This window comes from Lygodium microphyllum, chromosome 10 (assembly GCF_053477565.2).
Source record: "Lygodium microphyllum isolate KBCC chromosome 10, Lygodium_microphyllum_v1.1.10, whole genome shotgun sequence".
NCBI lineage: Eukaryota > Viridiplantae > Streptophyta > Polypodiopsida > Schizaeales > Lygodiaceae > Lygodium > Lygodium microphyllum.
The window spans coordinates 127,514,288-127,586,376 of record NC_141144.1 but is presented as its reverse complement, the minus strand read 5'-3'; the positions used below and the strand labels follow the sequence as shown (position 1 = coordinate 127,586,376).

Here is a 72,089-nt window from a genome sequence, read left to right as displayed (position 1 = left end):
ATCATTCATGTCCTCTAGTAGAGCTAAGCAAAATGAAGGCAATAAAGTGGCTCGTAGCATTAGTCGAGCCATCACACAACTATCTATAGCATTAGGATCAAAATGGAGCACTGGGAGGCTGTGCTCATGCGGGGTGGGGTCTTGCCTAAGGAGTATCCTAAGCAATTTAAGGTAATTACAAGTGGTAATAAATGCCGGGTCAAGGTATGAAGAGAATTCGTTAGTGAATTGGATTAGAGTTTTATACAACTTCTCTGACGTGAAGAAGAGGGTATCTTCATATGTAGTACAATGAGGATTATAGATTACAGAGAAGTTATAACGGCCGTGGACACTGGGGTCAAAATCCACTCCCACCCTTTGAGGCTAGGGCATAAAGGTTGTGTCGTTCCGCTTGAAGGGTTGAGTGTTGCAAAAAGCCATCCAAGTTTCCAAGTTGGTATTGTAGACCCTCCTTCTCCATGTAGATTGGCATTTGTAGCTGGGCACAAACTGTGATACTTCAAAAACTTTATTTTGACAAAATTTGGTATCTTCTGTGGCCCATAATGTGGGGTTCTGCTCTCTCTTTTCTAGCCATCTTTGTCCAAGCCTACTTCCGATATTAATCACCTCCTTCACCACCTTGATGGGTAACACTCTATGCAGGGTGGTGGGGAATTGGAAGTTGAGGTCGAAGGGGCTCCTGACCATTTCTTGCTTCTCCCAGATTATGAGGTCGATGTGAAAGCTTGATGGGGTGTCATCCGCACATGGTGGGATAGGTGCCCGGGGTGCCCTCACTCCCCCCTGGCATTCCATTTTCTCCTTGTCTCCTCCACCATTTGCTTCCTTCTTTCTCTTAGTGCCGCCTTTCTTTCTGTGGAGGTATCTGTGTGTTGTTGCTCTTCAGGCCTTATGGAAGGGGGCGGTGGGACAAGCTCTTCTTCATGTGGTCCCATTTCAATGTTTATGTCCACCTCCCTCTGTTAGCTTGGCTCTTACTGCTCCTCTTTGAGGAACCTGAGTGCGGGAACCTGAGTGCATCCACTTTCTATGAGGTTAGGCTTGCCAATAGGAGATAATGGCATTGTTCATCCAGGCTTGGGCCAACTCCGCTAGGTTGTGGCGGCATTTGGAGTCCGATCTTCAGTCCCCTACGAGCCATTCCCAGTTTCTTTTTCATTTCCTCCATGGACTCTCCCTCCTCTACATGGTTGACATCCAATAGGGTTTCTAGGAAGGCACCTTGTTGGGTATGGAAGCTCACTTAGGCGGCCTTTGCTTTGCTTTCGGTGAGTATCTTATCTTTTTCGGCTTAAGCGAGGAAATGTGCCAAGGCTTTGACCATTTTTTTCATTCTGATTGGCCTTAGTTCTTGATCTTTCAATTTTTCCCTTAGTTTTTGCTACTCCTCATGTGCCGAGGTAGTCTCTTGGGTTAGTCTCTCCACCTCTCTTTCATACATGCGAGCTCTTTCCTCCCTCAACTCCTCTAGCTCTTCCGTGCTTTTAGTGATTTTCTCCATTTGAGCTTGTAGATTTTCATAGAGTGCCATAATCTCTTCATTGTGCTATCGTAGGCATCGTGTGGCCTCGGTTTCTTCGTTCAAGCACACCTCCCATTCATCTTCTACCTCCACCTTAGCTTGTAGCTGCTCTTTCAACTCATTTACTTCCCTTTGGACCGTGGCCATGGACCATGGCCATTTGATGTGTTCTCACCAACTTGAATGGAGCTGTGGCCTCCTTTTCAGCTTCCAGCTCTGCTACCGCAGTTCTCTTCTCCTCCTTAGCTCTCTCTAATTGAGAGAGGAGCTCCTTGATGTACTCATCATATTCTTCGGGTGGCCTCTCTATTGCAGGGATAGAGGTTGTAGAGCTTGCCACCTTTTGCTTCTTAGGGTCTAGTGCCTGTCACAGCCAGCCTTTTGGTTCCTACTAGGGGGATTCCTTCTCCTGCTCTTTGGCCCATTTCTTTATTCATAAAGTATTGGACCCAAGCCATTAGGTTGTTGGGGTCCACATGGGCTGTAAAACTAGGAGTCGAGTGGCGGCAGTGGTTGTTGAGATATCAAGCTCCACTCGTGATACGCCAGGGTGACCGTTGTGTATTTATGTCACCGACGTGTCAGTTGCAGATGCGGTTGGTACACCGCCCATGAATAATAGCTACATGATAGCTATCCTTATCTATTCTAGTTGTGGCTCAGTTAGTATGCCACCTTAGTTAGTTGAGTTTGGTTTTGAGACCCATATTGAGGGTTCTTCTATTTCTTTGTACTTGAGTTCTTTTGGCTTACACAACTAAGAAGAGGAAAACTGTTTTCAGCCTCCACCCTTGTGTGTCTTCCCCCATTGTGCAAGCAAGAAAGCTTCAAGCGAGACTCCTTCCTTCTCTCCCACAATCTTGACATGGTATCAGAGCCTTGTTCGTGGTAAGGAGCTCAAGAAAGCAAGCCAAGCTCGCAGTGGTTTGGTAAGAGGAGCAGTGTTGCTTTCATTTTCTGTTTTAGGAGCAGATCTCTGCAGGTAGCACAGCCGGAAATTGCAGGAGTGCATTGTCTCAGGTTGAGACGCCCTTTGCGGTGAAGCAAGAGGGCAGTATATGCTGCGGGAAAGGGCTTTAGCCCTAGGCGACCTTGTTTTTTTGATTTGAGGCCATTTCGGGGCCTGTTTTGGAGGCGGAAGTTTTCTGCACGCACTCAGGAAAAGGCTCAGTTTTATGCTGTGCAGCCACTGTTCTACAGGTCGGTGAAAAGTTACTGTAGAAATTGCATCGTATGCTTGTGCGCAGAGACATTGGGAGTTTCAGAATCATCCTTGGTTCCTGTTTATGCAAAATCGTCACTAGGAAGTGACTGTGTGGTCAAATACCACTTTCGCCAGTTTTGCAGATTTGCCCTTGTGAGGGTGAAGCTGTGTTTTTTGCAGTAACAGAATTTCTTGCAGTATTCTGTAATGGCGTTTGATTCTCTTTCACAGATTGTCACTGAAAAGCTTGACAAGAACAACTTCCAGGCATGGAAGTTTAGAATGACGAATTTCCTTATGGGAAAAGGATATTGGGAATTTGTTGCAGGAAATGAAGAAGAACCAGTTCTTCCTGATGTTCCCAATCAACAGCAAATGCAGGCATTCAAAGCATGGCATGAGAGAGCCAGGAAAGTTATGTACTGGCTGTCTATCAGCATTTCAGACTCTATGATTGTGCATATTCAGGATGCAAGTACGCCAAAGGAGGCATGGGATACTCTGTCAAAAATGTATAGCACAAATACACAAGCCAGGAAAATGCAGCTCAAGCAAGAGTTGCATAATGTGCAAAGAGAAAATATGAGCATCAATGACTACCACATGAAGGTGAAGAAGATTGCAGATGCACTTGCTTCCATTGGGTCGCCAGTGGAAGATGATGATTTAGTTTCCGTGACCTTGAATGGTCTAGGAAAGGATTATGTGCAGTTTCGGACATCCATTTCAGTTCGTGAAAGATTTCCTGATTTTGAGGAGTTGATTGCTCTTCTAATTTCTGAGGAGCAGAGAAATGGTGGTGCATCTTCTTCAGGAGGAACTTCAAAAGAAGCTGTCTTCTACTCAAATGCTGGAAGAGGTAGAGGCAGAGGTAGAGGAGGCCGATTTGGAGGCCGTGGTAGAAATCAGAATATGCAGCAAACTCAAGAAAACCAGTCCTATGGAGGAGGACGTGGTAACTCTAGAGGCAGGGGGAGCCAAAGAGGTCGTGGTGGATGGCAAAGAGGCCAAAATGCAAACAGTAATGTTGAATGCTACTATTGTGGTAAAATGGGTCATATGGCTAAAGACTGCTACAAAAAGCAGAATGACATCATGAATGGAAAACTGCAACAAGGAAATTATGCATCTTCTAGTAGACAGGGTGATGACAGAAATGAGCATCTGTTTATGGTGCAGCACATGAATAATTCTGTGACAAGTGCAGAAGAAAGCAACGATGTATGGTATGTTGACTCAGGTGCGTCAAACCACATGACAGGTCATGCAGAATGGATGGAGGATGCAAGGAAAATGGAAAAACCAGGATTTGTGGAGACTGGTGATGATACTGCACATCCTATTGTGCAGATTGGAAAAATACCTTTGTCTATGCAAGATGGGAAAAAGAAATACCTCTCCGATGTATTTCATGTTCCGAATATCACCAAGAATCTGGTTTCTGTTGGTCAAATGGTTGAGCAGGGCTTGCAGGTCAGATTTAATCCTCATGGATGCTTTGTTGAGGATATGAAAAATAAAGGTCGCTTGATAGCAAAAGGAAAGAAGAAGGGCAGAATGTTTACATTGGATGCAGACATGTCTGAATTGAGTGCAGCAATGTTTGCACATGGGACCGATGTAGTTGCAGATATTGATATCTGGCATAAACGCATTGGTCATGTTAATGTACAGCGACTTAAATCAATGCAGGCCCAAAATATTGTTGCAGGATTGCCAAAATTCAAGGTTGCAGAAATGCATAAGGTATGTGAAGCCTGTCAGTTTGGAAAACAGGCAAGGAAACCATTTCCTAGACATGTTCAAGAGAGTTAGAAGCCATTGGAATTAATCCACTCTGATGTGTGGACTACTAAAGCTGCATCTCTTGGAGGCTGTCATTATTTTTTCACTTTTATTGATGACTATAGCAGAAAAGTTTGGGTGTATTTTATGAAAAAGAAAAGTGAAGTTTTTGGGCATTTCAAAACCCTTAAAGCTATGGCTGAAAAAGAAACACGTCTGCAAATAAAATGCCTAAGGTCAGATGGAGGGGGAGAGTACCTCTCAAATGAGTTTGCAAAGTTCTTGCAGGAGCATGGCATAAAGCAGCAATATTCATGCAGTTATACCCCACAACAAAATGGAATTGCAGAAAGGAAAAACATGCATATTGGAGAGGTATCTCGTGCCATGCTCAATGAAAAAGACTTGCCAAATTTTTATTGGGCTGAAGCAGTTGCTACAGCAGTCTACATAATGAACAGGACTCCCATTGCAGCAATACATGGAATGACTCCAGAGGAGAGGTATACTGGTAGGAAACCAGATATTTCTCATTTCAAAGTTTTTGGTTGCATTGCCTATGTACATGTGCCAGATGAGCTGAGATCCAAGTTGGATCCAAAAGCTGAGAAGTGCATCTTTATTGGTTACTCTCTGCAGCAAAAAGGGTATAGATGCTATAACCCTTCTACTCGTAAGTTTACTGTGAGCAGAGATGTTGTTTTTGATGAGATGAGTAGCTGGTATAAACAAGTAAATGTGATTGATGATGTAGATGCACAAAATGGTAATGCTGCACAGAATTCACAGCAGCAGTCACAAAATATTAGTGGACCTGGAGCATCCTCTAGCAATGGTTCACATTCTTCGCCATGGACAGGCAGATTGAGATCAGGAGAATCTTCTCAAAAGGAAAAGAGAAGGTTGATCAGCCCATGTTTGATGTGAATGCAGGTCACTCTTATGTGGATGGTGAATCCAGTGGCTCAGAACAGAGCATTGATGATGAGTTGGGTATCCCTTCTATTGTTACACCTGGAGTAAGGAAGACCAGGGATGTTTTGAGAGCACCTGGGAGTGAACCTACTTTGCGCAGGTCTACGAGAGCTAGGTATCCTGTGGATAGGCTGAAATATGATGGATTTACAGCCATTCACTATGCATATATGGTCAAAGTGATACAGGAACCAGAACCCACATCTTTTGAGCAAGCCATGGGAAAAGAAAAATGGGAGAAAGCCATGGATGAAGAAATGGATGCCTTGGAAGCAAATGCTACATGGGAGTTAGTACCTTTGCCTAAAGGTAAGAATGCAATTGGCTGTAAGTGGGTTTATAAGGTGAAGCACAATGCAGATGGTTCTGTGAACAGATACAAGGCAAGATTAGTAGTCAAGGGGTATGCACAAACATATGGCATTGACTATGAAGAAACATTCAGTCCAGTTGCAAGGATGGCAACTGTAAGAGCAGTCATTGCTATGGCTGCATCAAAGGGATGGTCTTTACATCAGATGGATGTAAAGAATGCCTTTTTGCATGGTGATTTGCAAGAAGAGGTCTATATGGAGCAGCCACCAGGTTATGTGCATGCTGTTCATCCTGAGTTTGTTTGCAGGTTGAAGAAAGCCTTGTATGGCTTGAAGCAAGCACCTAGAGCATGGTCTGACAAGATAGGACAGTATCTTGTCACTATTAGCTTTCAGATTTCCAAGGCAGATTTCTCACTTTATGTGAGAAAAACAGAGAAAGGTATTATGCTACTTGTCATTTATGTTGATGATTTGATTATGACAGGTGACAGTGATGAAGATATCCTTCATGTGAAAATGCTATTGAAGCAGAAGTTTGAGATGAAGGATTTGGGAGAGCTCCGTTATTTCTTGGGCATTGAGGTGATTAGATTACCAAGTGGGATACAGCTCTTGCAGAGGCAGTATGGATTGGACATGCTGTCCAAATATGGGATGACAGGTTGTAAGCCTATTTCAGTTCCTTTGGAGCAGAATGTGAAGCTGAGCACAGATGCAGGTGAGCTTCTAGAAGACCCTACTATGTACAGACGCATAGTAGGAAGTTTGATTTATATGACTATTACCAGGCCAGATTTGAGCTATGTTGTTGGATTGGTAAGTCAGTTTATGCAGGCTCCAAGGAAACCGCATTTGGATGCGGCTAGACGCATACTCAGGTATGTGAAGTCCACATTGCAGTATGGACTATTTTATGAGACTGGGGTTCAGATACAGTTGCATGGATACACTGATGCTGATTGGGCTGGTAGTATTTCTGATAGACGATCTACCAGTGGATATGTGTTCTCTTTTGGGAGTGCTGCAGTCACTTGGAGCAGCAAGAAACAGCCTACAGTTGCCTTGTCGAGCACAGAGGCTGAGTACAGGGGTGCAGCAATGGCTGCATGCGAGGTAGCTTGGTTGCATAAGCTACTTTATGATATGCATCAGTCTACAGATGGACCAGTTGTCATTTATTGTGACAACATGAGTAGTATACACTTGGCAAATAACCCAGTCTATCATGCTAGAACAAAGCACATTGAGGTGCATTATCACTATGTGCGAGAGAGGGTTTTACTAGGTCTTATTGATCTAGTTTATGTCAGCACAGAGGATCAGGTAGCTGACATATTTACGAAGGCATTGGGCGCAGAGAAGCTGCGCAAGTTCAGAGACCTGCTTGGTGTGCAGGAATTGGGATTGAGCTCGAGGGGGAGTGTTGAGATATCGAGCTCCACTCGTGATACGCCAGGGTGACCGTTGTGTATTTATGTCACCAACGTGTCAGTTGCAGATGCGGTTGGTACACCGCCCATGAATAATAGCTACATGATAGCTATCCTTATCTATTCTAGTTGTGGCTCAGTTAGTATGCCACCTTAGTTAGTTGAGTTTGGTTTTGAGACCCATATTGAGGGTTCTTCTATTTCTTTGTACTTGAGTTCTTTTGGCTTACACAACTAAGAAGAGGAAAACTGTTTTCAGCCTCCACCCTTGTGTGTCTTCCCCCATTGTGCAAGCAAGAAAGCTTCAAGCGAGACTCCTTCCTTCTCTCCCACAATCTTGACAGTGGTAGCGGGCATTAGTGTCAAGAATCGCGTGGTGGGGGGACTTGCTTAAGATGCTACGCCGAACACACACAGAATGCACAAGGAGAAGCTCACTCAAGAGACAAGAAGAGAGATGGAGACCAAAACGTTTTCTTGCTCATTTCTTCTTCTTCTTCCAAATACTTTACAATGTGCACAAAGTATAGATAAGATACAACATAAAGGAAAGTGGCCTACTAAGTCAAACAATGCATATCCGACTACACTAGTCGACTGGCACTATAACTATGCTAGCTGTAAATAGGTGCAATAACCTGAATATAATAAGTAATGAGTCAGTGGCCATGTGAGAGTCATAATGACCACTGATGTGCTAAGTGTAGACGTGTGGACCCATCTAACCAGGCGGTCCATCATTAATGTTCGCATGTGTTGAGCTTGTCATCTCAACACGCCCCCTCAAGCTCAACTGTAACTCTGCAACTCCAAGTAAGCTTCAAAACTTTTGAAGCTTCTCTGTATCCAATGCCTTCGTGAAGATGCCAGCTATCTGATCCTGTGTGCTGACATACACCAAGTCAATCTCACCTGCTAGTACCTTCTCTCTCACAAAGTGGTAGTGTACCTCAATATGTTTTGTCCTGGCATGGAACACAGGGTTCCTAACCAACTGTATACTGCTCATGTTGTCACAATAAATGAAAATTGGACCTTCCACCTGCACATCTATATCAACCAATAACTTTTGTAGCTATACTACCTCACATACTGCAACAACAACACCTCTATACTCAGCCTCTGTACTCGACAAGGCAACTGTAGATTGCTTTTTGCTGCTCCAAGTAATTGCTGTACTACCAAGAGAGAACATGTATCCGCTGGTAGATCTTCTATCAGACATACTACCAGCCCAATATGCATTTGTGTATCCAAACACCTGTACATCTGTACCTGCCTCATAGAAAAGTCCATAATGTAATGTGGACTTTACATATCTCAATATGCGTATGATTGCATCCAAATGTGGCTTTCTAGGTACTTGCATAAACTGACTCACAAGACCAACAACGTAGCTCAAGTCTGGCTTTGTAATGGTCATGTAGATCAAACTCCCCACTATCCTCCTGAACATAGTAGGGTCTTCTATCTCATCCCCAACATCACCACTCAACTTTACATTCTGCTCCAATGGGGCTGAAAGTGGTTTGCATGTTGTCATACCATACTTGGACAACATATCCAAGCCATACTATCTTTGGGATAGCCATATATCATCATCACATCTGATCACCTCAATGCCAAGGAAGTATCTTAGCTCACCTATATCCTTCATCTCAAACTTCTTCTTCAAAAAGTCCTTAACTTCAGTAATCCCACTATCACTATTACCTGTAATAATCAAGTTATCCACATAGATGACTATGATGACCAAACCTGCATCTCCCTTTCTCACATAAAGTGAGTGATCAGCATCAGAAACATAAAAGCCAATATTGACAAGATACTCTTTGATCTTGTTAGGCCATGCTCTAGGTGCTTGCTTGAGCCCATAGAGTGCCTTCTCCAACCTACACACATACATGGGATGCTCTAAATCTTCATAACCTGCTAGCTGATCCATATACACTTCTTCCTACAAATCACCATGCAAGAAGGATTTCTTCACATCCATTTGCTGCAACCTCCAACCTTTGGCTACTGCCAAAGCAATCACACATCTGACAGTTGCCATCCTAGGAACTGGACTAAAGGTTTCTTCATAATCTATGCCATATGTCTGGGCATAGCCCAGCCTAGCTTTGTACCTACTAATAGAACCATCTGCATTATGCTTAATCTTATAAACCCACTTACATCCAATAGCCTTCTTGCCCTTTGGCAATGATACTAGATCCCAAGTCTTATTGGCCTCTAATGCAGCCATCTCCTCATCCATTGCTGCATCCCAATGAGCATGACCAATAGCCTCCTCAAAATGTGTGGACTCAACATCCTCAATCACTTTCATCATATAAGCATAATGGTGAGCTGCATAACCTTCAAAAGCAAATCTGTTAATAGGGTATCTCACCTTGCTAGACCTGCATACCACTGGATCACTCAATGGAGTCTTTGCATTGACGCGTGTTCTCTGCACACCTAGAGTCCTCACTGAAGGAATGCCAAGCTCATCATCCGAGCTCTCTGAGCCACTGGAGTCTCCATCAAGAACTGCATCAATGCCATCTGACACTTTATTCTTTCCTTTGTCTTTACCTGCAGTGCTATTAGATGCACCTGAAGATGTAGAGCTACTCCTTAGTCTCCCAGACCAAGGACTACCAGATGATATCTCTGGTCCACTAAGAGTCCATGATTCTTGCTTTTCAGCTTGCACATGAGTGTCATGATCATCATCATCATCCAATGCATCACCACTAGATGCATACCAACTGCTCATTTAATCAAAGATGACATCCCTGCTCACTCTGAACTTACATGTGACAGGGTTATAACAGCAATACCCTTTTTGCTCTAAAGAGTATCCAATAAAAATAATTTTTTCTGCCTTTGGATCAAGCTTCTTTCGTAGCTCATCTGGCATATGAACGTATGCAACACAACCAAATACCTTCAAGTGCGATACATCAGGCTTCTTGCCAGTAAAGCATTCTTCAGCTTAGGCATATTCTTTTCAGCCATCAAGGCACATGCAACTTCTACAATATGTCTGTTTTTTCTTTCTGCAACCCCATTTTGCTGTGGGGTATACCTGCATGTGAACTGTCTCTTTATCCCATGAGACCTCAGAAAATCACTGAACTCATTCGAGAGGTACTCTCCCCCTTCATCTGACCTCAAGCACTTTACTTTCAAGCCTGTTTCTCTTTCAACTGCTGCCTTGAAAGTTCTAAAGTGCTCAAACGCTTCACTCTTTTCCTACATAGAATATACCCACATCTTTCTAGAACAATCATCAATGAATGTGACAAAGTATGAACTGCCTCCAAGAGATACATTTTGTGTAGGCTCCCAAATATCTGTATGCACAACATCAAGGATATTTCTACTTACATCTCTGTCATGTGAAAAGGATTGTCTTGCCTGCTTACCAAACTGGCATGCTTCGCATACCTTATGAAATTCTGCAACTCTAAATGTAGGAAAATCTGTTACCAACCCTTTGGACTGCATTAATTTCAGCCTTTGTACATTTACATGTCCAATACGTTTGTGCCAAATTTTAATATCTGTAACAACACCTTTTCCTTTAGCATACATAGTAGCATTCATAGTAGGAATTTCAGCATCCAGAGTAAGCATACGTCCAACTCTACTTCCCTTTGCAACCAACTTGCACTTGTCATTGAAGTCTTCTACAAAGCAGTCCTTTGCATTAAATCTGATTTGCAACCCCTGCTCTACCATCTGACCGACTGACACCAAGTTCTTTGTAATAGATGGCACATATAATACATCTGAAAGACTCTTTGTCTTACCATCATGCAAGGATAAGGGAACTTTTCCAATATGTGAAATTGGGTGGCATGAATCATCACCCGTCTGCACATAACATGTATTTTGCAAATCCGCATCTCTCCAAACCATTCTGCATGGCTGGTCATATGATTGGATGCACGTGAATCAACATACCAAAAATCATCATGTGTTCCCTTTCCTGTAACAGCATTCAGCATATGCTATATAACAAACAGACATTCATTTTTGTCTTCATTTTGTCGTGAAGACGATGCATTGTTTCCTTGCTGCAACTTACCACTGCGAATATCATCTTTCTTAGCATAACATTGGGCTGCAATATGACCTGTTTTGCCACAGTAGTGACACACAATACCAGAGTTGTTAGAACCTCTGTTCTGCCATCCACCTCTTCCTCTAAAGCTCCCCCTGCCTCTAAAGTTACCACGACCTCCTGAAACCTGCATATCGCCAAATTGCTGATTCAATTTGTTTTGCTGGTTGTCACTACGACGTTCTGTACCACAGACTCTTGAAGAGGACCTGCCATGTCCCCTTCCTGAACTGGAGTAGAAATCTTGGACCTGTTCACCACTTTTTTCAGATGTCTCACTCTGCATTTTGATCTCTTCAGTGATCATAAGGAAGACTAACTCATCGAAATCTGAAAATGGCTTTCTAACATATACGAAAGTTACAAAAGACTTCCAAGCCTTTTCATTGTTAAGTCCACCCAAGGTAGACGACACCAAATCATCATCATCGAGCATTGTAGCAATCATTGCCAAGACATCTGCAATGCTCATCACCTTCAAAACATACTCATTGTCAGACATTTTCCGTTTCTTCAAGGCATTCAACTCTTGCTTGAGTTGAATCTTTCGTGCCTTTGTATTTACTGAAAATATGCTCTAAAAAATTGTCCAAGTTGCATATGAAGTTTTTGCATTTTTGATATGTCCCAGCATAGTATTATCAATTATTGCAAATAGCTAGTACATCACCTTTTTGTCTTTCACATTCTACTCTTTCCATGCTTTTAACTCATCTGCAGTCGGAGGGATACAGAGCTTTGGCTCATTTTCTTCACCTGAAAAAAATTCATAAAGGCCCTTTCCAATAAGAAAGTTTATCACATAGAACTTCCATGAAGGGTAGTTACTCTTGTCTAGCACAGCAAGCTAGTTTTCTGCAATCTTCCACAACATGTGCACAAGACTATACCAAGAAACCTTTTTCACTGATTGCTCATTAGCATATGTAATCTGCAACCTTTTTGCAGAAAAAACTTATGTTTGCTTCCTGCAAACACCTCAAAAATTACAGTTTCGCAATCTGTAACATGTGCATCCACTTTCGGTCAATACAATCGAAATCACAGTATACCCTGAAACTGCTGTCCGCAACCTTGCGGCTCCAAAACAGGGCTTGAAATAGCCTCAGATTGCCCAAAATAACTGCGAAAAAAGCCCTAAAGGACTCATTTACAGAATATACAATGCTCTGCTCGCACACCAAATCTCATAGCAATCTGAGATTTTTTTACTCGACCCTGCTTTCGGTGCCTCCACAGGCACTATCCAAGAGAGAGAGTAGAAGGATGGGAGAGCTTCTTACCCGTGGCTTGCTTGCTCGAACCTTGCTTCTTCTCCTTCACTTTAGCCTTCGAAATCAGCCTCTCTCAGTGGTGCAGCTCTGATACCATGTCAAGAATCGCATGGTGGGGGGACTTGCTCAAGATGCTGCGCCGAACACACACAGAATGCACAAGGAGAAGCTCACTCAAGAGACAAGAAGAGAGATGGAGGCCAAAACGTTTTCTTGCTGATTTCTTCTTCTTCTTCCACATACTTTACAATGTAAACAAAGTATAGATACGATACAACATAAAGCTACTAAGTCAAACAATGCATAATCGACTACACTAGTTGACTGGCGCTATAACTATGCCAGTTGTAAATAGATGCAACAACTTGAATATAATAAGTAATGAGTCAATGGCCATGTGAGAGTCATAATGACCACCGATGTGCTAAGTGTAGAGGTGTGGACCCATCTAACCAGGCGGTCCATCATTAATGTCCGCATGTGTTTGCCATCTCAACAGTTAGGAGGGTAGGGATGGGGTGATCAAAGCCTTGCTCTTGCCTTCTTGTACTGCAGGTTGCACGAACTCAGGCACATAGGCACTTGAGCTCGACCCTTCATTTCTGATGGGGCTCACGAGTTTTGGCTCATCGTACTTGGACTATTGCTCAATGGACCTGCATGTAGCGAGGGCCATGTCTTCCTCCTCTTTTCTCCTCAGCTCCTCCTCCTCCTCTTCCTACTTTTTCTTCCTCTCCTCCTCGGCCCTTTTGGACTCCCTATGGGCCTTTTGCAAGTTTGTCTTTTCTTGTTTCCTCATCTTCTTCTCTTGTTGTTCTTGTATAGTTTTCTTCTTTGTCTACCTAGCCTCTCCTTGGCTAGTTTGCTCTTTTTGTTCCCTACCTTATTCTTCTTCACTCAGTGTTCTTTCGCTGGATTGAGCCTCCCGTTCCTAGTGGGGTGGCGCCGTGCTTGGTGTTTTGTCTTGTTGAGATGACAAGCTCAACACATGCGGACATTCATGATGGACCACCTGGTTAGATGGGTCTACACATCTACACTTAGCACGTCGGTGGTTAGATGGGCCACTGACTCATTATTTATTATATTCAGGTTGTTACACCTATTTCAGCTCGCATAGTTATAGCTCCAGTCGACTAGTGTAGTCGGTTATGCATTGTTTGACTTAGTAAGCCACTTTCCTTTATGTTGTATCTTATCTATACTTTGTGTACATTGTAAAGTATGTGGAAGAAGAAGAAGAAAACATCAAGAAAACGTTTTGGCCTCCATCTCTCTTCTTGTCTCTTGAGTGAGCTTCTCCTTGTGCATTCTGTGCGTGTTCAGCGCAGGAGCTTGAGCAAGTCCCCCCACCACACGATTCTTGACATGGCATCAAAGTCGTGCCATTGAAAGAGGCTGATTTTGAAGGTTGAAGTGAAGGAGAAGAAGCATGGTTCAAGCAACCAGGTAAGAAGCTCTCCCATTCTTCCACTCTTTCTCTTGGATAGTGCCTGTGGAGGCACTAGAAGCAGGGCAGAGTAAAAAATCTCAGATTGCAATGAGATTTGTTGTGAGCGAAGAGCGCTGTGTATTTTGGAGACAAGCCCTTTAGGACTTATCTGCTACTATTTTGGCCATCCGAGGTCATTTCAGGCCCCGTTTTAGAGCCGCAAGGTTGCGAACAGCAGGTTCAAAGTACACTGTGATTTCGGCTGTATTGATTGAAAGTGGGTATGCAGGTTACAGATTATGAATCTGTAATTTTTGAGGTGTTTGCAGGAAGAAAACATAAGGTTTATTTGCAAAAAGGTTGCAGATTACATGTGCTAGTGAGCAATTAGTGAAAAAGGTTGCTTGGTGTAGTGCTGTGCACGTGTTGTGAAAGATTGCAGAAGATTTGCTTGCTGTTTGGTATAAGTTTTGTGATAATGGCAGAGAACAGTGGAAACCCCATCATTGAGAAGCTCGACAAGAACAACTACCCTTCATGGAAGTTCCGTGTCACGAACTTCCTTATTGGAAAAGGCCTCTACGAGTTTGTTTCAGGTGAAGAAAAGGAGCTGGAGGTGAGTGATCCTCCAACTACAGAAGAGACAAAGGCACAGAATGAATGGAATGCAAAAGACAAAAAGGTCACGTATTGGCTGTTTGCAGTAATTGACAATAATATGCTGGGACATATTAGAAATGCAGAGAATTCATATGCAGCTTGGACCATACTTGAAAGTATGTTTTCCGTAAATACAAAGGCACGAAAGATTCAACTCAAGCAAGAGTTGAATACATTGAAGAAAGGGAAGATGTCTATCAATGAGTATACACTGAAGGTAAGGAGCATTGCAGATGCCTTGGCAACGATTGATGCAATGCCCGATGATGATGATTTGATGTCGTCTACCTTTGGTGGACTTAACAATGAAAAGGCTTGGAAGTCTTTTGTAACTTCCGTATATGTCAGAAAGCCATTTCTAGATTTCGATGAGTTGGTCTTCCTTATAATCACTGAAGAGATCAACATGCAGAGTGAGACATCTGAAAAAAGTGGTGAACAGGTCCATGCTTTCTACTCCAGTTCAGGAAGGGGACATGGTAGGTCCTCTTCAAGAGACCGTGATACAGGACGTGGTAGTGACAACCAGCAAAACAGATTGAATCAGCAATTTGGCGATATGGAGGTTTTAGGAGGTCATGGTAACTTTAGAGGCAAGGGGAGCTTTAGAGGAAGAGGTGGATGGCAGAACAGAGGTTCTAATAACTCTGTATTGTGTGTCACTACTGTGGAAAAACAGATCATATTGCAGCCCAATGTTATGCTAAGAAAGATGATATTCACAGTGGTAAGTTGCAGCAAGAAAATAATGCATCGTCTTCACGACAAAATGAAGATAAAAATGAATGTCTGTTTGTTATATAGCATATGCTGAATGCTGTTACAGGAAAGGGAACATATGATGATGTTTGGTATGTTGATTCACGTGCATCCAATCATATGACCAGCCATGCAGAATGGTTTGGAGAGATGCGGATTTGCAAAATACAGGTTATGTGCAGACGGGTGATGATTCATGCCACCCAATTTCACATATTGGAAAAGTTCCCTTATCCTTGCATGATGGTAAGACAAAGAGTCTTTCAGATGTATTATATGTGCCATCTATTACAAAGAACTTGGTGTCAGTCGGTCAGATGGTAGAGCAGGGGTTGCAAATCAGATTTAATGCAAAGGGCTGCTTTGTAGAAGACTTCAATGACAAGTGCAAGTTGGTTGCAAAGGGAAGTAGAGTTGGACGTATGTTTACTCTGGATGCTGAAATTCCTACTATGAATGCTGCTATGTATGCTAAAGGAAAAGGTGTTGTTGCAGATATTAAAATTTGGCACAAACGCATTGGACATGTAAATGTACAAAGGCTGAAATTAATGCAGTCCAAAGGGTTGGTAACAGATTTTCCTACATTTAGAGTTGCAAAATTTCATAAGGTATGCGAAGCATGTCAGTTTGGTAAGCAGGCAAGACAATCCTTTTCACATGACAGAGATGTAAGCAGAAATATCCTTGACGTTATGCATACAGATATTTGGGGGCCTACACAAAATGTATCTCTTAGAAGCAGTTCATACTTTGTCACATTCATTGATGATTGTTCTAGAAAGATGTGGGTATATTTTATGAAGGAAAAGAGTGAAGCGTTTGAGCACTTTAGAACTTTTAAGGCAGTAGTTGAAAGAGAAACAGGGTTGAAAGTAAAGTGCTTGAGGTTAGATGGAGGGGGAGAGTACCTCTCGAATGAGTTTAATGATTTTCTAAGGTCTCATGGGATAAAGAGACAGCTCACATGCAGGTATACCCCACAGCAAAATGGGGTTGCAGAAAGGAAAAACAAGCATATTGCAGAAGTTGCACGCGCCTTGATGGCTGAAAAGAATATGCCTAAGCATTTTTGGTTTGAGGCTGTTCATACTGCTTTTTGTATTATGAATAGAACTCCCACAGCTGTATCCCTTCCCCCTTTGCAATGAAAAGAATCCTTCCTAGGATGAAAGGGTTAGAGGATGAAGGGCCTTTAGTGCACAATCTTAGTGTTTTACTTTCACATGAGCCAGGTATAGAAACTCACATTATATTCTAACCAAGCATAGCCATCTATATCAAAAGGGTGGATGCCCACATGTGTAATGTAAGTGAGGACATTAAGTAAGAATTCACCAGAGGCCACTCGACTAGCAATGTGCAACTTCTCCTCAGTGAGGATGCGATCTAAGTAAGGGTGTTCTTTAATGTGGTCTTCCATGGGTCGATTATGGAGAGTAGTCAACACCCTATATAAAGTTGGAGCAACATAGGTTGGGTCATGTTCAAATGATTTGATTGTGAATCATTGTTCAACATTGGTCATTATTTGGCATCCCTCTAGCTTCCATTTGAATTGTAGAGCGTACCATTTCCATAAGAAGGGAAAATTGCTATCGGCAAGCCGTTGCAACTTCTCAATTTCTTGGTTTAAACATTAAACAAGCAAAAGGGAGAGGGAGAGAGAGAATGCACTCTCCCTCCCTCTCCCTCTCCCTCTCTTTCTCTTTCTCTCCCTCTCTCATTTCCTCCCCCTCCCTCTCCCTCTCCCTCTCCCTCTCCCTCTCCCTCTCCCTCTCCCTCTCTTTCTCTTTCTCTCCCTCTCTCTCCCTCTTCCTCTCCCTCTCTTTTTCTCTCATTTCCTCTCCTAAACAAGCAAAAAAGAAAGTGATTTAAACCTTAAACAAGCAAAAGGGAGAGGGAGAGAGAGAATGCACTCTCCCTCCCTCTCCCTCCCTCTCCCTCTCCCTCTCTCTCTCTCTCTCTTATTTCCTCTCCTAAACAAGCAAAAGAGAAAGTAATTTAAACCTTAAACAAGCAAAAGGGAGAGGGAGGGAGAGTGCATTCTCCCTCTCCCTCTCCCTCTCCCTCTCCCTCTCTTTCTCTCCCTCTCTCATTTCCTCCCACTTCCTCTCCCTCTCCCTCTCTTTCTCTTTCTCTCCCTCTCTCTCCCTCTCCCTCTCCTTCTCTCTCATTTCCTCTCCTAAACAAGCAAAAGAGAAAGTGATTTAAACATTAAACAAGCAAAAGAAAGAGAGAGGGAAACTCACCGATGAGATATGGCGAGTGTGGGGCGGCTCCTCTTTGCGATGAAGGCTCCTCCTCTCCTTCGTGAACAACGGCGGCGGCGGCGGCAGCAATAAGTCTTCTTCCTCTAGCTCTCGCTCTCGAAACACAAAACGTGAAAACGCGAAATAAAGCCGCGCTTGGTTTCGGCCCGCTTTTTTCCCTGTGGACCGTCACTATTTGCGACGCAAATAGCGACACTGATACCCGCCGTCGCTAATCACCGTCGCTACCAGCTCAAATCCTTGTAGTGAGAATATAAAGTTTCTTTAAGTAAAGAATGCCTTTCACTAACCATTTTATTTGTCTTTATGATAAAGTAATGGGTACTTCAAGTCTTTCTAATTTCCAATTTTGAGTTCATTCTGGTAAAAAATCTCAACCTTGGATATACCATAAGGCATCTTGAAATGGATTAGTTTGTTTCAATACACATTTGCAATGGATTAGTTCATTTCCCCCATGATTATGGATGAAGAGGCCCATGCCTTCACTTGGCATAACAAGCATAAAGACTAGTCCATGCACAAGCTACAAGATTAGACAAGACCTATACCAATCAAGGAGAGGGTGGTGGGCTGTACCATAGCTAGGACTTAAAATCTTTGCAAAGTACCTAGACCACCTATGCAACAAAGATGGTCGGTCACCTATTGATGAGCCAGAATATTAGCTTCTAGTTTATCAATTCTTAGAACTAGCTATGCGATCTACTTTCTTGATTGAGATGTCCCTACTACTAGCCAAAACCATTTCAAAGGAGAACTCCACTATGTGGTGATTTAAAAAAAAAAAAGAAAAATGCTCAATTTTAATTGTATCTCTCACTTGAGGTATATGAGACTATATAGAATGTCAATCGATATAGACTTATGTGCTTTTGCCAATGCTTATGTAATAAGAGGCAAGATCCCTAGCGTTGCTAAAAGAAAAAAAGAATTAAGCTATATGGGTGATTTGTTAATTTTATGTGTACATGGGTGATTCCATAGCAGGTGATTTCGCAAAATACATATTTAAATTAATAAACATTTATGAGTTTAGAGTGCGCACTCGTGATAAATTAAGGTTAGGATTGATTTCTAACCAATTTATTTATGTAGCTGAAGACTGCTAGGTATTCACTTTTGTCGATTTAATTGTATTATTTTTCTAACAATTGTGAATGCTTCAGTTGATGTGTAGAGCAAGCAGCAGTGGCAGTGGGAAGCGTTGGAGGATAGCGTGTATTCAAGTTATCGTCAATATTTTGATAGGCACGTATCTTAGACATGGCACCTATATTTTGTCGCGCTTATTTATCAAAGCGCTTGATATTTATTTATTATTTTTGTATGCGCATGGACGGACGATTTAAATATTTGTATTGGACATTGTATTTGGGTACGCCTGACTTCTTGGGCACCCATTAGCTTTAATTCTTTATTGGCACAAAAACAAACTCAAAAGCAAAAGCGTGCTATTTTGTAATTTGGGCTATTATTTGAGCTTGAAGATGAATAATATATGAAATACATGCTTTGTGAAGCGCTCACACAAGGCATGGGGGGAGATTGCACCCAATTGGTCTCTTGTTCATGTCGTGCAAGCTTTCTACATTGATTTGTGTGCAAAAAGTAGAGTTCTTTTGTTTTTGGGGACCTTCTGATGCTCACTACGCGCGCATGCGGTGACCGATCTGTGCACCAGTGGTATCAGAGCGAAGCTGAGATCGAGAGCTTCCAATCGCTTACCATCTTGTGTGAAGGCGGAGCTCTTGGAATGATCGAGCTCTATAGTCAGTTTCGTCGCGAACGGTCGATATCAGCACGTTCCTGGCGATCAAGAACTCTCTTCTGCGCTCTCTAATCGTGAAGGACCAGCCTCAGTAGGCGGAGGACCACGTGGATATCTCCTTTTTCAAGTCATCTTCAAACAGATAAACAGATAAGCCTCCATAGCTAAAAAGTTTAAAAGCTTTAACTCAAAGCTTAGTAAGCTTAGTAATAAGCTTATTAAAAAGCTTATAACCACGAAAATTCTCGTCTACGGTGTCAGTATCTTCTCGCGGCCGTCGATTCAGTTGCGATGTCTTCTGGTCTAAGAAATTCAGCTTGTTGACTAAAGCCTTAAGCTCCTAAGTTTTCCAAGTCCTCCAAGTCTTCCTAATCCTGCAAGTCACAAAGGTCCATAAAAGACTTACTCAACAACTATCAAAGGGGCAATTCACGCAGAAGCTTATGAACTAGTCTGTTGCTCTCTGGTAGACTCGGTTCACACCTGTAGACTTGTTGAACCAGTTTTAGCAAGAACGGAAGTTCATATGCAGTTTCTACGCAACATTATTCTCTTGGACGACGGTTGTGACAACGAATTCTGTATACGTAAAGGACAAAGACTACAAAAGCCAAACAAAATATATAAGCCTTGTATACCCGTCTTTGAGCTACGCTCATCCCGCTAATAAGATTTCGAGAGTGTGAGGTCCTTTGGATTTTACAGGATGACTGAACAAAACATGGACGATCTTATGGCTGAAGGTGATTTACCCGAACCAACGATGGAGCAAAAGTTGGATTTGATTATGTTGCAGCTCAAAGAAGAACGAAGAGCCCGACAAGCTTTGCAAGTTCAATTGGCCAATCTACAACAATCTACCACCGACCAAGATGGATCGCAACTCGAAGATCTTATACGACGTACCTTCGATGCGACACTTGAAGCCCAATCCATCCGCAAAGAAACAAAGATAAGTAAAAGAAACTTCAAATTTCGTACTTTCAATGGATCACGAGATGGAAAGACAGTACTTGCTTTTATCAATCAATTTGATTATTACTTCCATGAAGAAACATATGCTGAGAAAGACAAAATTAAATGTGTCACTAACCATTTAGTTGACCGAGCATCCTTATGGTGGACTGTGGTCCGCAAGAGTGCTGATTGCCCTACTACATGGGAGACTTTCAAAAAGAAAATTTTGTAGAATTTCCTTCCTCCTCAATTCCATGAAAAAGCCATCAAGCAATGGGATCTTCTACAACAAAGAGAACGTGAACCTATTTCCCAATACACTGAACGTTTTTGGAATGCTCTACTACAACTACGCATGCTCGAAGATGTACTTGAAGCAACTCACAAACGCAAGTTTATGTCCGGCCTACTTGGACATTACTATGCAGAAGTCAATATGTTCAAGCCAACAACCCTTGAAGATGCAATTTCCTTGGCTCATGACACTGAAGACAAGATTCGAGGAAGAGACAAGAGACCACAACAATTTCCAACTAATGGTAACTATGGTTCCAAACAATTCAATTCAAATTTTCGAAGATTCAATCAAAGTCGTTTTCTTCCATCTTCATTCCGTAAATCTTGGACACAACCATCTACTTTGCCATCAAATACCAATCCAAACCCTAAGCCATCTTCATAGTCAAATCCCAACATTCCTAAACTTCCTGCCATTACCAACAATGTATCTAAAGCCAAACCCATAGTTTGTTACAAATGCCATCAACCTGGATATCTAGCAGCCAATTGTCAATCGAAAAAGCCACCTGTCCATATCAATTATCTTGGAGCAATCAAAGAAGAAGAACGTGAGGAAATGCCTGACTTTATGGAAGATGATGACGACATTGGTACTACTTCGGATACTTTGCCAGGTATGCAAACTTCTCATTTTTTGTTAACAATGAAATGTTTTTTGCATGGTAAAGAAAAGACTATTTTACATAATGATGGGAGCACACATGACTTTATTTCTGCAAACTTGGTTAAAGAATTGAATTTACAAACTGTTTCTATAAATTATCACATTAAGGCTGCATTCCTAGGAGCAAGAAATAATGGAATACGAGAGGTGCATAATTTAGAAATTAAAATTGGTGAATATACTGAATGAAGAAATTTCCTAGTTGTATCTTAGGAATGCCTTGGCATCATCAGTATAATCTTAACATAGATGATTAAACGCATTCAATTAAAATTTATTTTCAAGGAAAACAAATCACATTGCATGGTATGCACACTTCCAATAATTTTCCACTACTTACTCATACTCAGACTAAATGTGCATTACGTAAAAGTAGCAAATCTTATTTAATATGGGTGAATGAACTTCAAGCTAAAGAAAAACAGATGCATCCTAGGCATACACAATTTCTTGCCCAATTTCAAGATTGTTTTGCTGCTGATTTACCACTTGGACTACCACCTTCACGACCTGAAGATCACAAAATAGATTTAATTTCTAGAACACAACCACCATGTAAAGCACCATTTAGACAAAACCAAATTGAACAGAAAGAAATTCAAAATCAAATAGAAGAATTGCTTAACAGAGGATTAATTAGACCTAGTAGTTCTCCATTTGGTGCACCTATTTTATTAGTGAAGAAGAATAATAATACTTATCGCATGTGCATTGATTATCGTGCCCTAAATAAAATTACTGTTAAGAATAGATATCCAATTCCTAGGGTAGATGATCTTATGGATAAATTACAAGGATTTGCCATATTTAGTAAGATAGATCTTAAATCTGGCTATCATCAAGTAAGATTGGATAAATCTGATATATTCAAAACTGCATTTAGAACACAATTTGGACACTATGAATTTCTAGTTATGCCTTTCGGTCTAACTAATGCACCAGCTACATTTAGTCGTATGATGAACTGCATATTTCTAAAATATCAGCATTGTGTCATAGTATTCTTTGATGATATATTAGTATTCAGTAAAAATGAGAATGAGCATTATGAACATTTGTCTTTAGTTTTTAAGTTGTTAAAAGACATTCAATTATATGCTAATCCAAAAAAGAGTGAATTCTTTCAAACATAAATTGAATATCTAGGATATATTATTTCATCAGAAGGTATTAAAGTCGACCCTAAAAAGATAGAAGCAATTTTAAATTGGCCCATACCCAAAAATGTGCATGAGTTACGTTCTTTTCTAGGTCTTGCTAGTTTTTACAGAAAGTTTGTAAGGAATTTCTCATTACTTGCATTACCTTTGACAAAACTTTTAAAGAAGGGTATTGTGTATAATTGGTCTGACAATCAACAAAAATCCTTTGATTTATTGAAACATGCTTTAACCCATGCTCCTGTATTACAACTACCTGACTTCAATAAACCATTCTTCATAGTAGTTAGTGACGCTAGTGGATCTGGAATAGGAGCAGTTCTTATGCAAGATAATCATCCCATAGCCTACTCTAGCTGTAAACTCAAATCATCTGAACTTAAATATTCTACATATGATAAAGAATTGCTAGCTGTAGTACAAGCCTTACGTCAATGGAAACATTATTTAATGGGATCTGAATTTATGATCAAAACTGACCAACAAAGCATTAGACATCTCCTTAGTCAACCACAAATATCTGACCGACACATTAAATGGGCCACTTTTATTCAAAGTTTTCATCCCCTTATAAAATATCAACCAGGAAAAGAGAATGTTGTAGCTAACGCTTTGAGTAGAAGACCGACAATTCATAATATTTCTGTGATATCATTTGATTTACTTATCCCTATGAAAGATACTTTTCATCAGGATCCTACTTTTCAAGTTGATTGGAATAAACTAGTTACAAATAATTCGATTCCTATTGATTCACCGTCTTACAATAATGGATTCATGTTTTATGAAAAAAAATTGTGTGTGATAGTTCCATTTAGATCATTTGTTTTGCATGAGATTCATTGTCCTCCATATCAAGGTCATAGAGGTATTATATCTACTTTGAGTACATTGACTGAAGATTTTTATTGGCCACATATGGACACTGATGTATCTAACTTTGTATCTGAATGTTTAGTTTGTCAAACGAGTTAAAAGACACCATGGTTAACAATATGGTTTACTAATGCCACTATCTATTCCATCACGACCATGGGAACAGATTTCAATGGATTTTATCACTAGTTTACCTAACACTAAAGCTAACCATGATATGATTTGGACTGTTGTAGATAGGTTTAGCAAACAAGAATATTTTATTCCATGCAAGAAAACTTTAACTGCATCTCAAGCTGCTCAATTGTTTTTTAAAATTGTTTTCACTAACCATGGTTTACCAAAAGTTATTATTTCTAATCGTGATTCTAGATTCTGTAATAATTTTTGGATTACTTTGTTTGCTAACTTAGGAACAAAGATTGATTTTTCATCTGCATTTCATCCTGAAACAAATGGTCAAACAGAAGCTACTAACAGTACTATTTTAGATCTTTTGCATGCTTACACTATTTCAAAATCACACATATGGGATACACATCTACATTTACTTCAGTTTTCATATAACAATACACCACATACAACTACAAAGAAAGCACCATTTGAAGTTATTTACGGATATAGATTGCCTACACCTGTTGCATCATTATCAAATAAAATTCAAACTGCTGATGATATTGCTAACATGCATGCCACTATTTTTGATGAAGTTAAAGATATGATTGCCAAAGCCCAGCAATCATATACAAAACAAGCAAATAAGAAAAGACAGGCTATGAATTTTAAAGTTGATGATTATGTTTGGTTACAAATAGAAAAACGAAGATTACAAAGTGTAGATAAACACCAAGTTGTGAAATTAACACCTAGATTTTATGGACCATTCAAGATCATACACAAAATCAATGACAATGTATTTAAACTAGAACTACCACAACATTGGAAAATCCACAACACCTTCCATATTAGTTTATTACGACCCTTTAGAGGCCAATTACATGTACACCTTGTCTATGAAAACCCTCCTTTACTAGATGATGAAATTGAAATCCTTGAGCCTAAAACTATTATAGATACTGACTTTATGACCACTAGAACTGGCCGTAAATATTCTAGATATTTGGTCAAGTTTAAAAATCATCCTATTGAAGAGGCCCAATGGATGCACGCTAGAGACTTAAATGCTTTCCCCATTCTGTTAGCTCCACATTGAGCTAATAGCAATTGAGGTCAATTGCTATCCCACCTTGGGGCTATGATGCCAGGAGGCATATTCCACGGTGGATTTTGTGCCACGATGGATTCCGTGAGGTTTTGCGGTGGATTTCATAAAATTTTATTACCAGGGCTTATACACAAAGTGGATTCTTTGTGCAAGAAGTCGATGGGGACGCCTATCCTTTTCGGGCGTTTTGTTAATTTTATGTGTACATGGGTGATTCCATGGCGGGTAATTCTGCAAAATACATATTTAAATTAATAAACGTTTATGAGTTTAGAGTGCGCACTCGTGATAAATTAAGGTTAGGATTGATTTCTAACCAATTTATTTATGTAGCTGAAGACTGCTAGGTATTCACTTTTGTCGGTTTAATTGTATTATTTTTCTAACAATTGTGAATCCTTCAATTGATGTGTAGAGCAAGCAGCACTGGCAGTGGGAAGCATTGGAGGATAGCGTGTATTCAAGTTATCGTCAATATTTTGATAGGCGCGTATCTTAGACATGGCGCCTATATTTTGTCGTACTTATTTATCAAAGCGCTTGATATTTATTTATTATTTTTGTATGTGCATGGGCGCACGATTTAAATATTTATATTGGACATTGTATTTGGGTACGCCTGACTTCTTGGGCGCCCATTAGCTTTAATTCTTTATTGGCACAAAAGCAAACTCAAAAGCAAAAGCGTGCTATTTTGTAATTTGGGCTATTATTTGAGCTTGAAGATGAATAATATATGAAATACATGCTTTGTGGAGCGCTCACACAAGGAATGAGGGGATATTGCACCCAATTGGTCTCTTGTTCATGTCGTGGAAGCTTTCTACATTGATTTGTGTGCAAAAAGTAGAGTTCTTTTGTTCTTGGGGACCTTCTGACACTCATTACACACGCATACGGCGACTGATCTGTGCACCAGGTTTGGTAGGATTTTTTCACTTTAGTCATAAGATAATTTTACTGTATGGTGAATGTACTCTTCAACAATAGCTTTATGAATGGAGTTCTTCTTCTTATCACATTACTCTTCAAACTAAACTCAAATCTTATGTGATATGTATCTTTCTTGACTCACATTAAGGTTATAGGTAACTCATAAGAATTTGTATCATAGATGTAAGGGACTAAAAAACATGTTTTTTTAGTAAAGTTTTCACTAAATTGGGATGGGGTATGTTATACTTTTGAGGGGCTTTCTAGATCTCATAGATCATTGTCATCCTATAAGTTTGCCTATTCTACATCATGAAGTAAGTAAGGTGATATAGGCTCTTTAAAAAAGCAACATTTGGGGCATTCTACATATCTTAGAGCATCATCATCCTCAAAGTTATCCTCTTTTATGTCATGAACCAAGCAAGTATACTCATGTAAGGAGGTTAAACAATGAGAGAGAGAGAGAGAGAGAATCTTGCAAGATTGGCTTGATTAACATCTTGGACATCTATGACCTACCATTATATATTGTAGAGAGTTGTTTTCTTATCCCATGCTTCATACTTAATGAGTATTGTTTGTGTTGTTTTTTAGGCATATCTTATCTATATGCGAGACTTGAGCACATAGGAAGTTGTTTTTTTATCCCACTATTCAGCATTCACAAGTATGATTTGTCTTGTCTTTGAGACACATCTTATGGATATGCCTAGACTTGAGCATTCATGGTTCTAGCATCTTATTGTGTTGTCTTCAAGATGCATCTTATGGATATGCTAGACTTGAGCATTCATGGCTCTAGCATATTATTGGTCTCTTTGTTCCATTGTAATCATTTCTTACTATAGCATTTATTAAGTATCAAGAGGAGTGATTATAAATATGTATGTTGCTCTATAAAGTATGTTGTGGTTTCGACTCATGAGGATCCTCATTTATATTGTTTATGTAGCTTTACATTGTTCATGTTTGCTGCCCTCTAAAGTGTATTATGGTTTCTATCACGATGATCCTCATTCACTACAAAAGAAAGGTCCTATAGACGCGCACTGTACATGCGAAATAGCGGGCGCGTGTATTAGTGCGTCTATTCGCGCTAGTATATAGAACATGTCTGTATACCCGCATTTTTAAATGCGCCTATAGATGCAAAAATAAATACACATATTTTTCATTTCTCATAAAGTCCCTAAATATGACCAAACATCTTAACAGCTAGTATTTTTTTGAATACATTACCAACTTTACTTCTTTTTGAGTATTACAAATATACATCCAATCATTCAAAGCTAATTATATATGCTACAATGAATGATCAATCTTCAATGAGATCAGCCCTTGCTAGACTATCTACCTCTAGGTCTATATTACCAATAGGCAATGAAACAAATAAGTCTATCCCACTGTCAGATGTATTGCTATGCTCAATTTCTTCATCATCATCTGCAACCATATTGTTATCCTCTTCTGTGCTTCCTTGAACATCCTCGCGGGGATTATCTTGCACTGCATCATGTATATCATCGATCATGGCATCATCATGTGCATCATCATTGATTGTATCATCATTGATTGTTGGATTGTCATCAACTATCTCTATGTTGGTAGCATTGCCATATATTGGTTTTGAATGATTAGATATGGGGATGACGTGCCACCATCGGCTATTGTTTACCATTGGGTGATACACAACCTGCATTTAAAAAACAAAAAGTAAGCAACTTAGATATTCATTGTATTTTGAGAATGTATCAATAAGTAATATATATATAAATAAATAGCTTCTAGTATACCTGCTCGCATTGTTGAGGTATTACGAATGTATCATTCTTGCCTTTGTGAAATTTTATAGATTCAATCACTACAAAACCACTTGGATGACATCTAATTGTGCAATGCTCACCCATTGTTACTACTTCTTTAAACCACTTCACATCTAGTACATATATAAAAAATCACCTAAAGTTAAGCTTCAAAATATCTTGGATCAAGCCATAATAACCTTCCATGGTGCGATTGGTATCCTAGAAGTTTGCAAGGATACCACAATCCTAGGTATTTCTCTTATCATCTATACGTTGAGTTCGAAAATGTTTGCCTTCACACCAAATAGCATTGAACAATGTACACTAGTAGTACATTGTTGAGATCATATTAATGATTTAGTTACAGATGAAACATGTGAAATTATTATATCATATATAAGTAAAGATAATTTAATTATAAGTATGTCTCACCTTTGATAAGCAACCTCGTGCGTATTCCCACTCCTCTTGCGATATATCCATCGCCTCCTCTTTTTCCATCTTCTCCATTTCTTCATGTAGCCAATCTATATCAATATGATGTGGAAGCACACTTAAATGTTCTGGATATGGGACATTACATCCATGTCTAGCACAAAATGTTTGCCTTTTGCTTACTCTTCTTGCCCTTGCTTCTTTATATAGTGTCACCCATTTGCTCATTACTTTGCTGTTAAGCACACAAAATACATTTAACTTGCGAAGTTCCTCTTTCATTAGCACTTTGCTCCTTCCTTTTCCTTGAGGTATTATAGAGGTCATCCTCAAATCTTCATCACCTTTTCATAGTCGTGGTAAAGAGGGGTCCACTTTAGTAAGATATTTAGAGATTTGTACAAGAGATGATTGCACTAACCAACCCTCACCCATGCTTCCCTCGGGCCGTGCATTTTGCCTTACAAAATCTTTTAGGATTTTCATAAAGCGCTCTAGAAAAAACATCCACCTTGCATGAACTACCCCACAAATTGCGATCTCATCAATCAGATATATGAGTAAGTGTACTTGAGTAGTCAAAATGGAGCAAGGAAAAGTTTCCTCCACCAAACAAACCACCTCAATGGACAATACTCGAGCCTCTTGCAACGTATTTGAATCGATTTCCTTTAAACTCACAAATCTACCAACATGCAATTGAGAATGATGATTAGTTTTGTCCATAAATTCAAGCGAGTTTACTATGTGATGTACATAATAAGTAAACTAAAAAATAAGTATAAAGTATACATACATCGCGAGCTCACCCATCTTGTAAATGATATCACACACATCTTTCGAAACACAATGGGATATGCTAGTAGGAAAGATAAACTGTATGTAAATATTCATACATTGTTAATTAGTCTACATAGTTACTTCACTAATTAATATATTTATGGCTATGAAAGTCCTTACCTGAATCATTTTGTGCCAATCGTGAGACTTTAAACCGGATAGTTGCTCCACACATTTTTTATTTTTCTTTATGAAGGATCCCTTGAGGCATCTCATATATCCTATGGGAGTTCAAAAGCTACATATATACTGCTTCACCATCTTTTCTTCGGTCTTCGACAACATCCAAGGTGCACACGGTAACTCGATCTTTCCTCTAGGTCCGCGATGCGTGGCCAAGCTCGTCTCATACATCCAATGCTATGTAAATCCTTCCTTACATTGACAGAATCACGAGCCCCGATTAAGTGATCCCATAATGTAGAGGCAACATTCTTGAATATATGCATGGGGTCCAACAGGTGATTGATCTTGAGTTCAGTCCAATATGGGAGACGAAAAAATATAGACAATCTAAGGCACAAACAATATATTATTTCTTTTTCTCATAATGGAGTGTACTTTAAAGACAAACAAAAGAAGTAAACTAGTTACCGACTCATGCCGAGTGGAGGATGATCATTGGCATGTGTCCAAGTGTCCTTCCAATCTTGAATGGTCAAATCCTAGACCAAATCTCAAATTTTTGGGCTTTCTTTCAAAGTAGGCCACAAATTTTCTACGTGTTGCCAAGCTAGTGTGTCTGAAGGAATTCTCTACTTTCCATCACTTGAATGGTGGCTAGCATGCCATGGCATGAGTCTCGCAATAGATTCACACTTAAACATAAGTTGAATACGTGGAATAATAGGAAAATGTCGCAAAACCTTACAAGGCACATCCATTGATTTCATCTCCTGGTTGTATCTTAGTTCACTACAAATAGGACACTGTCATGGAGATGCATGATCCCCACGAAACAAGATGCAATCATTGACACATGCATGGATTTTAACCTAATCAAGACCTCCAAGAGATGACAAGAAACTCCTTGCTTGCTCCCTTCTAGTTTGTGATTTATTTCCATTTGGAAGCATTTGTGACAATAACCTGCATATATTGTGCAAACAAAGTTAATAAACCACGAATATTGTCTAGAAGCATTTATGAAATAATATCAAATGATACATACTTCAATAATACATTCAAGCTAGCATTACTCCATCCATAAATGGTTTGTAAGTTCAGTATCTCGAGAGATGCACGTAGAATGGAGTAGGTGCAACCTTCATACAATGGAGTTTTCGATGCTATGTGTAGCAAGTCATCTGTCCCTCTAGTGGTGCCCTCCCCCCGAACCTAATGGGAAAATAAATCGTGCATCATGTTGTCCAAAATCTCTTCCTCCAAAACTTGATGGGGCATTTGAAGAGGGCTGCTATCGTCATCATCAGTCTCTACTCTTCTTGAGGACTCTACCTCCTCGCGTTAACGCTTCGCAGCCTCTCGACGCCCCGGAGGGACCATTTGAGGATGTGGTACCGCATCCTACTCAATTAAAAAAAGGAGGTTTTGTTTCATGGTGAAGATGCAACATAGACCAATAATATGTGTGTAAATAAAGCAATAAAAATTACTGGGTCTTTTTCTTGGTCCCACTCTCCGTACATGCTGAGGTGTGACATTGTGATTCGACGTGCTCGAAAAAAACATCCTCGACAACGATCACACATACATTTGATTTTTCGTCGTAGCTAAGCGTCTCGATTGTGAAGACGCAATGTCTCATCCTCACTGGAGGATGTACTGTTTGTTGACTCAGTATGTCCCATACTAGTAAAAGATGACGACATAATTACACCTGAATCATAAGGACATATATGATTTCATTTGGTATATATGTCATATTCCCTAAATGCATTGATACTTACAACATGGAGGTAAATATTTTGATATTAAAAGACTAGGAAAGTCATGACATGTTGATCCAATCAGTTTAATTGTAACCGCACATCTATCAACACGTGTAATATGTCTTATCTGCGCATATACACGCGCAATTACATGTGCTTACAGCAAACGTGCCATGCAAATATTAAAAATTTTTAAAAAATTGTGTGGCTTTCTTTTCAAACTAGTGCTTTCCTACATTTTTTGCGCATTTTCTACTGTTTGAGCTCAACATCACTAATCATGTCTATCTATCACTTCATAAAGACAATGAGGAAAGTAAATAAGAGTAAAAAGAGGACAGGAGGAAGGAAGAGCCAAAGAGTAAAGAACAAGAGCCAAATAGCAAGGAAGAGAAGAAGATTCAAGCAACTTACCAAGGGAAGGGAGAAGGAGGACAAGGAGCTTCCAACCTAGCTGCCACCCGTCGGAACAAGCAAAGAAGATGAGTTCTTATTCTCTCTCTCAATCTTGTTTTCTTTCTCTTTCTGTTTGTCTCTCTCTCTCTCTCTTTACATGCTATAGACTGTCATCTATGGAGGTTTTTTTGCGCGTTTTTTATAAAAGATTGCAAAATATGGTTCAACTGTGCGCATCTGTCAGCGCATCTAGATGACAGTGTAGACGTAGATATAGATGCGAAAATAGACGCACTGACAGATGCACACAGAGACGTAGATATAGACGCATCATATAATATGTTTTATCTGCACAGGGTAATATGATTTTTACTTGTGTAGATGTGGAATCCTGGATCTTCCAGCACTGATCCTGAGTTGGAACGCATGAACAACACCTTAGCAGAGTTATCTAGAGGTGTTAGTGCTTTTTTGGAGGTTTTTCAAACAAGGAGAAATTCATGGGGGAGATGACCAATTATCTTGGTCACCCTCCCACTACAGAGGAGGTTTTCAGTGTCATGTCTGGGACACCTATCACATCTTTGCCTAGCACTGCCGCACAAACACCAAACCTTGGCACACCAAACCTTGGTACACCTCTACTAACATGTACTCCACGCACTATGCATACACATAGATTAGCTGATGCGTAGGGATCAGCTGAAGTACATGGATCAGTCGAAGCACATGCATCTGCAGAAGCACGTGCATCGAGTGAGGTAGAGGGTAGTGCCCATCAAGGGAGGAGGGAGAGTCGTGCGGAAGGACGAGGAGGTTGAGGCCTTTGTGGGGGTTGCCTAGGAGGTGGGTCTCGATCACCCTCACCGGGAAATGAGAGAGATGAGTCTCCACAAATGTACTACTCTGTCACTGATATTGGTGGTATCTTGCATAACCCTAAGGGGAGGGAAGTGATAGCCTACTTGAGGAGTGTCGTGCATGCCACATACAAAGATTGCATGATTCCCTTTAAGCACCAAAAAAATGGTTTGTGGCAAGAGGTGCTGCGGGCAGTACATAGAAGGTACCCTAATCCCGAGATTTCATGATTCTCAGATGATTGAGGACAGTCAAAGGTGAGAGACGCGCTTCATAACAAGAGGTCTCACCTTATGACGCGCGCCAAGGAGTCACTACCGAGACAAGAGCAGGGGCGCCCTGGATATGGCCAACCACCCAATTGCCACCGTAGGGAGTGGAAAGAGGCCAAGAAGAGAGCAGCGGAGAAAATGACAAGTTGCCAGCATGCAGAGATGCGACGTATCCAGATGGCAACTATGGGATCGTCACATTATGAATCGAGTGGCAGAGAGTCATGGGAGGCTAAGTTTGTAAGTATTATTTGATTTCTTTTTTAATTGAATTTTGTAATTTGTTTCAATTCATTATGTAGTGTGTTCTAATACGTTGTATGTTCAAATTGTTTTGTAGTATTATATCGTTGGTAGGATGCCTACTCCTAGAGAGGTAGACTACCATCGAGGTCATAACCGGGCATCCACTTGGCAGCATTTCTACGAGGGACTCATCATGGAGGAGCAATATAATCATGCCATGAGAATTCCACAACTAGAAGATGTATGTTTTATTTTTTACATGAAAAGTATAGGTAACTCTAATTTATTGTTTGTAATGGTGTTTATATATCTTAATCTTTTGTGTAGGTAAACTCTGATGCAGTTGAGGATAGCGAAGGGGGGACTAGCAGTAGCGGTGGCGGCAGCGGCAGCGACACAGGCAGCAGTGGTGGTAGCGACGATGATGCCTCTTCTGAGGAGATGTAGAGGAGCCCTATGCATGCATGCCTCCCCTTGGCTTGTAGTTTTCATTTTTGATATGTATTACTTTCAGCTAGTGCTTGCGACCATGACCATGCTTGAGGTCACAAGCACTAGAACTCATCATGTGTAAATGTTTCATATATATATATATGAAATTTCGTGTTCTACATACATTGTTTTGTTTTCAGTACAAAAATCTTCGAAATAATCTTTCTCTGTTTTCCCTATCTCTGGTTTTTTTTTCATACCTCTATTTTGTGCGTCTATCAGTGCGTCTAAATTGCAGGAAAAATGCGCGTCTATTATCGTCAAAAACTTGCAGAGTACACGCTTTTTTAGATGCTCAGTAACACGCGTGTATAGACGCATAATATGAATATATCCACTTTTTTATAAATATGATTATATATTTACGGAGTGCGTCAACAGGCACATCTATATGCGCATGTAGGTTTCACTATAAGCGTGCTTTTAGACGCGAAATTTTAGACGCGGTAGTAGACGCGATAATAAACGCGCCTGATATTTTTTAACACAGTTCAAATATTGTGTCTACAGGCGCGTCTATGGAGCCTTTTTGTTGTAATGATTTATATTATTTATGTAGCTTTACATTGTCTTATTATCAACTAAGTATATGATCTTGTTTTATATTGTAAGTAGACACTCTCTTTCCTCAAGAAAAGAGCTCGTTAAAAAGTTGTTAACCAATGAAAATAGTGGAGCAACTATCACTAACCCCAATTGAGCATGAACAAGGACCTTTCTAATACATTTGTATTTTATTTGTTGTGGAACCTCCTCCTTAGAGGATATTTACAACCATAAAAAATATTTAAAAATATGAAAAATAATATACGTACCTGGAAATACTCGAGATTGTCTAGGTATCTTTGGATGGATTAGTCCATCACTTGGATTGTCTTTTGATTGAATTCTTTGGGCTTCGAAGAGGATATATTTATGATTAAGGAAAAACCTAAATTGGCCTACCAATTCTCAAAAGGAAATCAACTTTTGTAAAACTTGTGGGATTACAAGGACTTAACTAGGTACCTTTGTCACTAGTTATTTTTTAGTGCTCATTGACATAAAAGAAAGTGTAGTAAAATACATATGCCTTGAGAAGCCAAGCCATTTGCCTTCAGGATTTGATCTCTATCACATTTTGCATTACAATACATTGGCATTTTTATGTCAATTAGGCTGGATAATATGTGAGATCTATCCTTAAACACTAATTGAGCATGAATAAAACCCTTTCTAGTAAATGTATATTTGACCCATTGTGAAATCTTCTCCTTAGGAAGTATTTACCCATGAAAAACAATAGCCATAGCTTGAAATACTCAAGATTGGCTAGGCACCTTCATGAGGATTCATTCATAGCTAGATTGTCTATTTCATTGAATGCTTTGGGCTTCAAAGAGGATATATTTGTTATTAAGAAAATTTATAAATTGGCCTATCAATTCTCAAAAGGAAATGAAATTTTTGAAAGTTTGTGGGATTACAATAAATTAACTAGGTATCTTTGTAGCTAATTATTTTCAAGTACCTCTCCTTGATGTCAAAGAAAGTGAGATAAAACATATCTACCTTGACTACCCAATCCATTTGACTCAAGGATTTGATCTCTAAGTACACATTGTCCATTACAATCCTTTGTATTTTTAACCTTAATTAAGCTTGATTATAGGTGACATGGGCAATGTGTCCTTTAACTCAACCTCAAGTAGGCTTGATTACAAGTGACTTGTGTAATATGTTTTTAAACTCTAACCTAATTTGGGATAATCATAATAAGTGCAATAATCTTACATATGTGAGCAAAACTAGTTGTGTTGAAAATTTTCAAAGGTGGACTTAGTATGTTAATGCTTATTTTAGGACATTTACTTAATGAGAAAGAGGATAAATTTCATATATTTTTACAATGCACATGTATTAGACATGTATTGAAGAATATGCACAAATGGCACACTACAATTGGTTCCTAATTTCCACAATTATTGAGCTAGGTCACATGGTGCTCAACATTAAATTATTGATAAACATAGTAACCTTTATAGTGCTGGTGTATCACCAATTAACCTTTAGAGAAATAAAGATAAGAATTTTGCAAACTTGTGTAAAAAAGGATGAGAAGCAATGTTGTATTATTGAGTGACTATTTAATTTAGGCCTAATTTGTTTGGCAACCATTTCCCATAAACTATTTGTACTTTTGCACGAAGTATATATATGGCCATTAGTAATTGCACGAAGTATATATATGGCCATTAGTAATTGCCCAGCATGGAATGTGAGGAACTAAGTTCCCTAGTTGTGTGGCCTCAAATTCCCTACTATGCTATATGGAAAACATGATTTCCTAGTTATATGACCTACAAGTCCCTAGTTTAGGATGTGGGGAATTAAATTTGCTAGGTATATGACCTACAAATCCCTAGTTTAGTTATATATAAGGAGTTCATACATGCATGCCTAGGATTCCCTAGCATGGAATGTGGGAAAAGTAATTCCCTAGTTACACATAGGGAATTTATATACACATACCTAGAAAAAGTTAGAGAATTTCTTACATTTCCAAGAGTTTTCCTATGTAGGAACTATTCAAAAGCTCCTTGTGGTACATGTCTTGCTCCACCATAGCAAGAGGTCAATATCTTGTTGCCTATCTCCATTTTCCCCATTGTTACACTTCTTATGGTAATGATATTTCAAGCTATGGTCATCTTGGCTATGGCTTTTGCAATATCTTTGGTTCATTTTGAGCATTTTTTGTTTAGAAGAAACTATCTTCATTACAATTTGTTATAATGTAAGTCACATTTGGTGGCTTATAGTCCGTGTATACAATCATGAATATACTTTTCATGCACCTATATAGATGGGATGATTATGAAATTTATTGTGCAACTTTACACTCATTATGCAATTCGAAATTATAATTTCAAAAATTGAGTGAGTTGTTGGCTAGAAATAATTTGTATGTAGATGTAGATTTGCAAGCATCAACTCTTTTCTATTTATTAAATAAGCCAGTCTACATTTAGCAATGTATCTAAATACGACCTTAAATCTCCATAATATTGTATTGAAAAGTGTGCTTATGCCATAGTTAAATAGAGTATAAAAACGTGCTTAAATTGGTGTTTAAAATTGTGCTTCACATGTCAAAAAAATATGTGCAAAGACGTGTTTATATTCATGCTTGCTTCTCATAGTATAGATGCGATCTTAAACACAACTCCTTTGGCACATTCATAAGGAACCTAATAGGTGCATCTATAAAGGTTTTTTTTTTTCAAAAATCTCATCTATTGTGCCATCTACAAAGCTAATCCTTGATATTGTCTCTAAAGTTACTCATTGGCATGCAATTTGACACACGTGTGTGCTTTTTCTTTTATAAAAGCTCCAAAAACGTGTGAATGTGTATTCCACCATGCCCCTTTTCCTTGAAGTGTTTCTGTTTTTTTCTCTATGCACACGACATAAGAATCTTTGTTTCCGTAAGAATCACGTCGGCATCAAATGGAAAAGAAATAATTTGAGGAAAAGGGGAGATTCTATCCGCACCAGGTATGAGACAATATGCAACTTCTTTTACAAATAAATGATTTTTCATATTATCAACTATCGTTCTTGCGAGCCGACATTGAGGTATTTAAAATTTTCCATATAAGTCGTTTAGGAAGTTTTGTTTGTTATATTTGGCTGTCAACATCGTTTACTGTCATCACCGACGTGATTCCGTCTACCAGGGTACAGAATACCACAGGTGATGACTATTACTAGTTCTAAATGGGCATTCATCATTTCATGGAATGCAGATTTGTGAATAAACGCAATCTGTTTACCGTCACTAAAGCCCTGTGATTTCTTGCTCGACTGTTTTGATCTGTGTTACAGCGGAGGATGTCTGCAGAGAGCGTTACAGTATGGTCGACAGCTGCCCCGGCCTGTCGCAGCAGCAAAACACAGTTCTTCTGCAACTTTACATTTATCAAGAGCATCTCGGCGAATGATCACAGAAGCGAAGCGGCATGCAAAAAGAATGGCATGGTATACTGCAGGGCGGCTTCCCAGAGGCCGAGGGTGAAGGTCACAAGAAGGTCGACAGGGAGGAGCTCCAGCAAGGGATCATCATCAGGGGGGGATAGTACTGCGCCAGCTTTATCTTCTGATTCTTCCTCCAAGTACACTAGCGAAGGGATACATGATTACGAGCCCTGTTTACGGTTAACGGCAAAGGTTACGATCCGGAGGAAGCGTAGCCTGCACGTCATCGAGAGGGTGATAGAACAGGTGGAACGTATGGGCGATGCGGCAGGCCAGGCGAGTACCGTCACCCTCCAGCTCGTGAGCCAGGACCAGCTCGACCCAAGTACGGGGCATTTATAACTCTATTATTGCGTACCGAGTGCTTGGCTTGGCTTGGCTTGATCCTCTGACTCATCGTCGTCTCATAATTTTCCGTTTGCTTGGCCTCAAACGCAGAAACGGGCAAGGGCAAGCGCAGCCACGTGGCGGTCCTCCAGGGCTGGTCCGAGAAGGCCAAGCTCGCAGCTGACAAGGTCGTGTATCTGGCGGAGTTCCGCATTAGCAGAAGCTTCGGGAGGCCAGGCGCTATCGCCATCGTTAACAACCGACAGAACGAGTTCTTCCTCGAAACCATCGCCCTCAATGGCTTGCCCACCGCCGCAGGCTCCTCCGTCTACTTCTCCTGCTACTCCTGGGTGCAGTCCAAATTCAACTGCCCCCAGGAGAGAGTGTTCTTCAGCAATCAGGTCTCGCTGCCCGTTCAGACCCCGCCCGGACTGAGGGACCTGAGAGAGATGGAGAAAGTATTTCTGCGAGGCGATGGCCGCGGCGTCAGGAAAGAGTGGGAGAGAGTATATGACTACGCTGTATACAATGACCTTGGCAATCCAGACAAGAGCAAGGAGCTTGCTCGACGTACCTTGGGTGGTAGCGATAGGCTGCCCTATCCTAGAAGATGCAGGACTGAGAGATTATCAACAAAAACAGGTACACAGAATATCATGTGTTGCAACTGCTTTCATCCATATTCTCCACTAGGAGAGATAATTCGCCATGCAACTTAATCGTGGTCATCTTGCTTATATGACGTTCCCATATTTGATTTTGTTACAGACGTCAATTCTGAGAGCATTTTACCAATGGGTTTCAAGATTTATGTGCCTAGAGATGAAGTGTTTGAAGAGGCTAAACAAGAGAGCATTCAAACCAATACACAGATGGGTACAATTCACCAGTTAGTGTCATTATTGCCCAACGCATGGAAAGAGATGCACGACTTCCAATTCTTACATGATTTACAAGAGCTTTACGAAGGTCAAGCCTTTCAATTGTCGACATTTGGCCTTGAGCAAGTCATGCCCATTGCTCTTATCTTGAAGCAAGCAGAAGTCAAGGTCAAGGAAATATCAAAGATTTTGCAATATCAACAACCTTCTATGCTAGCAAGTAAGAAGTCTTATTCAAAAGTTCATTTATAGATTTGATAGTATGCCCTTTTGTTTCTTCATGATGAACTTGAAATTATGTGAGAATATAAGTACATTTCTTTTTCTTCAAATGAATAGTACATCCGAAAATTCACTACATGCAACATGAAATATTCCCTTATTTCACTTGAAGACATCACCTTTTTGGTAAATTAACTTGTTGCTTTTGATCAAATCGGTCATTTTACATTTGTAATGTCGTCCCGCTAGGTTTAAACAATACACAATTTTAATTTCTTTGCCTCTATTTCTCTCATTGTTTGTCTCTTAGATTCTAAGCCTATAAAATGCCTTAGAAAAATTAAGTCAAGAATTACGCGTATATATGTACATGAAATATAGTACTACCCTCAGTCTCCAATCACCAAATTATATAAGCCATATATCAACATTTCAAGCGATGAAATTATTCATCCAAACAATTACCCCCGTCATCGCTAAAACTGTTAGTATGCATATCTCTACAGATCCATCGATGTTTACATCGCTATATGCATCGTTATTTGCGTCTAGAGATTTAAGCATTATACACTATAGATCAATACAAAGTAATGAAATAAGGGTTGTACTTACTATCAAGGCGCGGATAAACCTAACATATCTTGTACCAATCATGGGATTTTAGTCTTGTTAGTTAGTCATATTTAGAAAATCTCGACGTGAGAGAATGTATTATATCGGTTGGTGTGTGAATAGACTAGATAATTTGCTTCACCATGAGCTCCTCTTTAGTAGTTAGGACCAAGGAGCATGAGATAGTTGCACATGATCAGTAGAGCTCGTCGTGTGTGGCCAAAGTGCATCCATCTTGCCTACCTCCTTCAAATCCATCCATGTTCCCAGAGCATCTCTCTTTCATCCATCCATGTTCCCAGAGCATCTCTCTTTCTTATGATATGGTATGACAACAAGTTACTAGTATTCTTGAAAATGTGCATGGGATCCAGCAAATGGTCGATCTATAAATGGGTACAGTACGCCAACTTATAAAAAACTTAGAATTATCACATTTCTCTTGGAACCAACTCATCTTTCACTCATACTAGTTTTGGGCATTCATTCTTGTGTGGGTTGTTGTCCAAGGAATCTGGCTATTCGACAAGAATGCGACATATCCCTAATAGATCATCTTTTTCATGGTCTGTGACCTTCGAGGTGTCCTAACTTTGGTCTACACAATGGACATGCATGGTAACCCAAGGTAACCACGCTTGTCACAAAATCCATATCTAGTCAACACAAACATTAACCAACCATATTATATACCACCAATGAGGAGAGAATACTACTAGCTATACATTGTAAGAATTCGAGGGGAGTCACAACGGATTTATGCTATCCATAGCAAGACAAATCCATAATTCCTTGGCTCTCATGAAAAACCTAGAAAGATGGAGTTAACATGACCCATCCTCACAAGTCGGCTGCCATTTGTTGGGTTCCATCTATGGACCTATTTTTTGCATGCTACATTGTCAAGCTCACCATGCCTAACATGGAAAACATGTGACAAATATACAATGTAAGTGAAAAGTATCTAACAACCTTCTAAGAAACAGTTTGCCCTTACAAGTGTTGTCAATACGTGTAAGGACTACATTTTGGACATATTTTCATGGATTCTTATTGTCCTAAAAAGAACATACAATCATTGACACATGTATGAATACTGTTATAATCCATGCCAATCTTTCATAACACTTGTCATGTATCATCACGAGACTTGGGCATTGTATTTTCATATAGTATTATGTGATATTTTAGTAGCCTGAAAATTTTTCAAACACCTTTAAAGAAATAAAAAACCATTTTTATTTATGCGTCAAGACAAATGAATGTAGTATATACCTAAAGAACTCAATCACACTTGCATCACTTCATCCTCTCTTTACTGTATACTTAGGAGCATAAGGAGCATCTTTAAGTGAGATACTTGACACCATCGTATAATGATATAAATGCCTCCTCTCTCAATAGATCAAATGACCAGGTATTTATAGGTAGTAATGCATCAATCATTGCCTCCATTTTAAGCTCCAAGTTTAGAGAAATGTCTCAAAGCTCCCCAATGACTTCTCATGTCAAGGGTGCAGTTAGCAGAGTGTCCTCCAATGAGTTTATTGGCTTAGGTGCTCATTCCATTGTATGCTCAGGAACTCCTCTTACAGGCCAATGTTATAAAATAGGGGTATGGGAGCTCATGATAATTTCAAAAATATCCATAGGAGGGAGCGGCCAAGCACACACCCTTGACAAATGTACACCTTGCCAAGGTTGGGGTGGGCTATGATAATGGTACAAAAAATGAATTAGTTAAAATTACAAAAACATCCCTTTCAACTATTTACTTCTATGAATATATATGTCCTCCATACATTTCTTGTATTTATGGCTTCATTTATTATACCCAATGGTGATCTCATTTCATTAAAATGCACTCTTCTTAGCACATCCTTTTTCGAGTATTAGGTCCATTTGTCGGTTGGAAGAAATTTTCCATTTTGAGGATAGGGGGATGCATGTTTAGGGCAATGATCTCAAATTGGAAATCTGGATCATGTTGCTAAATTTGGTCCAATAACTTTCCATAAACATATTTGGTTGAGGTAAATAGGTTCATAGTTTTAAAATCGAAACTATCCAAAATAGAGGAAGATGTCTATTAACAATAGAGTGTCTTGTTCTTTTGAAAACTTTCCCCTCATGCCTCTTCATGGAACAAAAATCCTCCAAAAGAAAAGGAGAGGATACCTTGGTCTTGCTACTAATTTGCAAGAAAGTAGAGGGCATCTAGGATGACTTATCATCAAGAAGGCCTTGCCACTTCGCTAAGAAATATATTCTCACTCTTACTAATGTCCTTCTCATGTATGTAATGCATCAACCCTTATGACCATGGAGGAACTCTTGCATAATCCTACCTTGGACATAATATTTTAGCTGAGATACATGATATATGTAAGTAGTGTTGTAATGGGGGGCCATAGAAGATGGAAAATGACTTCTCTAGTTCACGTAAGAGGTATGTAGGGTTCATAGTAGATGTGTGTTAGCTTAGATCTGCATGTCAACATGTGTCATGTTGATTTGGGCACTTTAAAAATTTGTGTAATCCCTCTCCCTAAACTCCACCTCGAAACACTTTTCATTCATATGAATTGTTCATAAGTTCTTAATATCTTCATATATTTGCGCAGTAATATAGTAAGTCATTCATCTTGCACATTTCCTCCCTTGCTTAAGCATTGCCATTGAGTTGGATGTAGATTAAGCAAATATGGGTCATATATATATGTAAGGCTTCAAAATGTGCAACAATTGAATGCTTGATTTCACACTATGATAGAAAGATCATCATTCGAAAGTGATTCCTCTTCGACTCCATATCACCCCTTTTTGTGTAGCTTTATCACATGTAATAGCTCAGTACATGCACACTATGAGATTGCATCTCAATATTTCTTCTCCTTTGAGGTTGTAATAATGTTGAAATGATGGTTTTGAGAGACCCTAATGTTCCCAAAAGGGGTATCGCATACATGTTAAGGTTGCCATCCATTAATCTTTGCTTAGATGTTGAAATAGAAGGCAATACCACTCTCCTATTGAGCCAAAGAAATCCATCAAGAAGCATATAGGTTGACTTTTGCAACTCAATACCTTGTTGTGGTTTTCAAACTATGGTAGAAAGATCATCATGGGAGAGTTATTTGTCCTCTTGAACCTCCTATATCCACTTGTTGTGTAGCTTCGTTATAGATCTTGAGTACATGCACCAATACCAGATTATGCACGGTCAATATATTATCCTTTGTCATATGTAATGAATGTCCAAATCAAGCTTTACAAAGTAGCAACCCGTTTGTTTGTTGAAATGGGAGGATTAGCCATGTTAGAAAAATATACGAGCTCACGGTGATCAAATTTGAACTTGAAATGTGTGCCATATATGCAGCCTTTACTATACTCATTTAAGCTTGGACATGCGTTGATTCGGGGCCACATTATACGTATTGATTTTGTATGTATAGAAACGTTTTACAAAGGTAAATTGCATTGAGGCTAGTCTAGTGGATGAGAGTTGTACTCTTACAACCTCTTATAAGGGTATCAATGGAAATAGATTGCGACTCTTAAGAGAATGATAGGTGTTCCAGCCTTTTGACTTCAACCCTTAGTGGCGTGAAGTTGCTAAACAAGCTATAGATGGTTTATTACAAGTTGGAGCTCATTGACTGCCTTAACCTAATTTAAAAGGGAAAGCTTTCGTCTGACGAAAATCGTGAAATGCAGGAGATGGATATGCATGGGTTCGGGACGTTGAGTTTGGTCGGCAAGTCCTTGCAGGAACAAACCCTGTCGCCATTCAATGGTTGCAGGTGTGTCTTAAGCCCTATGCCTATGTTGGGGCGCTTCATTTGCTTAACTTTATATTTCATTGATTGTTGCACTGTTGCAGGAATTCCCACCAACCAGCAGCTTGGATCCAATGGTTTATGGATCGCCACTGTCGGCGATCACGGCTGAGCATCTCGCGGGCAGTCTGGAAGGACTGACGGTGGAAGAGGTGAGGTCCTTTAGGGAGGGAAGATTTTGAAAATTACTTTTTTCAGCTTAAATGAGCGTTAAACTTATATTTATTGGATAATATACTGTGCTGATGGGCGAAGGCTATGAGAGAAGGAAGGCTGTTTCTCCTGGACTATCACGACGCGTATATGCCGTTTGTGAAGCGCGTGAACGAGCTGGAAGGAAGGAAGATGTACGCGTCCAGGACGCTCTTCTTTCTCGCTGCAGAAGGGACGATGCTACCAGTGGCCATTGAGCTGAGCCTGCCGCCGCCTTCGAGAGGAGCGCCCGCCAGCAGGCGCGTCTTCACGCCAGCTAAGTATTCGTCTGCCAACCGCCTTAGCCACTGGGAATGGCAGCTGGCTAAGGCGCACGTGAGCTGCAACGACGCCGGCTTCCACCAGCTCGTCAGCCATTGGTGAGTGTTCACTATTCTCACGATCCGTAGAGCATGCACAGGAAGTTATCGGACAAATTCTCATATCTATGAGGAAATGTCAAAGTCTCCAAGTGCCTATCACAAGAAGTCTCTCGCATTGCCCACCTGGGGTTGAACATCATGAGCTTCTACTTGGGAGGCACCGCATACCTAACTAGGTGTGCCTAGAGTGAGATACTAATGTACCCCAAGGCACCAGCCTCTCACCCTAAGCGCACCTAACTACGTATACTATTCCCCCCTCATAGAAGCTCATGATGCTACCATAATTTGCAATGTGGAAATTTATTTGAAGCTTCTTCTTCTGATAGAATGCGTACCACATTTTATGTTTATTATTATCATTATCATTATGTTCTTTACTATCTTTGCCTTATTTGTAAATGACCAAAGTTAGGAATAAATACAGGATGCGAAGCCATTCCTGCGTAGAGCCCTATATCATCGCCATGCACCGCAATTTGAGTGCCATGCACCCCATCTCGAGGCTCCTGCATCCCCACTTCCGATACACCCTGGAGATCAACGCCTCTGCTCGCCAGTACCTCATCAGTGCCAACGGCATCATCGAATATTGCTTCACTCCAGGTCCCTACTCCCTCGAAATAAGCTCGGCAGCCTACCGTTCCATGTGGAGGTTCGATCAGGAAGGGCTGCCTGCTGACCTGATCAGAAGGCAAGTATATATGCACATGTCATAATGCAAATAAGTACTTTTGTTATTTCCGGAATAAGAAACCTGCAAACCTTTACGAGAAAAGCAATTGTGTCCATCTTAATCTTTAACCAAAATGAGACGGAAGAAATTCAGTCAGCAGCAAAATTTTGGACTAATAATGCCTAGCTACATAGCAGCTTCTTCCAATGGTTGCAAGCATCATCTGCACGAACTCTTGCAAGTATAGGCAATCAGCCTATAATCGTAGTCCGGGAGCAAGAATGGCAGCAGCTGCGATTCCTACATTCCAATACGGCAATAGCTGGTTGCAGTGGGTGCAGGTTCCCTTGCACAAGTTCACGATGACGTTAAACATGGAGTGATTTGTATTCCTGGACTTCCCTATGTTGATGGGCTTATAAGAATGGCTGGCTCCCTTATTGCAAAGCTCATGGATACATTTAGATAAGTCCATGGGAATTATAATAACTTACAGATTTCACAAGAAATTTTTGAGATTGGTCAGATGTGGGAAAAGGAGCTTTTACATTTTGCAAACCTACAATGTTGACATCATGGGGTTGTAGTAGAAATTTTTGCAAACCTACTATGTTGACATCATATTAGGGTTGTAGTGGAAATTGTGTGTCTACTTGGGAGGTATCACATGCCTACCTAGGTGCGGCTGGGCAGGGGATGGTGGCCCCCTAGCTTAATGGGAAGGCGGTCCCTTGTGCCTGCCTAACTGCAGGTAGCTAGGTATGTGGTCGTCCCTTGCTGCTAGCAGAAGCTCATGGTGATGCTAAAATTCACAATGTTCCGAGAATTATTGTGGAAATTTGTCTGCAACTTTTCTTTTTGTGTGAAAGAGTAACTCACTAAAACTAAGTCTTCGTGTATGGTCGTAATAATTACAGGGGCATGGCAGTGGAAGACGCTTCCCAACCAAACGGACTGAAGCTGGTGGTGGAGGATTACCCGTATGCGGCGGACGGCCTGCTCGTCTGGGAGGCTATCAGGGAGTGGGTGGATGAATACACGTCTCTGTACTACCCGGACGGGGAGTCTGTGAGGGGCGACGGGGAGATCCAAGCGTGGTGGGAGGAAGTCCGGACGAAGGGCCACGAGGACAAGAAAGACGAAGCATGGTGGCCGGTGCTGGAGACGCCAGAGGATCTGAAGGGGGTGCTCACGATCATCATCTGGGTGTGCTCCGGGTACCACGCGGCGGTGAATTTCGGGCAGTACGCGTACGGGGGTTACGTGCCCAACCGGCCGTGCCTGACGAGGCGCCTGATACCGGAGAAGGGGACGCCGCAGTACCGGGAGTTCGACCGCGACCCCGAGAGGTTCTTGCTCTCGGCGCTGCCCAACCGGCTGCAGGCCACCACCCTGATGGGGGTGGCGGCCACCCTGTCGTCGCACTCGCCCGACGAGGAGTACCTCGGGCAGAGGGTCGTCCGCGCCAACTGGACCTCCGACCGCCAGGCCGTCGCCGCTTTCGAGCGGTTCTCCGCCCTCTTGCGCCAGATCGAGGCCGTCATCGAGCACAGAAACCGCAACCCCGCCCTCAAGAGCCGCTGCGGCCCCGGCGTCCCCCCCTACGAGTTCTTCTTGCCCTCCTCTCCTCCCGGCCTCACCGGCCGCGGCGTGCCCAACAGTGTCTCCATCTAGTACGCACGTGCGCAACTTGATCATCATCTCAAATTATGCGCCTGAGCCTCTCAATTATGCATCAATTGATCGGACCTTGGACCAACCAGATCTCACAAGGGCAACATCTTCAGCTGCATTGAAGTACGTCAACAATCTCATCGACCCTAATTAAAGCTTATCTTTTCTACCAGTATTGCCAATCCCATGCATCTTACAGCCTGTCAATGTATAATTACCTGATGCTTTCTGCATTTTAACGCCCTGATCTGTTCACTGAAGTTTTCAGCAAGTGAGGCGGATAGCAGACTCTGAAAAACGGTTGTCAAAACTCATCGTGCTTCTCCCTCGGCCTAGGTTCAAGATTATGTTGCAAGTTAATGCAATAACATGTAACAGGACATGAGGAAAATGTTGCAAGTTATTGGAGTTGTGTATATTCTCTTTTCTTTTCTTTGCGGGGCATAGGCGGGATTTGCATCCTACATGCTGCGTGAATTCATGAGTTACAAGATTTCACTTCAAGATTGTCAGCATCCCTTTATTCTTGGCTGTGCTGCATATTCCCAACCCTCCTCTCGTGCTGTTCTTTAGATGCCCGCAAAAAATTTTATGAAGGGCATATCAATAAAAGTGATCTTGCTGTGAAAATTGTCTCAATCTTTTCATTGGCATCAAGTAATGTGGACATCTGAGAATGCAGTATAACAGAGATTGCACCGATTCACAAGAATTAAATTGATTTGGTGTCGTGAACGGCTATGTACAAGAATATTTGTGATTGTGTCGCTTCGCTGTAGCGTTTCAAATATATTTAGAATACAATAATTAATAAATTGCCACATCACATTGATTAGTTGTGACTTGTTTAGTGTTTATTTCCACATGCCCCTTTGGACAAGGCATCACTAATCAACTACTGTTACATTTAATCATGCCAATCTCCTTGTAGCATTTTTCATGCTTATCAACTTGTTGCTAATGGCTTTGTCTGGAAATCCACCCACATTGCATTTGTTGAAACATGTTCTAGCTTGAAATTTTAGCCTTGACCATCTCTTGAATGAAGTGATACTTTTAAGTCCACATGCTTCATCTTTTTCGAGTGTTTGGGGTACTAGCAAGATAAACACATGATAACTTATCACAGTAGATGGTTAGTGAAGGCCTATGAATTAATTTTAATTCATCTATTAACATTTGAATTCATAAGCCTTCTTTTGTAGCAAGAGCAACTGTTACATATTCTACCTCCGCAGATGATAATTTGACCATTGTTTGTTTTCGTGATTGCCAAGTAATTGGTCCTCCTGCCAAAATATAAACAAAACCAGAAGTAGAATGATAGGTATCCATACTCCCCTCCCAATCCGAGTCAGACCACCGAAGAAGGGTTGTGAGTTGACGCAAGGATTGATCCTTGGTATAGCGAAGGCCAAGATTGGATGTGCAATGAAGATAGTGAAAAATGCATAAGAGTGCCTTCCAATGTTTAAGGCCAGGATTTTGCATAACCATGAAAGATAAGTAACTCCAAAGCAAAGATCGAGACATGCACTAGTGACAAAATATCGTAGCTTCCCTATAAGACGATGATAGGGAAACTTGGCCATGTATTGAATTTTGTGTGGCTATTTAGGACAATCATCTAAAGATAATTTGTAGGTAGGAGGAAAAGGATTGGGCACAAGCTTACAATTCAAGAGGCAAAAGGTTTTTAAGATATCAAGTGAGAATTTGTGTTGATGTAATATGAGAACACCCTTGTCTCAATAACGTTCAATTTGAAGACCTAAAAAATATAAAAAGGCGGGGACTTCAGCTCATCTTTGGCATGATTGATGCTTGCAAGAGAAGAACCAAGCATACGAATGTCATCAACATAAAGAGCAACCACCAAAAATGAAGAAGATGAATGTGGAATGTAAATGTTAGGTTCAATAATTAAAAATATATAGCCCTTAGAAAGCATAACTTGATTAAATTTCTGGAACCAGAACCACAGGGATTGTTTAAGGCCATAGAGAGAGCGATCAATATGGCACACATAAGTAGGGTGGTCGCGAGAAACAAACTCAGGGGATTGTTACATGTAGATTTCCAACCATGCAAGAACACCATCTGTACATCCAAGTGATGTAATTCCAAATCCAAAGCTATGGTGAGAGGAAGAATGACTTAGAAGGAGGTCATTCGAAGGATGGGTGAAAATGTTTCACTATAATTGAGGCCTTCAACCTGAGTGAATCCGTGAGCAACTAGTCGCACCCTGTAGCATGCAACGGAACCATTAAGATGATACTTTCGATGAAGAATCCATTTACATGTAACACATCGTCGATCAAAAGAGGTAGAACTAAGGTCTAGGTGACTTTGGTTTCAAGCAAACACACTATGACTCCATTGCAAATCACAAGAGAGCCGATTCATTGTTATGAAGAGCCTCATTAATAGGGATGGAGGCATCAGGGATCACAAGGAACTTTAGGCACAAGACTAGATAGTAAAAGGACCCGCATATAGTAAATGAATAAATTTTTCTAGTTAGCAAGTAGGAATTTTAATATTCAAACTAGGTTTTTAATTTTACTATATAGAAATGAAGCTATAACTAGTAAAATGATTCTTACCTAGTAAATGTACGAATTTTTTCTAGTTACCATGTAGGAAGTTTTGGATATAAACTAATATTTTAATTTTACAAGATAAATATATACAAAGCCAGAAAAACAAAATAAGTGTCTCTATAGCAAAGCAAACAAATACTTTTTTAGTCATAGAAAACAATAATGTTTATATAACCAAGCTAAGAAATTAACACTTGTTGCAAGCATGTTAAGCTAGTGTGTTGTGCCTTAACCTATGTTGCCAAGTATAGGAGAGTTATTAGTGTAGCTTATGTCTCAATCTCCTCTTGCATGTTTTTCATCCAAAACACACTAATTCATGTATAGATAATGATGGAATAAGCTTTCATTGTAGCCATTGTTTGCAGCAAACATAGTTTTGCAGTGCAAAGATGAGGGTCTATAGAACTATAGTGTGATGTAGTAGGTAATATGGAGATTTTATTATGGAAACATTAGAAATATGCAAAACTATTGAGACACAAACGAGCCTATTCAAAGATGAGGGTCTATAGAACTATAGTGTGATGTAGTAGGTAATATGGAGATTTTATTATGGAAACATTAGAAATATGCAAAACATTAAAAATAAATGAGCCTATTCAATGCTATGAAATGTAATAGATTTACTAAATGAACTCACTTTGTCACACACACAGAGATTTTTTAAGGATATACCATTACGTAAGATTTGTGTTTGTGTGTGGCAGTGTGAAGGCAAACAGAAAAGGAAAACTTACTAATTTATGTAATGGTATATCCTTAAAAAATGTTTGTGTGTGTGTGTGTGGTGTTCTGTTGTGTTAACCAAAAACTTCTAAAGTAACGAGTGTGCATGTGCATGTGCTAGAGCATTGCCCCTTTTTTTGTTTGTTTCGGGTATTTAGAAAAGGTTCATGTCTTACATATTTCTTCAACTACTATATCATTTAGAGAAGTGGCCCAAAACTATCACAATGGCTGTTAGATTGACCAATAATATTAGCTTTACAAGATAGGAGGTTTGGATTACATCCTTGCAAGATCTATCACAAGAGGTTGAAAACATTTTGGATTACTCACTGTTCTAGCAACATAGATGAACCTTCTCTTTTAGGAAACTATCATAAGATGAGACAACACCTCATTATAAGTTGGCCAATCAAATCGTGTGTATTGTTTTCACTACCCATACATACATGGAAATATACTTGCCATAGAATCCCATCAATTCATCTAATGTTCTTCCATAAATGTTGAGTTGGCACTTTTAGTTGCTTTATTGATTTTGTGTTGGTACTTAAACCTAGATAATCCTCATGCACTTATCTCTATTCTATCCTAATACGAAATGGTTATTTTTTGTTAATAATTGAAGATGTGACTTGATTATTAAAAAGATTAACTTGATTACATTGCTATCACTACAATGACTTTTAGATATAACTAAAAAGCTACATTACTCAAAAACATTATAGAAATTCCCTTTGGATATAAGAGAAAACTTTGTTGAATCAATAAATGTTTGTCATATTTTAGACATTCCAAGCTCCGTTTGCATGGAGCTTATAAATATTTGTTGATTGTGAAGCCTAAAGCATAAGAGCCAGTGTGCTAGCATGCCAATCACTTGTGAGCCTATGCTCCAAGATGACACCTAGGCCATCTGAAACCTAATTGCCCTTCCACTTGCACAAAGGGGTCGCATGACAATTAGAATCACTATGCAATTGGCCATACCATCAAGAACCCATATGAATATCACTCCCCTCAAAATTATAGGAGGTAATTGCACTCTTCCACTTTAACCAAGAGTAGGTGCTTGTCAATTACATCTGGTCCCCCTCCAATCAGTTCACTAACCTATATGCTAATTCACATGAAGGAACACCTACTCACTACAACCTTCCAAACTAAATTGGCAACAATCAAGTGAGTTAGCAACAAGGTAATATTATAACATGAGACCCAAACTCCTTACCTTGGACTTTGGACCTACACTTCTAATGATCATTGAAGATACCAAGTGCAAGCATGTAAATGTAAAGGTATAACACTAAACATAGTCTTAACACAAGAAAGGAGGGCAAGATGAGCTTATAAGGAAGAAGAAAAAAGATGTGAAAAATAAAGAATGTTGATTAAAAGAGAAATCAAAGAAAAGAACACACTCTCAGTGTACATTATACAAAAGGTCATCCAGGATGAGCTCATCAAGTACCTCAGTACCAAGCTTTCTGTGAGAAAGGAGAAGCTTGAAGAGAGGCGTACAAAGGGAGAAAGCATGCTCAATGAAGTTGTTGCCTTGCACTATGGTTAAATACATTTTTTAGATTTTCATGGTGCAAAGAGATGAGAAGGAGATCCAACTAAGGATCAATATCAATGATTGCTATTGAGACATTGTTTATGTACATGTCATATGAGAAACACGCCATTGAATAAGATAGTCCTAGCCCCATTTCCTAGTCATCAAGCTTAAGTGGCTCTTATAGTATCTCCATGACTTGAAATAAGGTAGTTGCAATAGTTGTTGGTGATTCTCCCCATGGCTTGATATAAGCTAGCTGCAACTATTGTTGGGTCCTATCTCATAAAGTCATACAATTGCTATCTCAAGGCTCCTTTATACATGCACACCATTGCTACGATTCGAGGTAATCCTTGCTTGCCAGGATCATGCCTTCTTCCTTTAGCAACTTGCTTCCTACTCAAAAGTCTACAACGATAGGCATAATTTCTAGGAGATATTATTTGTACGCATGATCAATTTTGCAAAGAGAAACCGTTTAAAGTTACTAATAGTGTACTTACCACAATAAGAATGATGTACCACACGTCCATCACTTATGTACACTTGCATCTCCCCTCAGAATGCACTAAAAACACCTCAATAAATGTAAGGGAAGGAATAGATGAGCTTTTTCCAATGCATAGTCCTTAACAAGAAGTACCATTGATATGCCAACATGAAGGGTGCCCACACCAAACTCTCATAGATCGGTAGCCTTGAAAGCATTGGTGGCCTTGAAAGCATATTTGCAAACTTATAAAACCATTTTGAAAGCAAGATTTTAAAATGTAGAGATTATGTAAAAATTCAACTCCTTTCATTTTTCCACATTATGATGGCAAGTCCCCTCTTAAGCAACATTTGGATGTTGATGGATCTGTTTGGCCATTGCTAAAAAAGGATAAAAAGTCTGAAATTATGAGGAGTCACTTCTAGTACTGAATAAATCTCTTCGACTGGCTTGATTTGCTAGTGTTTAGGTTGATAAATAGAAATCATGATGAAGCTTTGAAATGCTTTGGGAAAATTTTAGAGAAAACCTCTTCCCAGATGTAGTGACATCTGTCTACAAAAGTCATACCTTTGTGGCTACACATATCTTTGTAATCATTTTTTTGTGGTTGCACATATCAAACCTACAAAATGTGATTAGGAGGATAAACTCAAAGGGAGTTGAACCCCAAACACAATGTGTGTGTCTACCGAGGAGGCCCAAACTCCTTACCTTGGACTTTGGACCTACACTTCTAATGATAATTGAAGATACAAAGTTCAAGCATGTCAAAGTAGAGGTACAACACTAAACATAGTCTTAGCACAAGAAAGGTGGGCAAGATGAGCATAGAAGAAAGAAGAAAGAAGAAAGAAGATGTGAAAAATAAAGGATGTTGATTAAAAGAGAAATCCTAGAAAAGAGCACACTCTCAGTGTACATGGTGCAAAAAGTCATCCAGGATGAGCTCATCAAATACCTGCACAACCAAGCCTTTACACATGCACACCATTGCTATGATTCGAGATAATCCTTGCATTTGGATGAAAGACAGAAAGGCTGAAATTATAAGAAGTTTCTTCTAGTATTGAACATAGTCTCTTGGACTGGCTTGATTTGCTACTGTTTAGGTTGATAGATAGAAATCGTGATGAAGCTTTGAAATGCTTTGGAAAATTTTTAGAGAAAACCTCTTCTCAGATGTAGTGACCTCATTGTTTACAAAAGTCATACCTTTGTGGCTGCACATATCTTTGTAACCATATCTTTGTGGTTACACATATCAAACCTACAAAAGGTGATTAGGAGGATAAACTCAAAGGGAGTTGAACCCCAAACACACTATGTGTGTCTACCGAGGAGTTTACCTGCACAACTCAAAAAAAATATTTGTAAAGAGAAATACATGATTGCTTGTAAAAGGCAATCATGCATCTCTCTCTCTCTCTCTCTCTCTCTCTCTCTCTCTCTCTCTCTCTCTCTCTCTCTCTCTCTCTTGTACACTTTGAGTAAGAGCATGTGCCTTTAAATATACATACACATGTGGATAGCTCTCAACAATAAGCAATTATAAAATCATAGAATGAAGACTTTGTGAAAAAAAGAAAAATCTAATGCTACCATAAAATGAAGATAAAAATCTAATCCTACCATAAATCTAAATTATAGAAACTCCCTTTGAATATAAGAGAAAACTTTGCTAAATCAATAAATGTTTCTCATATTTTAAACATTCCAAGCTTCATTTACATGATGGAGCTTATAAATTTTTGTTGACTATGGAGCCTGAAGCATAAGAGCCAGTCTGCTAGCATGCCAACCACTTGCGAGCTTATGCTCCAAGATGCCAACCACTTGCGAGCCTATGCAAAAAAACATTATAGTCTCCCTCCTTACTTTTAATCGGTCACGTGATTAGGCACAGTGTGATTAGGCACGGGAGTCAACATTAAAACTTTAATCGGTCACCATCACCACTCCTTGATAGCTCGGGTACTATTTTGCAATAAATTTCAAGATTCTTCTTTAACTATATTTAAAATATAGTATGCCATAACAATAAAAATTTATAAAATCATAGAATGAAGATTTTGTGAAAAAGAGAGAAATCTAATCCTACCATAAAATGAAGATTTAGAAAAAGAAATAAGAAATATCTCATCCTCCCGTTAGCCAAAAAACGAATTAGTTTCCCTCCCGTTAGCAAAAAAACGAATTAGTTTCCCTCCTTTACATTTTGGGGTTCCCGCCCGTTTCTCCAACGTACAACTTCATCTTCTTTTTGTTCTTTTCACAAAACGAATTTGTACTTTGTGCTTTTAGCTAGCGCAGGGTGCAGGGCAAGCAAAAGAAGCAATACTCTAGTTTTGTACTATCCATCATCTCCACATCTCCATCATCGATCATCACTTGGTAATCTGCAGCCTCCAAGACTTGGTAATCTGCAGCCCCAAGCTTAAGTCTGATCCAAGGTATGAAAGACGTATATCTCTCACTGTAATAACGGTACAGCTCATGATAATCTTCTCTATCATGATAGTCATAATAACTAGTTGATCCTAAGAGGTTATACTAATGTTTCTGTTGTGTTGTAATCTCATTGGTACTGCAGCTATAATTTCGCACAGTGTGATTGGGCACGGGAGTCAAGACATTATAAATTCAATCCGTCACCATTAGTACGGCCACTCCTTAATAGCTCAGGTACTATTTTACAAGAAACTTCAAGATTCCTATTTAACTGTTTTTAAAATATAGTATGGTTGTAAGAATGTCATGTCCTCATAACAATCTCAGAAATTGAAGGCTATGGTGCATCTACTAACACATAATTAATGTACATTACAGAAAATGTATCAAAAGAAGTATTTATTGTTATCCTTCACAGCACAAGCATCTAATCATGAGTCTCAACTTGCCATATAAGTCATCTAGGATTAAGAGCAAGTTACCTGGACAATGTACCTGAGTCCACCATTTGCACTACAACATTTGATGCAGATTTCTCCAGGTTTTTTCTGAGGGAGAGAGATAGTACTAGTCTTGGGATTGGCTAGTACAGGCATTGCCTCAGTCATCCCATAGCCCTGCACAATGTAATCACCCCTCTATTGCTGTGTCATCACTCCTTTAACTTGAGGGTTGTAAACTCTGAGCAGACTTGCTGTCTCAAGTTGTATCTCTGAGCAGACTTGCTTGCAGCAGCTTATCAATGTATGAATGATATATATATAGATAAGCTTATCAATGTATGAATGATATATATAGATAAGTTGACTTGAGGGTTGTAAACTTTGAGCAGACTTGCTTGGAACAGCTTATCAATGTATGAATGATATATATAGATAAGTTGACTTGAGGGTTGTAAACTTTGAGCAGACTTGCTTGGAACAGCTTATCAATGTATGAATGATATATATAGATAAGCTGTGCAAGGCAAGCTCCAACTATGTCTACCAACAATATCTTCACATGAATTCTCACATGAATCTAAGCTCTTGAACATTCAAGAGAAATATCAGCACTGACAAGCAAGGTAGCTGGTAGAGTCTTATATAGATACCCCTCTTTTGCGCATCATTATGATTACCTTAGCCCCATTCACACCCTACAAGCTGGGCAAGGCATGTATGAAGAATATGTTTCTTCACAGACAACAAGGAAAGAGATCAAAATTGTTAATGTTAAGTACAGACCTGCCCAATGATTGCATGGGAGACTCTGGCCTTGAATGCATCTTCAAGATCTTTGCCAAGGGGAGTAGATCCTGACATGAGCATTCTGATGCTTCAGACTCTAATCAACACATCCATTGCAGTGATGTGGATGCTACATTGCCAGCATAGCAACCAGAGCCTCAACAGAGTATCTCTGTAGAAGACTAATGCCACCTGTAGTAATCTGAAGACGGTGAGTATCTCTGCAGAAGACTAATGCCACCTGCAGTAATCTGAAAACTGTGAGAGCTGGTTTGTCCATTTCTATTGCTAGTCAAGGGTTGTGCGATTCATCCATTGCAGTGATGTGGATGCTACATTGCCAGCACAGCAACCAGAGCCTCAATAGAGTATCTCTGTAGAAGACTAATGCCACCTGTAGTAATCTGAAGACGGTGAGTATCTCTGCAGAAGACTAATGGCACCTCTGTAGAAGATTAATGCCACCTGTAGTAATCTGAAGACAGTGAGTATCTCCGCAGAAGACTAATGGCACCTGCAGTAATCTGAAAACTGTGAGAGCTGGTTTGTCAATTTCTATTGCTAGCCAAGGGTTGTGTGATTCATCCATTGCAGTGATGTGGATGCTACATTGCCACCACAGCAACCAGAGCCTCAATAGAGTATCTCTGTAGAAGAATAATGCCACCTGTAGTAATCTGAAGATGGTGAGTATCTCTGCAGAAGACTAATGGCACCTGCAGTAATCTGAAAACTGTGAGAGCTGGTTTGTCCATTTCTATTGCTAGCCAAGGGTTGTGTGATTCATCCATTGCAGTGATGTGGATGCTACATTGCTACCTGTAGTAATATGAAGACAGTGAGTATCTCTGCAGAGTATCTCTGTAGAAGACTAATGCCACCTGTAGTAATCTGAAGACGGTGAGTATCTCTGCAGAAGACTAATGGCACCTGCTGTAATCTGAAAAATGTGAGAGCTGGTTTGTCCATTTCTATTGCTAGCCAAGGGTTGGGTGATTCATCCATTGCAGTGATGTGGATGCTACATTGCCACCACAGCAACCAGAGCCTCAACAGAGTATCTCTGTAGAAGACTAATGCCACCTGTAGTAATCTGAAGACGGTGAGTATCTCTGCAGAAGACTAATGGCACCTGGAGTAATCTGAAAAATGTGAGAGCTGGTTTGTCCATTTCTATTGCTAGCCAAGGGTTGTGTGATTCACCATGGGTCATTGAAAATGTTGGAGATGCGATTGATTGACAAACATTACATACTAGAAAATCGTACTGAGGCACACAATTGATGATAATGTCAAAGACGTATTATGACACTGAAGCACACTGCTCAATATGCTACTTACCTGACAATACAACTCCCGGAGCTGTTCTCTTGCTAGAATCACTTGTTCATTGGTTAGATATCCAATTCATTGTCATCCTTCATCCCAATTCATTGTCATCCTAGAGTCAACTTAGCTAGTAGAAGGTTTTGACATTTCCTGACATGGGAAAAAGAACTCTTTTCCCTTCATAATATAAGCATTCAGAAGCTGGCAAATAGCTGGCAACTTACAACAACTCTGCAGATGTGGTAATTGATTTCAGTCCAGCTGTACAAGCGTGCACTTCAAATAATGTTGAAAAATCATTGCTATCTAGTCGAGCCATTACATCTGAGTAGAGCCATGATAACCAGTCCCCCAAAAAGCGGTATGCATAGGCAGTTGCAAGAAGTGGGAATAGCCTGCTCTGTTGTGTCATGTAGTCAATCACCTGTTGAAAGCAACAAAAATCTCTCCCAATTAATTATGTATGGATCAGGTGTTTCGCATGGACTCAACAACCTGGAGATTAAGAAAGAACCGTCTCACTTTACTATATCTGACTGCTATAGTGACAGCCCTTGAAAGATAATCCGATGCCTGTAAGAGGATAAACAAACTCACAAATACCATTGCCCCATAACCTAGTTGCCGTGGTACACCAGATGGTACATACTTCCCCTCTTTTGTTACTGTTGCCAACCTGCAAGATATGAGTAAGTCACGCATGACACAACATAGTAATTACCTTACCTACATTGTGTATGCCATAGTCATGGCCATCTGTCAGCAGATGTGCATAAATGATTGCATGTGTTGACACCTTTCTCAAGCCTCCTGGCCACCACTGCCCAAAACAATTAAATAAAGAAGACGATATTCTAAGTTGCATATGTAGACGGCCAGTGCCTGCTAATAAAATAAAACAGAAATGCTTTTGTAGATGTTAAGAGTAGGACTATGTATGACAAACTCATCCATTGAAGGATCGAATGTTGTTGTAGTTTCCAACCCTTGTACGTTTGATCCATGGCCAAGTTCTGTCTGGGCATAGCATCCTAAGATGGATTGTCGGCATGCAAGTGGTAACCACTTCTTTTGCTGCTCATCAGTTGCCTGACGACTCTGTAGAGCCTACATCTGTTCTTGATGTTGGCCATCGCTTTTCTCCACCCTTAGAGTGCATATGTGCCTAGGTAGCCTTCAGCATCTAACTGAGCTCTCTATACAGAACAACATGCTAGTAGGAGGCATTCCATTGGCCTTTTCAAATCTGATTGCAATGCAGAATCTCAATCTTGGTAATAATCGCATTAATGGGACTAATCCTGACACGGTCGCAAGCTTGCCAACAATGACTTTCAGTTTCTCCATGCCCTGCAACCTGCTTAATGGCATCATACCACCAGGGATAGGACAATTAATTCATGTGCAAAGCATAGACCTATCTGCAAATAATCTATCTGGGACAATGCCAGCAAGCATTGGGAATTGTGTGAATTTAATAAGCCTCAACCTTTCTCAAAATTCATTAACAGGAAGCATACCAGAAGCTGTCTCAAGCTTGCAAGGTTTGGAGAGTTTGGATCTCTCCATGAACTCACTCTCAGGTCCAACTCTCAGGCTCAATCACAAAATAAATCAAAGCTCAAGGTGGGGTATAAAGTACTTATTGTTTTGGGCTCTATATTTGGGCTTGCCATTTTTTCTCCTGAGATATGCCTTTTACCATTGCTCAAAATGGAAGGTGAAGGAGGTCTCACCATTGCTTTCTCCAGCAGTATCTGCCTATAACAGGCACATTAAGCAGTCCTGATCGATCTCCTGTTTAATATGTCTTTTACCATTGCTCAAAATGGAAGGTGAAGGAGGTCTCACCATTGCTTTCTCCAACAGTATCTGCCTATAACAGGCACATTATGCAGGCATCAAGGTTTGATCTCCTGATCATGAAGTATGCTCCATTGTCAGGAGCCCACTCTACCCTTGAGGTTGCAAATAGCATTGGGTGTGGCTAATGGGCTTGCCTACTTGCATCATGGCCTCAGGAAACAAATTGTCCAATGTGATGTGAAGCAGAGCAACATACTTTTAGATCAGGAGATGGTGGCCAAACTAGCAGATTTTGGGATTGCCAAGCATGTAAGCTCTGCAAAGGTCAAAGGAACTCCAGGATATGTTGCTCCAGGTTTATCCATTCTTATTCCATTGAGCTACATGATCTCCTGTCTATTGTGATAGGACATGATGTAATCCTTGAAATTGAGAGAGAGAAATGACTGCTTACCGATGTTGTTGTAATTCATCATGTGAGAATTACCATGGTTGGAGCCAACGAAGCCATACATCGATCGTTGCATGTCTTGCAGAGAGGAGGAGGTTGGAGCGTGCTCATCAACAGGTTGCCCCCATCACAAAACTCCTGCATGCACTGCTTTTCAAGTTAGCTGCTGCTGGTAGATGGAGATCGATCGCTGCATGTCTCGCAGAGAGGAGGAGGGATCGGTTGGCACAGAATTTAGCACACACAGTCATACAGCATTAAGGCTGGGAGCCATAGCCCATTACTCTGGGGGCATAACATGCCTATTCTAGATTGCGATATGCTACTATTGTACTTAATAGATCGTGTTAATCAGTCCGATGTGGCAGCTTGGCACTGTAGTAATTATGAGCGTAAAGCACTAAGGTTGGGAGCCATAGCATGCAGTAGAGTACTCTGTTGGTGCCATAGCATGCAGTAGAGTACTCTGTTGGAGCCATGCAGTAAAGCACTAAGGTTGGGAGCCATAGCATGCAGTAGAGGAATATTCTGTCAGAACTGCATGCAGTAGTGATCTCAGTCCTTTCACTAAAATCGTACCCATGGGCCAACGCATCATAAGGTAAAGACTATGAAAAGTTATTGGGAGTGCAAAGCACTCAAAAGGTAAAGTCTTTGTGAGAAGATCTATAGGGCTAACATGACTTGCAAGGTTTCCTATCAGCTAAGCTTCCAATAATTGAGATAGCCTCCACACAATACAACTCCACTTCCCCCATCTACTCTAAACCAATTTCCATTTAGCTCACAGTTTGGAACATAGCATTGGTTGCACTAGGATGCAAGGGTCCTTGGACCTTTGGATCTTCGTAGTTAATATTGGGATTCTCCCTAGTATGCCTCTCATTTGCACCTCTAGCATTGTTAACATTCCACAAATGCTGCCAATCCTTATGAATTTCAAGGGTGCAAGGAAAACTCTAAGAGTTCTCCCAACACCTTTCTTTCGCGACTTAGGGTTTCTCATCCTACTTGTGAAATTGTGTGTTTATTTCCAAGACACTAATAGACACTACAAAGTATGGTTTTAAATGTAGCTCTAATGCTAAACTAGTATAGACTATGATATTAATTGCGCAACTAAAATATATTATTAACGTAAACTATGTTATGGGTCGGTTTTTTTGCAGACTTGGAGTTTTAATTGTGGAGCTCATAATTTCATCAACCTTGGATTGAAGATTGAAGATACTCAAGTAAGGGATGTCTTCCTCTACAAGAACATTAAGAAAATGTACATGTAACTATAAGTGTGCACATAGTACTGAAGGTTGGCAATTAGTGAATCGTAGTACTTATTTTAGACACGCTAAAAATGACATGCTTGGGATTACGCATTCTTCTCTAGAAAGATCACATCCTAGTGAACCAAGGGACTCAAATGTGCAAGGAGATCATCTTGAGAACGGAAGGCACGAAGAATCATCTCCAATGCATTGTGAAACTAACATAGATGATTTAAATAGACGACGTAGGTGGTGTGATTGCCTTGCATATTGTAACGGTGGGAGGAGTGTCGGTCCACAAACTTTTCTTAGGCACCAGGAGTTGAAGGCCAAATATGATGCACTAAGTATGCAAATTGGTCTTACTCCTTCTAATGAAAGGCAACATGAACAAGGCAATGATCAAACTATCAATACTTCTATAAGTCCCCCCTTCAATCTCATGACAACAACTCAATTAACCATGCTGAGTCTCCTCAAATAGATCCTTCTATAGACAATCACATATCTATTATTGGGCCATCATTATATCAACAAACTATACAAAAAATAATTGAGCTTCAAGCTCTTTGGGATGAGAACCGAATATCAATTAGTGCACAAGAGAAGATGCTCCAATTATTATTTGGAGACATGGGCAATCCAAGGGCTAGGGCTCAAAGAGTTGAAGAGTGCAAGCCAAGTTTAAGTAAGCTATTAGTGCAACTACCTGATACATGGGATGGAAATCTTGATGGAGTAAGAGTCCCGACATCTTGCGAGCAACTTGACTCTATGTATCATGGTCTTGGCATGGTCCAACCTGAGCGCTATAGGTTTTGCATGGGAAGTAAAAACAATGATCATGAAATTGAACTTCTTACACCGAGTAAAGAAGATTCTTATACCAAAGATGTAGTATTGTGTTCTTGCAAACAAAATATGCGAAAAAGAATACTAAAGCGTGATTGTATTGAATGTTGTGAAAAGTGTCAAAAATGCAATAAACCAAGGAGAGAAATGTTAGCTATTGATTATTTGCCTCTAAAGAAACAATTAGAGCTTTTAGTGCGATCCAGGACACTTTGTCATGATTTCCTAAGCATGTGGCGTCATAAAACAAGATGGTTAGGGAAAGATATCCATATGCAACCAGAATTCATAAACGAGTTTTGGGATGGAACAAAGTGTCGTGAGTATCAAGATTTTTGGAATCCTGATGCTGAGTATGAGATGGTTGTTGTATGCAACAACCCTACATGTGGGAAAGTATATACAACTTTTCCAAGGTCTTGTTTTCAATAGTTCTAGAACAAGGTTTTGACCAAGAGATGCAAGAGTATAATTTTGTTTGTAAAAAATGCCGACATCTCAACAAATGTAAAAAGAAAAAGTGTAGAGGTGATCCTCGAAACTTGGCACTTCTTTTACATTGGGATGGCTTCCAAGCCTCTCGTACCACTCAAAAAGACTGTTGTGTGGTTGAAATTAAGGTCCTTAATGGTGGGAAGGGTTCCATATTAGGCATTATTCCTGTTTTATTCATACCTTTTAGTTGCTCTAAATTTATTCGTAATACTACTGATGTATTTCAAACTTTTTTAAGACCACTTATTAGTGAGCTACAAGACCTTTACATAAATGGTATGCAAGTGTCATACAACTACCCTGTAGAAAAGATTTTTGAAAATCCAATGGGGCAATCAAACTTTTGTGTTGTTAGATCAATGCTAATGATGGTTACAGGGGATTATCTTGCACAATGCAAAATAGGATCCTTCAAAGATGGTGGGCAATTCTTTTGTCGTAGAGACAAAGCCCAAGCTACTCTTGATACTACTAATCCCTCATTCCAAGGACATTACCTTTACGATGGTAGTCGATATCAAGCAAGATATCCTCCAACCCAATGGTCCATAGGTGAAATGATTGATGCCTTATCAAGTTCAAAGAGGGCATCCACACAAGCTGAAAAGGATGGAAAACTAAAGCTTGCAAGATTAGCTGGAGAGTCTATTCTATGGAAACTGTATGATTTGTATGGTTTTAACTTGTCAATAGACTTGGTATATGATGCGATGCATGTGTTATCTCTAAATATATTTCAAAAATACATACGAGTACTCATGAGAGCCATGTCCAATGAAAAGAAAAAGATGATAGATTTTTGTTGTGAAAAGGCTAATAAGCTCTCTCCACCCTCTATTTGTCATGGACGGTGGCCTCGTAATCCAAGTAAGTACTATGAAAGCTTTAAGGCCGAAGAGAACCAAAAGTTCATCCAATGGTGCTTACCATATATTTTAGGTATAGTTGATGAGATACCAAAGTCAATTTTTGACCTAGGTTTGTTGCTCATAGATATTGCACATGCCTTCTATAGTTATAGTCAATGTATTGGTTGGTCAAAAGAATGTTTAGGTGTTGTACGTACTTTGTTTTCTGCTTGGAGAGTTCGAAAGGAAGAAGCCTTTGGTGCTACTTCTTCTCCCTTAGAACACGTTGCGGGAAATGGAGAACTACTAGATGACATATTGAGACATGGATCGCATGATGTGTATTGGTGTTGTGACTTTGAGCGAATGGTAGCATTGTATATAGCGGTAAAGAAAATATCTTATGCAAATTATTATAAGAGGACATTCTTCACTTCAATATTTAAGTTATTAGAAATGGAAGTAGATGGGCTTTTTCCACATGAAAGAATGCTTATCCAAGTACATGCCTGTCTTGTTTTACCTGATGGTTATGCTTTCACTGATTACCAGACACCGTGTTGTTATTCATTTCATGAGAATGGCATTGTGGAGGTTTCTTCAATTGAGAAGGCAAAGGAGATGTGGAAACTTTTTGAAAGAGTTGATTCCCAATATCCCTGTAACATAATGATGCGTGAAAAAGGCATTTTAATCACAAAAAAGAGAAGAGGACGTAGGCCCCTTTCATCCGAAGAACAAAAATATATTGCACAATTTCTTGGTCTTCAAGAGAATACACTAGTAGGACATCTAGTTACCACATATAGAAGAATTCTTTATAATGGAGAAATATACAAGATCGGAGATGACGTCGTGGTAAAAACTGACACTTTTTGTAGTACGTTAGAAAGTATTGGTCATTGGAAAGCAAGACTCACTAATTTTTTTTCCATTCAATGGGATGGGGAGTATTACACCTTTTTTAGTGGAGAATATTACAAGCAATGCATAACTGTAAAAGAAAATGAAGAATGCTTACTTATAGATCCAATCATGGGAATGAGTGTACTACAAACTCAACGACTTCCATTTACATGGGATTGCATAAGACCATTGAGTTCTTTATTGCATAAGTTTGTTCCTTTACCTTTACATAATAGACTTATTGCATATGAGGTAAAAGATCTAATTCAAAGAACAAGATTATTACAAATAGGGGCAGTTGGTTGTATACCTCCTTGGTTGGAAAAATATGATATTGTGTTGGCAATAAAACATGATGATATGGATGGGGAGTACATTCATGCAATGATAAGAGAGGTAAATTATGAAGAAAAAATGTGCAAATTGTCATGGTTGAAGTGTGATCATAATAGAAGTACATGGAGAATTGATATTGATGAAGATATTTGGAGGGATTGGAATTTGTGTTGCATGGTAATGTCAAACTTTGAAGTTACAAAGAGAAGGAGAGTAACATTATCAAGTGGAGAGTCTATAAATGTTCCAATAGTGTGGAGATCACGTGATGTAACTTGGCTACTTTAGAGAGAGAGTGCGTGTGTGTGTTGCATTCTTGGAGATTGAAATGGGTGCTAGTAGCATTGGTCATAATGGATATCATTATCTGATCGCCATCCCATTGTGTATATCATAATGCTTTATCTATGGGTGTTTGTATATTAGGACGGTATCTCATGGATATAGCTCATGTTGTGTCTCATGTATAGGTAGTTGGACCTTTGTGTGTATGTGTGTATGTGTGCATGTGTGATTATTAAAAAATGAGAAAATTTCTTGCTTGAAGAAGATTAATGTATGGATATAATCTCTTGTTTGAGGAATACTAGCATATAAAGTTGTAAATTTGATTTTAGCTTGTCTCATGGTTTGTATAGTTGTATATTGTATCCTTTTTATATGATTGATTGATTCTTTATTGGTTGAATATTAACATAGTTTCTTGATTTAATTTTAGCTTGTCTCATGGCCTCCCGAAGTCAACAAACTCTAGATTCAATGATGCAAACTATCATCACTTTGCAAAAAACAATTGAGGAACTAAAATCAAAGAATGATAGTTCCGAACAAACAATGAGCATGAGCAAACCAGTTTCAATACAAAGTAAAAGAGTCCAGTTGCCACCTCAAAAGCAAATCAAGAGTATACAAATAGGGGATGTATCTCTGATGAAGACTTCTACATATGACCAGATTTTCAAACCACCTAAAAGGATTAGTCGAGATGACCAAGATGAGTTTGGAAAACCATTTTTACTAAAATACTATCGAGATACGCAAAATGTTAGGTACTGTGCTAATCACAGAAAAGTGTATAATTGGGTCAAGAGCCATGAGATTGGCAATGATTTGCGGTTTCATAATAATAAAGATGACAAACATAGAATTTTAGAGATCATAGATCAAAACTATGATCAGATTTTACCCCTTGAGTTTCCTGGTGCTACTTACCTTTGGAAAAAGGAGGATGTATATCTGTACTATCTTTCTGTTGCTCAAAATCTCAGAAAGAAACTCAAGAGGAAAAGATCATCTTTGGTGGATATATCTTTGGTAAGCATACTTATTTATCAAAATTTTCTCACCCCATAGATTATATACACAAGAAATTGGTACTGATTGGCACAACTATGTTTTTTTAATAGAAGAATCATAGCTTCGAGCAAGTAGATATGCAACAAAAATCGGTAAGATTTGCAATTTTCATCTCAAGTTTTATTTTTTCTATTGTATAATTTTTATTATCTTTATCATTATTATAATCATTTCACTTTAGGTTTCTTAGATATATTTACCTTTCATTATATTTTCTCTAAAATTTTAGGATACAAGTGAGGAGGTGTATTATCCACAACTTATGGTGGAAGAACAATGCATCTTTTCTGAGAATAGTGCAACACATGTATGTACATCGTTCACTCATTTAAATATTTTAATATTTAGAGTTTTTAGTTTTTGATATTGACTTCAATTTTCTTGCTTGTACTAGTTGGAATCTCACAATGATGGTCCACCTCTTGTTTCAATTTCTGCTTCCGAAAAATGTCAAAAAAATAATGAAATGGTTAGTATATCTTGGTTTGTAGTCTTTTTTCATTTGATTGTCTCTAACACTTAACCTATGTTTCAGGACTATTTAAACTTAGATCATAGTTTTATGGAGCTACTGCAAGGAATTCCATCTGTATGAGGAATATATACATATATTCTTAATTTTTGTATACTTTTAAATTTAAAGATATTCCATTTTAAGTTTTACTTTTCTTGTATTATAGAGTTCATGCGGTAGTGAACACTCTCTTCCACAAGATATGATCCAAGATCCTGAGGAGGTTGAAGTAGCACGGAAAAGTCTTCGTGTACGAAAGGTATGCTTAGCTATCTCTTGATATTTTATTTTAATATATGCATTTAATAAAGTATATCTAATTACAAAATTATTGTGATAAGTTGAGCGAGAAAATGCAGCAAAGCAAGCAACAACAAAAGGAGAGTAAGGGCAAAAATAAGAAATTATCTAAGGTACTTCTTTGCTTTTTTTTTATACTAAATGTGGCATAATTTAATTTTGTTAACTTTATTTTCTTGTCTATACTATAGACTCTCGACCATGTTGAGCCATCAAAAAGTGTGGATCCTTCTAATATAGAATTGCCATCAAGAACTTCATCGGTAACTCAATGTTATTAAATATTAAGACAATAGAGTAGCTAATTAAATTATGATGTAGTAGCACTCTAATCTATGTTGTATTTCTAAAATGCAGGTTGTTAATGCATTTGAAGAGGAAGACCAAGAAACCATTTTCCTCAAATATTTAGACATCCAATCCATTGATGAGCTATATACATCGTTAAAATCTACATATGGTGTTATTAAGAGAGATCCTATTTTTTTAGGAGGACGCAATGAGCAAACATTGCCAGCCATGAGAAAAGCTCTCGTGGATTGGTTACTCTATAGAGAGAAAATTCATGTTACAAAAAATCACAATAAACCTTTGAGTATTGATGATATATGTATCTTGAATTGACCTCTTTATTAATGAAGATAATATCTTTTAATTCTTTTTATTATTTTGATTTATATTTTTTACCATATTAGTAATTCTTAAAACTATCTACATGATTGCAACTAGTTTTTTTATATAAAAAATACTATATGATTAGTTCTAACTAGTGTTTATTTAGTAAAATTTCACTACATAGATAACTAGAGAATTTTAAAATTCCTATATAGGAATTTTTCACTATATCACTAACTTGTAAAGTGTTCCACTTTTACTACATGAGACTTTTTCTAGATACTTTGATAAGTATCTAGAAAATTTCTCTTTTTTTTCTATATGGATAGGTGTCTAAAGTTCCTTGTGGATACCCGATGATAAGGCGGAAGCATCAGGCGAGAGAGTGTTCAATGAGATAGATTTCATAAATGAGATGAAAGACGAATGAACCAGATTAGAATCATCATCGATAGGATCAGTTACAAGCGCATCATGGCACTCAGGTTGGTCATATAAGTCTGTAATAGACCAGGCGCGAACAAAACTAGGAGTCGCAGTTTTGGGTGACGACGTTGAGTCATTAATGGATGGGATTGAAATTTCCCTATGCAAAGAACTAGTTAGTGATATAGGACACATGGTAGGTGATGAAGTAGATGGCACAAAATTAGACAAAGGATGATGTGTGGTAGAGAGGGGTTCCGCGTCAGAAGGAGATGAGCCAGGTGCGAGACGTGAATAGGGTAATGTCCGGTAATTGAGATGCATAAAGGCAGCTCCAAAACCACATGGAGGCGTTTGCTGAGCGCTGGTGTGTGTGGGTGTCTATTAATTTGAGTGGACGTAGGTGGCACAGGGTTATTGATAGGCACAAGTTGAGTGCCCCGGGGATTTGCAAGAGCTGCCAGGAGGAGTGCAAATAGGTAGCACCACAAGCAATGCCGCGATAGGCGCCAAGAGGGAGTGTGCAATCTTCCAAGTCACAAGTGATGAAGTGCCAAGAGAGGACAAAGAAGAAGAAAGTTCAATCAAAGGCAGCAATGCGTTGGGGAGCACAGTCTCGGGTGACGAATCACTGATGGATTTACTAAGCAATGAATCTTCATCAAAAATTGTGTCAGCACAAGCAAAGGAGAATTTCTTCTTAATAGGGTTGTAGAGGCAACAGCCTTTTACACCATGGGGTTCGCCATCGCCCACAAATATAGCTTTAAACACATGGTCATCTAACTTATTTCACTGCTCTGCAGTGACGAGGCTATAAGCCGGACAGCCAAAGATGCAGAAATGAGGGGAGCTAAGTGGATGTCCAAACCAAAAAGTGTAGGATGATATTGCATCAACAGAGCGATGATAGACCTGATTTTGAATGTAGGTGGTGATACAAATAGCCTCATCGTAGAAGGAAGGGGAAAGTCCTACCACCCATAACATCGAATGAGCGCTATCCATGAGCATATGGTTTTTACGCTCAGTGACTCCATTCTGTTGCAGGTTGTCCGAGACAATAAACCGGTGATGAATGCCATTTAATTGACAATAAGTCTGGAATTTGTTATTACGAAACTCACTATCAACATCACTTTGAATGGATTTCAAATGGAGGCTTAATTGATTTTTAGTCAAACGCTGAAAGTGTTTGAAGGCGTGAAAAATCTGGGAGGATTGAAACGGGTATGATCGTCAATGAAGGTAAGAAAATAGTTGTGTTTTGAAATAGAGGTTATGGGCATTGGACCACAGAGTTAGTAAGGGGCTGACTTGTATGGGAATGACTTTGACCATAAGATGGATTCCCAAGCTTGCGAAAGATGCACCCTTCACATAAGGAGATCTTCCCATGTTGAGGGAGAGGGTAATGGACTACCAAGTTATGTTTGTATATATGATACATGGTATTAACATTTAGATGAGCTAAGCGAGTATGCCATAACAATGAAGAATTGTTGTCATTGGATGAGGCAATGTTGTTATATGCTTCAACAACCATGGGTGTATGTCTGAGAAGATAGAGCCATCCAATCTTTGGACATGTTGCAATATATAATCGGCAAGATGGTAAAGTATGTTTAATTTTGCAATAGTCACTACAAGATACATGCCTCATACCGATGTTCAAAGCAACGAAAATGTTCATAAAAATTTTTGCCCCCGTCGTTGCAAAAAGCATCGGTATTAGCGATGCCATAGAACAGTCATAATTATCGTTGCTATATGTGTCACTATTTGCATCCGTATCAGTTTCGCAATAGCGATCCACATAGTGATGACATGTAACACTAATAGCGATGCCTACAGTAAATTTGCAACACTAATAGAGATGGTTAAAGGGAAAAAAAACTTTTTGTGACAGGGCAGAAAGCTACCCCGCCACAAATAGCACTATGTACTTTATTTGAGCCATACAAAGGAGTTACAGTAAAGTATATAATACTCGTCAAAATGAAAGTAAAGTATACTTGAATCCATAAGAGTGATACATAAAATAAATACAAGGTCGCATAATGAAAGTGACGGTAAAATCATGGCAAGATACAAAGGATGATAATAACATAGTGCACAGAAAATGTCTACATAGATCACATGACCAAAAAAGAAGAGGATGTGCACTCCATGGATCTAAGGGCGAGCTATAGATCCTCACCATCTGAAAGCTCGCCCCGCTGCAAAGGAGCATCGAACGAACTCTACAAAAACAGAAACAACCACACATCAGTCCACCATACAATAATGCATTTTAATTAAAATTAGTAACTACGGACAAGAAAGACAAGTGACTTATTAGGCCACCGCGTCCATACAATCGATCGATCAATGCAGTGAGACCGTGTCTCTCTGCATATCGAGTCTCTAAGTCGGTGGGATCGTGATTTGTAATGGAGTACTACAAAGAAAACAAATTACAACTATTGAAAACATGATTTTCAATACAAGGGATATTGCAAAAAAATCAGGAAGCAAAACAAAAAAAAAAACTTACAAAGTCCTCTAGATAAGTCTTATGGCCGCCACTCCCAAGATGATGGACCACTCTTGCCTCGAGTCGTTCCCTCACCGTCTTGCGCTGCTGTCTCCAACATCCTAGAGAATCTATAGCCTCCTCCTTGAGTCAGCACCAGTCATCTGCATTTAGCCACTCGGGCTTTGAGGCCCCACTCTTAAGTGCCTTGTGTGCGTCCAATCCTCTATGTGACATATACGTACGCATACACTCCATCATCCAGCCTGTGGAAAACCTATCTGCTACAGCTTGTATCAAAAACTCCTCATGCAAGGATGTTACTATATAGTCCTTGCTCCCCTCCGGTATATTCTTCCAATTATCCAAGATGTTGTGTCGAAAAACTTGTTGGCACAACTCTCTCATACAAGCCATCACCCTCCTTTCCTCATCATTCATGATGAAGGCTCTTGTCCTATCATCTACAAGATATCCATACCCCCCTAGGGAATGCCTAAGATGTGTCCTCTCCCACCTGCAACCAAGCTTCTGGGCATATCCAGGAGACCCCTATACATCTGGTGTACCTACGGGGGTAGTATCTCTCGAAGTAGCACCCATAGGGGTGTCACTTGCAGATGGCTGAGCAAAAGCTGAAGTGACTGGAGCAGACGTCCCCACAGGTGTGATAAATCCCATAGGTGATGCAACTCTAGTAGAACAACGAGACGAAGACATTGCATTGGTACCTCCACAACAACCACCTGAGCCACGATCTCTCAAACCTGCATGAGAGCGACGGAGTAGCACTTGTATCTAGAGCCGATCGCGGGCTTAATGCATCCACGTCTCCGTAGCATCCCCCAAAACCACTCCATCCGTCCAGCCCAAGTTTGCGTCCACCTCGTCTACTGGAAACCGAAGCATCAGAGTGCACCAATGTAGATCTAATAGAACGTCCTGGTGGTGTCTGAGATAGCTCCTAGTCTGCCATATCTCTGAATCGAGCCATCTAATCTGGAGACATTCATGTGAAGATCTCCTCTAGCTCCTTGTCGCTCATTTCTCAACTCATCGCGCTGTCGCAACGTGTAGGGTTGAAGGTCACCACAAGGGTTTTGTAAGAGAATAATGTATGGGGGTTCAAGAGCTTAGACTTCGGAGATGGTAGAGATAAGAGAAGGGCTGAAGGTTTCAAGCCAAGTTCCTAAAGATAAGAGACAACAGGGTGTAGGTAGATTCAAGGACATGAGTAGATGGAAGAGAAGGGGTTCGAAGAGATTGAAGATACAAAAGAATACTCCCAAAAAGAATTAGAAAATATAGAATAATACGAACAGAGATGAAGCCTATCAGTTTCTTTCAGCATTATGAGAAAAGATAACTCTAACAGACAAAAACGTGTACAAAATAATACCTTCCTCTATGTTGCTCAAATCGCCAATCTGATGCTTCCAATGGCTTCGAAAGGAGGGTTAAATACCAGGACACCTGACCAGAATCCTGCCAGATCGCTCCTTCTTCATCTCCCACTTTTGGAGTGTTGTTCACTGCATGAAAACAACGATCGTACATCACGCGATTTCGCTAATCTCTTTTTTTTTACATAAAATCCTCTCAAATTGGCTGAAAGCTACATACTTTCTTTTACATTTCCTCCTAATCTAGAAGTTATCTATAGTTTTATGGATTTTTACAAGAGATAATATCTAGAATATCAAATTGACTAAAAACTTGTCCAAAAAAATCTAATATTTTGAACCATGGACACTAATACTACTTCCTAAAGTGGCATTGGCTCTCTAAATCTAAAAGGAAGCCACACTCTAGATTTTTTTTTACACGGTATGCGCATAGTGGCACGACATCCACCCCCTCCTAACTTGCACATCCTCTCAAATTTCCTGAAAGCTACATGCTTTCTTTTACATATCCTCCTAATCTGGAAGTTATCTATAGTTTTCTGGATTTTTACAAGAGATAATCTCTAGAATATCAAAAATTGACTAAAAACTTATCCAAAAAAAACTAATTGTTAACCCTCAAACAAACGAAGGTGGAAAATCCAGAAAAGCTAAAGCAGAAGACAAAGACAAAGGCCAAGGCAAAAAGAAACGGAAGACAAAGACGCACAAGGAGAAGAGTCCTAAATAAGGGAGAAAGGCGCACAAGGAAAAGCGCAAGTCAAAACTTTTGTAAAAGAGCGCAAGTGCATCATGGTTTAATTCAAGGAGCGTCGGGCTCTCACCCATGCAATTTGTAAATGTAGATGGGCGGTGGAAAAGAAGCTAAGAAGATAGAAGGACAATGGGAAAAAAGGCCTAGGCTACGGTCGGCCATGTAAAAAGGGAAAAAGGGGATGACCGCCTAAAAAGGGATTTAGGGTTTTGTATATAAAGTTGAAAAGTGAATGAGAAGCTCATTCTTGTGTGTGGCCAAAAGTAGCTCTCTTCTTCTTCTTCTTCTTCTTCTTCTTCTTGCTTGCTTGAGCTTGTGCTTGAGAGAGGTGATGGACCTAAAAACGGGCCGGCACTGGCTCATGCACTAGCCGGACCTCGTCACTATGCGCAAGACAACCCCTCGGCCTCGCGGCCAGGAGAGTCTATCAAAATCTCTGCCTTCCTAAACATTGCGTTTGTAATACGTTGTAGTCCAACCGATCCTAACCCAATATTGCTCCTCAGAGGGAGTCCCTTTCACATAGCCAAAAGGCTCGAATCACACACACATGGGGTTCCTCCTACAGCTGAATGCCGTCAACCCTCTGCGACTCTCCTACACCTTGGGGATTGGCCCCTCGATGCGTCGCTCCACATTTAGACATTTCGCACAAACGTCACTCAAGGTACCAAATAAACGTATCCAGGAATGTACCATTTCCTCACTTGACTTCCCCTTTATGATCCCACGACTAGCCTACGACATAGGAACCTCACTGCCTCTCAACGTAGGTCATATTCCAAAAACAATTGCAATGCATATCCAGGAGCTAACTCTGATACTTTTAATTTCCTCTAAATGATCATGCAAAGAGGTGGATGCCTAGTGCTCAAACATTTTAAAAACCAGCAGCGTGCAAGTGCAAATCATCTCTTTCATGCTTTTCTTTCTAACCGCTTTGTGCTTCGTTGCAACACCTAGCACCGAAGTGGTCTTCGTGCTACTAGGTTTTAATTTTTATCATTATTATTCCGTCCTAGATGCAATGCATATAAAATCAGCAAATTATTCATCATGCTCAGCGTCATTTAACCATTTTTTCCACAACTCTACCCTTCCCCGTTGACAGTGCATCATTGCATTCATTTCTTTC

General features: G+C 39.7%; 2 protein-coding genes across 2 annotated transcripts; one reads left to right on the top strand and one right to left on the bottom strand.

Annotated features, from left to right (window-relative positions):
• Positions 1-26,922: 26,922 nt before the first annotated feature.
• LOC148030549 (uncharacterized) lies at positions 26,923-29,193 on the bottom strand. The gene is made up of 3 exons (XM_087687269.1): positions 28,844-29,193; positions 27,881-28,568; positions 26,923-27,336 (listed from the first exon to the last, which is right to left on the bottom strand). The coding sequence occupies exons 2-3, from the start codon at positions 28,208-28,210 to the stop codon at positions 26,959-26,961; spliced, it is 708 nt and encodes a 235-aa protein (XP_087543395.1). The 5' UTR covers positions 28,211-28,568; positions 28,844-29,193; the 3' UTR covers positions 26,923-26,958.
• Positions 29,194-36,758: 7,565 nt separating this feature from the next.
• On the top strand, positions 36,759-45,711 carry LOC148030548 (linoleate 13S-lipoxygenase 3-1, chloroplastic-like). The gene is made up of 8 exons (XM_087687395.1): positions 36,759-37,227; positions 37,341-37,871; positions 37,998-38,330; positions 42,665-42,750; positions 42,831-42,938; positions 43,042-43,358; positions 43,789-44,055; positions 44,955-45,711. Exons 1-8 carry the CDS (start codon positions 36,759-36,761, stop codon positions 45,709-45,711), a joined length of 2,868 nt encoding a protein of 955 aa, XP_087543521.1.
• Positions 45,712-72,089: the final 26,378 nt, after the last annotated feature.

What these genes read in the sequence shown, in the direction of transcription:
- LOC148030548 (XM_087687395.1), top strand. Translation starts at nt 36,759, where the DNA reads ATGTCTGCAGAGAGCGTTACAGTATGGTCGACAGCTGCCCCGGCCTGT. An exon ending in CACCAGCTCGTCAGCCATTG is followed by an intron (nt 43,359 to 43,788) that starts GTGAGTGTTCAC and finishes GAATAAATACAG; the next exon opens with GATGCGAAGCCATTCCTGCG. An exon ending in CCTGCTGACCTGATCAGAAG is followed by an intron (nt 44,056 to 44,954) that starts GCAAGTATATAT and finishes TAATAATTACAG; the next exon opens with GGGCATGGCAGTGGAAGACG.
- LOC148030549 (XM_087687269.1), bottom strand. Translation starts at nt 28,210, where the DNA reads ATGACCTCTATAATACCTCAAGGAAAAGGAAGGAGCAAAGTGCTAATG. An exon ending in CACGAGGTTGCTTATCAAAG is followed by an intron (nt 27,337 to 27,880) that starts GTGAGACATACT and finishes TTTTAAATGCAG; the next exon opens with GTTGTGTATCACCCAATGGT.